Source organism: Podarcis tiliguerta, assembly GCF_965153285.1.
Source record: "Podarcis tiliguerta genome assembly, chromosome: 8".
NCBI classification, from domain to species: Eukaryota; Metazoa; Chordata; class Lepidosauria; order Squamata; family Lacertidae; genus Podarcis; species Podarcis tiliguerta.
The window spans coordinates 7,943,436-8,014,056 of NC_139541.1; the positions used below are offsets into that span (position 1 = coordinate 7,943,436).

At 49.2% G+C, this 70,621-nt stretch overlaps 1 protein-coding gene across 2 annotated transcripts; it reads left to right on the forward strand.

Moving 5' to 3' along the window:
- Positions 1-4,718: 4,718 nt before the first annotated feature.
- On the forward strand, positions 4,719-38,675 carry LOC310683629 (anoctamin-7-like). Of its 2 annotated transcripts, XM_083453833.1 has the most exons (24): positions 4,719-4,815; positions 4,944-5,298; positions 6,801-6,906; positions 7,138-7,322; positions 8,914-9,021; positions 9,138-9,274; positions 10,762-10,819; positions 10,994-11,104; positions 14,243-14,408; positions 15,526-15,616; positions 17,055-17,151; positions 21,293-21,436; positions 23,494-23,631; positions 23,751-23,849; positions 24,726-24,828; positions 25,106-25,217; positions 25,542-25,596; positions 26,587-26,684; positions 26,882-27,018; positions 29,464-29,669; positions 32,800-32,942; positions 33,054-33,144; positions 33,780-33,942; positions 36,575-38,675. In XM_083453833.1, exons 2-24 carry the CDS (start codon positions 5,167-5,169, stop codon positions 36,604-36,606), a joined length of 2,712 nt encoding a protein of 903 aa, XP_083309959.1. In that variant the 5' UTR covers positions 4,719-4,815; positions 4,944-5,166; the 3' UTR covers positions 36,607-38,675. The 2 variants fall into 2 exon arrangements, with proteins under 2 accessions (XP_083309959.1, XP_083309960.1); XM_083453834.1 differs by lacking the exon at positions 4,719-4,815 and having other exon boundaries at positions 4,834-5,298; positions 33,780-33,914.
- The last annotated feature ends 31,946 nt before the right edge of the window (positions 38,676-70,621 follow it).

The following is a 70,621-nucleotide window of genomic DNA, read 5'->3' on the forward strand; positions in this document are numbered from 1 at the left end:
AGACATTTCAAGTTCATTCATTTTTCCTTCCACACAAAAAGTCTAAAAGGGGTTCTCTAATTACTGTATTTTTCCATGTATAAGACTAGGTTTGCCCCCTAAAAAATAATATCAAAAATTAGGGGGCATCTTATACTCTGGGCCATCTCCCCCCATTTTCTTAAATTTGAGTCCCCCAAAATAGGGGGCGTCTTATACATGGGGACGTCTTATAGACGGAAAAATACGGCATTATTATCAATAAATTTCAGCAAAAGTCTCCCTCCAGACCAGCATAACAACTTTACCTCAAATGTTGAGAAGCAATGAATCCTTCATCCTTATTCACAGAGTTTCTTCACTGTAATCACATTAAAACAGTAATCTATAGTTATTCACTTATTGTATATTCATTAATTCACACCCAGTTCCATATCTTCCATTCCTGATTCTTGCTGGCCGTGGTTTTCCAACCTGATTTAGAAAAATAAAATCCTCCTATTTCCTCTTCTTCCAGGACTGTTTCCAGAAGCTTGGTAGCTTTCCCCTCAAAATTCACTCCAAATTGTATACAGAATCCTTTCTTCCTCAGTTCTGTCTCTACCACTTCAGAATATTTCTTAATTTCTCCACCCATCGTTTCATCCCACTATTCTACCATCACTATTCTACCATCCACCACATGACAGTTTCACACCTCCAGGCCCCTGTGTGAAGGTCTTCTCCATTTCATCATCTACTGTCTCAAGCTTTACCATTCCACTCTCCTTTTCTGATGGTCCTCCATCAATAGTATTCTCCAAAGGTTCTGGGTCTTCTTTAACCTCATCTTTTTCTGGTTCATTTTCATTCACCACTTTATCCATCTCAGTTCTGATCTCTTTTGGTTGCTCATCCAATAATTGTTGCATGATGCCAACAATGGCATCATGGGGTGTCCAACAGTGTTTTTACCGTTACTGAGTGCTCTTGGGCTTATTAACAGCTCACTTTCTTGAAGATCTTACAGTCTCTGCTTTGAGTCTGAGTCCCCTTGATTTTTATCAAACCACATTTTCTGCATTTTTTTTCTCACAGTAGCATAATTATGCTAGTTAGTTTCATTTTGCAACCAGCACTTTATCCAGAAGGACAGAGCGTTAAAAATAAAAGACAGCAAAGATTTCTAACAGTTGGAACACCTCTTAGCTGTTTAAAATATTTTGGGGGCCACAATTAAAGCATGCTTTTCATTTTGCTTTCAACCTTTTGATTTTCGTCTCTCTTCGTAAGCCAGCAGTTGGGTTGCATTCTAGATTTATATTTCAACTGGCAGACAGAAAACCTCAGTCATAATTTATAATGGTCTCACAAATAAATAAAGGGAGGTTTAGCTGACTTTATGTCCCTTGGGACTATTACGTGGTGTTTGGGCAGAGCAGTGGAAAACAGCCTTTCAGAGCCTCGGAGCTTAATCTCGGTTCTCTCTGTTTTCCCAGGGATTATGTGATAACCGAGATTTATAGCTCGGCTATCATTAACCATCACATAATCATCTCCACGGACAGGGTGTCTGTCAACAAGAGATATGTAGTCCACCATCTTTCCTTCCTGGACATTGCCCCATAAGAGCAGTCAATTTGTGTTTGTTCCTGACACTAAAGATCCTAACCCAGGCTCCATTTTGCCAAGGCCACCACTTCCTGAAAACATTACTGAAGAGTTCAAACAGCTCTTTTCTTGCCTGCCTGCCTGCCTGGAGCCAGAGTAAATATTTAATGCAGCTCGAGGGAGCTGAAGGAAAGATGTTTCTGGAATTGGAGACTGCGGTGATTCTCCTAATAGCGTGGGCTCCTCAAATTCATCTCACACCGGGCTGGGCTAGGCTGGAAGGAAGCTGAAGAGCTGAAGATTCTTTGCAACCTTGTAGGCAGCAGCTTCAGTTTCATCAAAGGTTTCCCTACAGTCATAGAACCGTAGAATTTAAAGGGACTCATCTAGCTCAACCCCCTGCATTGCCAGGCCTGCAGGTACTTTAAAACCAGCGGGTCTTACAAAGGAAGAACATTTATAAAGTTCTTCCTGAGGACCAAAAATGATGCCCACCCCAGAAGCTCATCAATGGCAGCTCCCAGAAACCAGCCTTGGGTTCTCCATGGGCCGGTCTAGTTTGCCTCTTCCCCTGAACTCTTGGAGGCTGAGAGTGCAACCCGGCTCCTGCTACCTGCTAAAATCACACCCCTCTTTCCTCTTTCTCCAGCGCTGTTTATCCCCAATCGCTGGCTTCCCTCCTGGAAACTGCAGTGGTAGTCAGTGCTCCCTTGTTGACAATTCCCTTCCATAGCACTGTGATAGGAATTTTGAGGTCTTAGATATATGGTAATGTTCATAAGCGTACCAACCAAGCACGTACATAGATCAGCACAGGAAGACCAACCTGGAACCATTTTGATTCCTAAACTGAGCAAATGTTTTCTCTGCAGGGTCAAAGTGGGAAACCTCCCATTGTCCCTTTCCTCACAAATCCTGTCTTAAGGGCACATTTAAGATATGAATAGGGGGTGAGCCTGTGGCATGGCCTAGTATTTATCATTACAAAAGACTGGCCAGGCTCCCCAGGCAATCCAGTCAAGTAACCTGCCAGACAGGTGATAAACAATGACAGGAGGAAAAACAACATTCAAATTTCTGTTTTAGACTGCCTTTTCTGTGATGTAGGTGTGATGTATCTGAGGGGTGGTCTTAGGTTACACCCCTTCTGGGATGTATGTATGATGTTTCTGGGGGTGGTCTTGATCTACAGGAGGGGAATTTCAAAAGTCTTTATAAGGCCTTGCGCGCCATTATTCTGGGTTCCTCCTCCTCTCCTGCAGGTGAGGGGAGTACCCTGTTGCAACAGATCAATAAAGATCAAGCTTACTAGCTGCTTTGCTTCTCAGTATTCTCTGGTTGGCCTCTGTTATTTTCTCCTACCAATAGGGAACCTATGTAGGGACTCTACAGTATATGGGCTCTTGGATACCCCATAAGGGAAAAGGGCAATTGCAAGGTGGCAGCCTCTTCTTGCAGCACTGTCCCCACACCCAAATCTACAGAGCAGGTGTGTTTTGGATAAGGAAAGGGGGAGTGGGGGGGGGCAGGACTGGTGGATTGTGTCCCTCCTTAATTTGAGGACCCTCTTCCAGGCAGGAGGCTGTTGCAGGGATGGAGACACCATCTGCCTGCTGGAATGTCAGCCTGCCTCCGACTCTGTTTCTCTTACACAAAGAGAGGATGCTTGAATGGCAGATGAAGATGATGGACTATATGGAACATGCCAAACTGACTGGGAGACTCCAAGACCAGAGAGAAGAGACGGTGGAAAAAGACTGGAAGAAGTTTAAAGAATATTTGAAAAAATAAGTTAATATTTAAATCTTAGAGTAGCTTTGGAAGTGGATATGGGCTGCAGGGTTAGAAGTAGAAGATAGGGTGTTTTAAAATAGTATTATTCGAAAGTGATAAAATGTGAAGTTATTTTAAGTGTGATTAAAAAAAAAGATGGTTAGAAATTATAATATATGTAAACTGCTAAAGGTGAAGTAAAATGAAAATCAGATAGGTGGGACTTGGGAAAGCCCACTTAACAATGTTTAGAAAAATAAGGATATGACAAGAATTTGTTCGTATTGTTTGTCTTTTCTGTTTGTGTTTTTTATTTGTGTTATAAAATGAATAAAAAGTTTTTGAAAAAGAAGAAGTAGAAGATAGTGTATTTTTAAAAAGTATTACTTGTACGTGATAAAATGTGAAGATTTTTATGGTAAAAGTAAGTGTGATTTTAAAATGGTTAAAAATTATGATACAGTGGTACCTCGGGTTAATAATAATAATAATAATAATAATAATAATAATAATAATAATTTCTTATTTATACCCCGCCCACCTGGCTGGGCCCCCCCCCCCCCAGCCACTGTGGGTAGCTTCGGAAAAAAAAATTAAAATACTGTAATACATCAAACATTAAAAGCTTCCCCAAACAGGGCTGCCTTCAAATGTCTTCTAAAAGTCTGGTAGTTGTTGTTCTCTTTGACATCTGGTGGGAGGGCGTTCCACAGGGCGGGTGCCACCACCGAGAAGGCCCTCTGCCTGGTTCCCCGTAACTTGGCTTCTCGCAGTGAGGGAACTGCCAGAAGGCCCTTGGCGCTGGACCTCAGTGTCCGGGCAGAACAATGGGGGTGGAGACACTCCTTCAGATATACTGGACCGAGGGGTTAAGTATTTAATTCGTTCTGGAGGTCTGTTCTTAACCTGAAACTGTTCTTAACCTGAAGCACCACTTTAGCTAATGGGGCCTCCCGCTGCTGCTGTGCCGCCGGAGCACAATTTCTGTTCTCATCCTGAAGCAAAGTTCTTAACCTGAAGCACTATTTCTGGTTTAGCGGAGCCTGTAACCTGAAGCGTATGTGACCTGAGGTACCACTGTATATGAAACTGCTAAAGATGAGGTAAAATGAAAATCAGATGGGGGGGACTTGGGGAAGCTCACCTAGCAATGTTTAGAAAAAATAAGGATAAGACCAGAATTTGTTTGTATTGTTTATTTGTGTTATAAAATGAATATTTTATTTTTTTGGAAAAAAAACACACACAAAAAAACAAAGAGAGGATGCTCTGATTTCTCCCTGACCACCCACCTCTTTCCCCCTCCTCCCACCTTTGCACAATCCCTCTTTTCCACCCACCCACCCCTCCGTGTCCCCGCCCCCAGGCTGACAGGCAGCAAGAGATGGTGCCGGGAAGCCTCCTCTGCTTCTGCTGCTGCTTCTCCTCCTCCATCCCATAGCTGCTCAGCAACAGCAGAGCAGGGGCCTGCCAGTGCGTGGGGCTGGGGGTAGCGGGCTGGCGTGGCTCCCAGTGCCCCTCCTTTCCCAAGCCATAAGCACTGCCTCTCCTGCTGCTGCTGCTGCTGCTGCTCTGACATCACTGCTCCATCTCCTTTGCAGGACCAGAAGATGCTGCACAGCCCAGCAGGAGGATGGAGGTCCCCAGGCCAGGGATGAGGAGCTAGGGGAGCGCAGGGAGACTCTCCGGCTTTGGAGGGGGCCCCACCCACCCAAATGAGCTTCTCTCCTGCATCCCACCTCCCTCTGGAAGGACTGAAGCGGTGATGGAAGCTGCAGCCTGAGTCTCCTTCCTTGATAACGCCCCCCCTCCACCAAGCCCACCATGATCCGCAAGAAGGTCTCTGGGTCGGATGCCCAGGACACCGGCCTGCTCATCGGCCTGGGGAAAAGCCCGTCGGGCCTCTACGAGGATTCCAGTATTCTCCCCAACGGGGGCGCTGGAAGGGACACCTTCGTAAGTACACAGGGAAGGCAGGGCAAGCAATCCCAGTAGGGGGTTCTTTCCAGAACCAGGGGGTGTTGGCATCAACGCCTCCCGCACGGGGAGGTTTTTCCTTGGGCCCCTGAGGGTGTTTGGAGCCTAGTTGCGATTGCTGAGTGGCAAGGGGGAGGCTCTCTGTGTGTGCTCAGGGACTACACTCCCCCGCCAGCTTTATTTAGAACCAAGTCCTGGGAGTGTCTCAAGAAAGAAAGAAAAGAAGGAAAGGGGTTCAGATCTGCAGGTGTAAGACCCCCGTACCCCATACAGCATCACTTTGTGGAGTCTCTCCTTAAAATCCAGCCCTGGGAGGAGGCACAATTCTGCCGTCAGACCATAACCCACAAAGAAAAGCAACAGAACTTATGTCCCCCTTTTAAAAATGCAATTGTGGGGTTCAGCTGCCCACTGCTACCGTACACAAATAGTGTGGGGGGTGGAGCCAGTGGGCAAAGCCTTTCTGTGCCCCTTGGGTCTTTTTACTGCAAACTGTGAGCCCCCCAAAGTTGCATGAAGGCTGAGCTGCTAATTGAGAACTGGCAGGTGGGAGGACCCCAATTCTGGGCCAGGCCAGTTAATCCCAGATTTAAAAAACCAAAACAATAAGAGCAGGTCCTATTAATGGGAAGGAGGGGGGGGCTCTTCGTGGTCCCCCATCTAGAACAGGCTGGCCCACTTTGCAAGGCTGCAGCCTCAGGCCCCCACCAGGCTCCACAGGGGCTTCCACCTTCCATCCCAGATGCAGAATACTCCCCCAAATGTGGCTCCATCCTGATTTTGTGTTGTTGTTTTTTTAAAGTAATATTTATTAAAAGTTTCAGGATTACAGAAAAGAAGAAAAAATAGGAAACAGCACTACAATACATAAAAAAAGAAAAAAAGGAAAAAAAATACATAAAAACCAATACAGCAATACAACAACAAAAAGAAAAAAGAAAAAACACAAATCCCATATTGCATATCTTTAACTTCCATTTGCTTGTTTCATTGACCTCCTCACACCTCCCTTTTTGTATTCTAGTTTAATTAGTGATTTCAGCAAATTCTTTCCATCTTTCTCAATTTTTATTGACTAATTTATCTTAACAATTAAACCTATTAATTAACTCAGCAAATCCTTCCCATCTTTCCCCATATTCTGTTATTCAATTTGCCTTGATTTATTTAACCTTATCTTACCGTAAAATACCTTAAAGCTTGAAACTTCATACTTATTTATACCTAACTCCTTACATCATTTCTACTAAAGCCAGATAGTTTCATTCCAACATTTTCCCTAATATTCATTAATTTTGCGCTAATTCCCTAAATAAGAATTTTTCTTTATAAATTTTCTTCCAATCTTCATCCGACGTCTCTTCTTCCTGGTCTCGGGTTATGTCAGTCCTTACTGACCATTCCATCTAGTCCATCAACCTGGTAATCTTATGTCCGAGGCTCTTAAGTCTCTTCCATGTCCCATGTGATTTTGTTTTCAGGATGTGGACGACGACGACGACCCCATCTACATTTATGGCGATGAAACTTATGGCTACCCCAGCAGTGCCAGCGGGAATTACTTCCGAGATGGGAAGACGAAGATAGGCAAGGATAACCCTTTATTCCTCGCCCCAGTGTTTTGCCCAAGTTGCAGTTTTGCAACTGCAGAGCAAAGGGGGCTTTGGCTTCTGCGAACTCCGAGCAGCAGGCAGTGCAAAAATGAACCCGTGTTGCTCTGGCCACATGCCTTGTGGGGGGTGGGCTGAACTTCGGTTGTGGAAGAGGGCACCCCCAGGGCGCCCGCAATTCCCTTGCCATCTCCTTCTCTGCCTGCAGATTTTGTCCTGGTCTGGGAGGAGAAGCTGCGTCCCTCAAAGAAGAGGCGCAAGAAACACCCCCACCCGGAAGGCGAGAGGGCAGCGGGCCAGGGGGCCGGGTGGGAGGCGGCCCGCGGGCGTCACGAGAGGTGGAGGCAGAAGTTCCTCAAGAACCTACGCACCGCCGGCCTCTTGATGGAGAAGGTGAGGGGGCTTCGGGCAAAGTTGTACCAAGGCTCCCTTGTGCCCTTGGCAAGCAGCTGCACTGGCACCTCTGAAGCCAGGATAGGCCATGAAGCAGAAACTCAAAAAGTTCGCTTTCTGTCTGCCAGCCTTCCTGCCTTCTTTCCCCTTGCTGGGTGCTCCACTCATTTAATTTAATTTAATTTCACTTTTCCATATTACCATACGCAATGCAGTTCACAGCAACAAAATATACAACCAAGAACCCACACCTTAGAGCAGGCATAGGGAAACTCGGCCCTCCAGATGTTTTGGGACTACAATTCCCATCACCCCTAGCTAACAGGACCAGTGGTCAGGGATGATGGGAATTGTAGTCTCAAAAACATATGGAGGGCCGAGTTTGCCTATGCCTGCCTTAGGATAATGTGATCAAATACAGAAAGTCATAATAAAATACAACTTTAAAATGGGACGGCTTATATTGGACTTACCGTATTTTTTGCTCTATAAGACTCACTTTTTCCCTCCTAAAAAGTAAGGGGAAATGTGTGTGCGTCTTATGGAGCGAATGCAGGCTGAACAGCCATCACAGAAGCCAGAACAGCAAGAGGGATTGCTCCTTTCACTGCGCAGCGATCCCTCTTGCTGTTCTGGCTTCTGAGATTCAGAATATTTTTTTTCTTGTTTTCCTCTTCCAAAAACTAGGTGCGTCTTGTGGTCTGGTGCGTCTTATAGAGCAAAAAATACGGTATATCCAATAAAGTACAGTCATACCTCATGCTACTTCCGCTTCATGTTACGTTCTTTCAGGTTACGTCCCGCGGCGACCTGGAAGGGTTACTTCCGGGTTTCCCCACTCGCGCATGCGCAGAAATGCAAAATGACGTCACACACATGTGCAGACGTCACACACATGTGCATGTGCAGACGCGCCGCTGTGGGTTGCATTCTTTTCATGTTGCGAACGGGCCTCCGGAACGGATCCTGTTCGCAACCAGAGGTACCACTGTACAGTCAAACCTTGGTTGTCCAACATAATCCGTTCCGGAAGTCCATTCAGCTTCCGAAAAGTTCCGCAACTGAGGCGCGGCTTCCGATTGGTTGCAAGAGCTTCCTGCACACAAGCGGAAGCTGCCATGGCCGTTTAGCTTCTGAAAAACGTTCAAAAATGGAGCCGCTCAGGAGCGTTTGACTGTAGTATCCAATAATCTTTGGGAACATAATAGTACACAACTAACTCTCAAAACATCGGCAAATAATAATTAAACAGAAATTCACGCTTAGCATATACAATAAATTATTACTAAACTGTGCTCCTTAAAAACAAAAAGATAGATGCAAGTCACAAGGCATAAAATACCACGATACGTACAAAACCATGTAAAAGGATCAAGTGGAGAAACAAAGACGCATGATGATTTATTTTTAAGAAATCCCAAACTCCTCCACTCATGCTTCCCAGCCTCCCCAACTGGGGAGGGGGCCTGGGCTTCAGGTTCGTGTTTTCTTGGGGGCCACAGTCTTTGTGCTGCACTCCATGTGGAAGAGAGCTTGGCTGAGGCTTCCAGGAAGCCCCCACCCTCTTCTCAGCAACCTGTCTCCTTCTCAGGAGGAGACTCTGAGCGACCGCAAGGGAATTCACTACATGAAGCTGAGCGCGCCCTGGGAAGTGCTGGTTTACTACGCGGAGGAGCTGTGCATGCGGGCCCCTCTCCAGGTGAGTGCCTGCGCATGCAGGTGGGGTGGGGGACCCATTCGGCTTCCTCGCGGGCTGCCTCCTTGCCAGCGGTCTACCTCCTAGCCCCTCCGTCTCCTCTCGTGCCCCCATCACAGGCCCACCCCAACCCGGACCGCAACAGCTCTGACGACCTGCTTCAGAAACTGCACCTGCCGAACATCATGGCCCAGCAGGTGCCCAAGAAGCCCGTCGACTACTACACCTGTGCCTTCCGAAAGTCCAAGCTGGACAAGTGAGTGAGGGCAGGTGTGGGGAACCACCGAAGGGGGGGGGGGACCTCCAAGGGGTGAACCCCAGGTGGCCCTCAGGCTTTTCTGTATGGCCCATAGCTGTCAACGTACAGATTTGAAAATAAGGGACCAGCAGCCTCAAAAATAAGGGATCAGCAGCCAAAATAAGAGATTTTGCGGACACAAATATGTTCAACTTATGAGCCCCTCCGAGCCAAAGGCAGAAAGCCCAGCCAGCAGCCAAACAAAGCCTCAAGCGGTGGTTCCCACAGCGCAGCAACCCGGCAAAGGGGATGCAGCAAGGAAAACCACAGTCACCTCTCTGCTGGGAAGCGCTGAGCAAGGGCGAGTCCCCAGGCAACGTGGCCGATTTGATCGGCACAAGGCATGCAAGCTCCACCCCCCCAGTCGTTCTTAGACTCCTTATTGGGTGAGCAACGCAGCCAAGCAACACAGTTGGAGCCTCCCTCCTCCCTGGCCGGCAGGGAAGGAGGGAGAGGAGCTGCTTCCTTTGAAACCCGGGATATTTAAGGGGCATCATCAATAAGGGACAGCAGCGGGACATGGCGCTGGGATAAGGGACTTTCCCGCCAAATAAGGGACAGTTGACAGCTATGGTGTGGCCCCCAGGACACTTCTCAGACCGCACCCACCTTCTCGGTCTCCAAAGGAAGCCTTTCAGCAGTTGTGCCATGTTTGGGCCTGGCTGGGATGTTTCTGAGGATGCTTGCAAGGTCTTTTGTCCAACTGGAGAAGGGGAGGGAAGACCTGTGGCTTTTGTGTGGTTGGAAGATACCAAAAGAAGAGTCGCTTCCAGTGCCCCACCCAATTTTTGCCTCTGGCCCTGCCCACCATTGCCACACAGCCCTCAAGGACCACCTCTTTCCATATGAACCTACCCAGACCCTGCAGTCATCATCCGAGGCCCTTCTTCGCCTGTAGTGTACCAGCATGAGAACGGGGCCTTTTCGGCGGTGGCTCCCCATTTGTGGAATGCTCTCCCCAGGGAGGCTCCCCTGGCGCCTTCATTATACAGCTTTAGGCGCCAGGCGAAATCGTTCCTCTTTAACCAGGTCTTTGGCTGACTGACATCCATGCCCTTTTAAAGCGTGGGTGGGTGGGTGCATTTCTTGGGTTGCTCTTGTTTTCATTGTGCATTTTGTGCTTTTATATTGTGATTTTACATTGTAACTGCCCTGAGACTTGTGTGTATAGGGCAGTATATAATAATAATAATAATAATAATAATAATAATAATAATAATAATAATAATAGCAGCCTAGTGGGGGGTCTGACAAGCCAGATAGAGAAGCCTGAGGGTCGAAGTTGTGCCTACAATTACCCTGCTCCGTTCCCAAAACTGCTTTGGCCAGAGGCGACACAAAAGCTGCCCAGATTGAGGCCTTGGGGTGGATGCCCAGTGCTTCCACCCCAGCCTGTGTCCAGCTCTCCTTCTCTCCCTCTCTCTCTCTCCCCTCACCTGTTTCAGGTTCCTGGGCAGCGAGCATCACGATTCGTACTTCACCAACACGCAGAGGCATCGCATTGTGAGCCCTTGGGGTGGGGAATGGGGCATGCCTGGTGGGTTTGGGGCAGCCTGGCAGCAAGGAGGAGGAGGAGGAGAGGGAGGAGACAACTTTGACCACCTCTCTTGTCAATGCCCTTTCCTTTTCCTCCCACCTGGCTGAATCCCCCCTGAGCGCCACCCCTCTCTCTCCCAGGTGTATGAGATCTTAGCCCGGACCATCTATGGGAAGAGGAAGCATGCAGAGATGGGCATTGACCGGCTGCTGAACGAAGGGGTCTACTCCGCAGCCTTCCCATTGCATGAGGTGAGAGAGATGCTGGGGGGGTTGGGATAATAATAATAATAATAATAATAATAATAGTAATAATAATAATTTATTTATATCCCGCCCTCCCCAGCCGGAGCTGGCCTCAGAGCGGCTAACAACAGTAAAATAATACAGTGGTGCCCCGCAAGACGAATGCCTCGCAAGACAGAAAACCCGCTAGATGAAAGGGTTTTCCGTTTTGGAGGTGCTTCGCAGGACGAATTTGCTATTGGCTTGCTGAGCAAGACGAAAACGTCTTGCGATTCCTGGGGTTTTTTCCCGCTCCCTACCCCCTTTTTCTAAGGCACTAAGCTGCTAATAGCCTTTTAGCAGCTAATCCGCTAATCCCTTAAGCCTTTAATAGCCGCTAATAGCCGCTAATAGCGCTAATAGCGCTAATCCGCTAATGGGGTTGCTTCGCAAGACGAAAAAACCGCTAGACGAAGAGACTCACGGAACGGATTCTTTTCGTCTTGCGAGGCACCACTGTACATCATTCTAAAATCAGTTTAAATCAAATTAATGGCAACCATTGGGCTAGAGTTCTGTGAGGATCAAGTTAAGGGAACCCCTAATGCATGAAAGGGGGCCGAGACTCCCTGCTCCTTGACTCCAGGTCTATGCGGGTGCTGGTTGCAGTTCCTTAGCGCTGGGTTGGGTGTGGTTTGGCAGAGGAACAGCTGCTCTGCACGCAGAAGGTCCCACGTTCACCCCCTGGTGTCTCCAGCAAGGAATGGGAGAGACCCCATCTCTGGGACCCTGCAGAGCTGCTGCGGCTGCCGGTCAGTGTGGGCAGCACTATGCTGTATGGATGCACTGATCTGCTCTTGGTGTATGTTCCCAGGGGGGGAGAGCACTTTTTTTTTTTTTTTTAATAATTTTTATTAAATTTCATATTACCAAATTAAACACATCAAACCAATTAATCCAAATTATAACAATACATATCATGTAATCCAATTGTTATCCAAATTATAAACTCTTTTTGTGGGGGGTACCCATGCTTCTCGATCGGCAGGAGTCCAATCCTCAACTGTTTTCTGCTGCTTTCAGATTAAGAATGATATTTCCAGTCCCCTCTTCTCAATCCTTGTTGTTACACATTTTCCTTTTCCTTCACCTCCAAATTGTTCCGCAAGTGGGTTGAAAAAAACAGTCTTATTTGTAGTTCTGTGTGGACTTTGTACTGCTCTCTCGTAAATTCCAATAGACCAGGCATTTCCGCTCGAGCAAGCAATCGCCATCTTGTCATTCCGAGGAAATACAGTCTCAAAGCTCGCTCTTTAGCTTTCCCGACCTGTTGCATCGTAAATTAGTCTTTTTCCAGGAGAGCTGCCCCTTCCAGTTCGCAATCTCATCGAAAGTAATAAATCTTCGGCTCGCCCTCCCTCAAGACCAAACCTCCTGCAACACAGGTCTCGTATCCAATCTCCATTCTAACTGCGTCACAAAGAGAGCCCTTCTTCATCCAAATCCTTTACAGAGTAAAACCTTTAAAATTACTATAATTCCCACACAGTTCATTTTTAGTCCCGTTTGCCAATTAGTTGCTGTGACGGATCTTCTATTTTAAGTAATATTTATTAGATGTTTTATAGTTACAAAAAGAAAAAGGTAAAGAAAAACAATACAAAAATTCAACAAACAATACATCAAAAGTAGAAAAAACAACAATACAACGAAATAACAAGAAAAAAACAAAAACATTTAAAAACACATCCAAATTTCATATCTTTATCTTTCATTTGCTTGTTTCCTCGACTTCCTCACACCTCCCTTTTTTGTATTCTAATTCAAATTAACTGGTTCAGCAAATCCTTTCCCTCTTTCTCAGTTTTTTGATCTATAATTTATCTTAAACAATCTTACTTTCAATTTTCCACTTTTGCCCATTAACAATCATTTTTTACATAATCCTTAATAACATTTCTGCTAAAACCATATAACTTCATTCCAGTATTCTTCTAACATTCATTAATTTTGCAATATTTCGGTAAATATAGTTTAATTTTTTTCCAATCTTCTTCCATTGACTCTTCTCCCTGGTCTCGGATTCTGCCGGTCATTTCCGCCATTTTCCATGTAGTCCATCAGCTTCATCTGCCACTCTTCCCGGGTGGGTAGATCTTGTGTCTTCCGCTGTGGCGGATCTTCTAGAGGGGGGGTTATTAGTTAATCACATAGAGCAAAAAAAAAAAAAAAAAAAAGATAAAAAGTCATTCCCCCCCCCTTTCAGTTCCGGGGGGAGGGCACTTTGCATGTGCCCCAAGGCACCTTTTTCCTCTGCCTATGGTCATGGCTGTTTCACTTGTGCTGTTTCACTTGGGCAGAGCTCATCCAAGGTGGAAGTATCGTTAGAATAAAATTTAAAACTCAAAACGAAGAAGCAGCCAGTCTGCGATGTGGTTCCCCAGCCACCTTAGCCCTCCCAGGCCCGGGGCAAAGGTTCCTGGCCACTGCATGGACTGGAGAGCCAGTGTGGTGTAGTGGTTAAGAGCGGTAGTCTCCTAATCTGGGGAACCGGGTTCGATTCCCTGCTCCTCCACATGCAGCTGCTGGGTGACCTTGGACCAGTCACACTTCTTTGAAGTCTCTCAGCCCCACTCACCTCACAGAGGGTTTGTTGTGGGGGAGGAAGGGAAAGGAGAATGTTAGCCGCTTTGAGACTCCTGAAGGGGAGTGAAAGGCGGGATATCAAATCCAAACTCTTCTTCTTCTTCTTCTTCATCCTTGCCTCTCACACAAATGATAAATCCCGACGTGGAAAATATTGTATGTAGATTATGTCTGATTAAAAAATCAAGTTATGTCTAACATAAAAGGCAAGCAGTGAGTGCAAAGAACAGCACATAATATTTCGCAGGATGTTACTGGTTGTTAGGCTGTGTTCTTCTTTTTCTTGGTAACTGTCTTTTCATCTTTCCATTTTCCCAACTGAAATTTAAATCCTGCTATTTTTCGTGAGGCTGTACACCTTGGCCTCTACACCTCTGTCCCTTGGAAGTCTGGGATCCTCCCCAAGGATGTCTGTGCTACCTTCTGACATCATTTCCTGTGGGTGATGATGTGACTTCCTGTGGGTGATGATGTCACACGTCCACTTAACCTCTTCCCTTCTGGCTCCTCCTCCCACAGGGCCCCTTCGAGCTGCCTGAGTACGAGGTCCTGGGCGAAGAGCTGAACCCCCGGCAGATCCTGTACCGCTTCTGGGCCCAGTGGCGCTGCTGGTACAAATACCAGCCTTTGGACCACATCCGGGAATACTTTGGGGAGAAGGTGGCCATTTATTTCGCTTGGCTGGGTGAGGCTCCCTCTTTTGTCTCCTCCTTGGCTGTGGCAAGACGCTGCTCAGAAGTCCGGAAACGGGAAGCAAGGAAGGTGCAGAGGCAGGCGGGGGCCAAAAACCACTCTGCGGTTGCTCAGAGGCCATGTGCACACCAAGCCTTTGAAGCACACCCCCCAAAGAATCCTGGGAATTGTAGTTTGTTCAGGCTGCTGGGAAATAAACTACGGTTCCCAGGAACCTTGAGGGGTGGGGTAGCTGTATGCTTCGAAGTGTGTGAGTGTGAGCTGCCAGAGGCCTCCCTCTTCTTTACATTCCCGTATACCGTATTTTTCGCTCTATAAGACACACTTTTCCCCTCCTAAAAAGTAAGGGGAAATGTGTGTGCGTCTTATGGAGTGAATGCAGGCTGCGCAGCTATCCCTGAAGCCAGGAGAGCGAGAGGGATTGGTGCGCATCGATCCCTCTCGCTCTCCTGGCTTCAGGGATAGCCACACAAAGCCTCCGGAGCGCAGCAGGAGGAACACTCCCCCTGCCCTGAAGAGGCTTGGCACAGCTATCCCCAGAAGCCAGAACAGCAAGGGGGATCGCTGATTTCGCTGCGCAGCGATCCCTCTTGCTGTTCTGACTTTGCTTCGCTGGAGAGGCACTGCGCAGAGAGGGAAAGCTGCGCAGCGCCCCTTCAGCAAAGCGGGGGGAGAAATGGAGCCCCTTCCGTTTCTCCTCCCGCTTTGCTGGAGAGGCGCTGCGCAGAGAGGGAGAGAATATTTTTTTTCTTGTTCTCCTCCTCTGAAACTAGGTGCGTCTTATGGTCGGGTGCGTCTTATAGAGCGAAAAATACGGTGGCTTATTTCACTTCTGTTATTGTGTGTGCTCCCGTTTGAGCCTTGCACTCTCTACGTGCTCAGAGATAACTTTTGAAGCGGCTTTGGGTCTCACACGGTGCTGAGTTCAGCCCCTGCTCTGCATCTGGGTCCTGAGCAGGGAGACTGGGATGAGATGGGGAAATCTGGGCTTGAGGAAGGCAGAGCCCAGCCCATAAGCTCCGGCCTGGAAGGGGCTCAGGGTGGGGGGCGGCAGGGCAATTTTGAGTGCCCTCTGCTCACGGTCTCCGCCTCACCTGTCTCCCCTGCAGGCTTCTACACGGCTTGGCTCCTCCCAGCGGCCGCAGTCGGCACTTTGGTCTTCCTTGCCGGCCTCTTCACCATGGGGACAAACACACCAGCGTGAGTGGGGCAGGGGTTGTGGGGGGGGAGGAGGGCAGTCAGCTTGTGGGAGAGCCTGCATGTCTCAGGGCATGACCCCCGCCCCCCAAGCATCCCTTTCCAAACCCTCATCCTGCATCTTGGGCCCCATGGGGTGGGAAGCTCCATCTCTTTTATGGCTGTGCATCAGGCAGAAGTTCAACTGGTGAAGCATTTCCTAGGCTGCATCTGCATGGGCAGGAGGGGACAGGCCACACATTGGGCCTTCAGTGCTGCCTTGGTGGGTGGGTGTCCCAGAAGCATAGCTGTCAACTTACAGATTTGAAAATAAGGGACCAGCAGCCAAAATAAGGGATTTTAGACAACCAGGTAATTTGGGAGAGCAGCGCCGGTTTTTAGCCCTTCGTTTCCAGAGGTTGCTGCTCAAGACACCAGCCGATGAAACACTGCAATTAAATAACTACAAGCAGCAACCACTTTTCGCGCAAAACGAAGTCCAAGCTATGAAGATGCTGCTGCGGTTCTGTATCTTTTCTCTCGTGCTCCATCTGCAGCTCTCAATTCCATCAGGTGGGGCGGGAGGAGGGGGGGAAATAGCGCCCGAAGTAAACCCTCAGATCAGACCATCTATGCTAGTCTACCACTACAAATCTATGGGAGAAGTGCTTGCAGTCCTTCCCTTGTAGCCCTTGGAACATCTGCCCGCGCCTCCGCCTCCTCCTCTTCCTCCTCTCTCTGAACTGCTTTCTCTATGGTTGCCCTCGCTCTCCTCTCAAGGCTCCTCAGCTGCCCATCTTATCCGGGTCCTTCGGCAGCACAGCCGCAGTATGGCCTAGCGGGGGCGACAGGCAGAGGGGAGGCCCCAGGCAGAGACGCTCAGTTCGGCGGCCGCGAGGAGGATGACAGCGGAAGGGCCCGAGGCTCCCGCCAGTCCCGGTGGGGAGGGGCTCCCGGGGGCCATGGCTGGTGAGAGGAGGCCGGAGGGGGGCGGGCCGGGCAGCTAAGCAACACAGTTGGAGCCTCCCTCCTCCCTGGCCGGCAGGGAGGGAGGGAGAGGAGCTGCTTCCTTTGCAACCCAGGATTTTAAGGGACATCAATCAATAAGGGACAGCAGCGGGACATGGTGCTGGGATAAGGGACTGTCCCTCCAAATAAGGGACACTTGACAGCTATGCCCAGAAACACCTGGCTGTTGGAAGCAGACCACCTTGGAAAAACAGCTGAAAGGAGTGTCCGAGTCCTGAGATTTCTGAAGGCTGAGGAGCAAGGAGTAAGAGAGAAATAACCTCCTCAGTGCAAGCACCTAGTTGGTCACCGAAGAAAACACAAAACACTTCCTTCCTTGCTTTGGGAACGCTACAGTTGAGCATCATGAAACACACCTTGGGTGAGCCCCCGCCCGCCCCCCTCAACCCTGACTGACATCCTCCACTGACCCTCACCCTCTGCTCTTCCCCAGGCAAGAGATCTGCAGCAGTGGGGGCCAGTTCCTCATGTGCCCCCTGTGTGACACCTGCGGCAACTGGAACCTCTCTGAGATCTGCCCCATGGCAAAGGTGAGGGGACTTCCTGGCTGCTGGGCCGTCAGGGGATTGTTCTTGGAGGGGGGAAGAATGGGAGGCAGGGCATGTGGTGACATCACAGTGAGCCAATGAGCTCTCTCTGTGGGGTGTGGGAATGCAACGGATTGCCTGCTCCGTTGGACACTGAGGTCCAGCTCCGAGGGCCTTCTGGCAGTTCCCTCACTGCGAGAGGCCAAGTTACAGGGAACCAGGCAGAGGGCCTTCTCGGTAGTGGCGCCCGCCCTGTGGAACGCCCTCCCATCAGATGTCAAAGCGATAAACAACTACCTGACATTCAGAAGACATCTGAAGGCAGCCCTGTTCAGGGAAGTTTTTAATATGTGACATTTTAGTGTATTTTTCATCTTTGTTGGAAGCCGCCCAGAGTGGCTGGGGAAACCCAGCCAGATGCGCGGGGTACAAATAATAAATAATAAATTTGTATCCAGATGGGCGGGGTACAAATAATAAATTATTATTATTATTATTATTATTATTATTATTATTATTATTATTCCAAAGTGTCTCTTTAAAAGATTAAAAATTAAAAAAATAAAAAAATAAAATAAAACTGGTTTTTCAAATTACAGTTTTACAATCACATATCCAACATACAACATAAATACAAGATTCCAAAGAATCTTCTGGACTTCCCTCCTCCCCTTTGTGGGTCCTATTGTTAGTCATTTCCTCCTGCATCGTTTATGACAATCCAAATCTTTTACATCTCCGTTATGTTCAAAATTCACCATTAAACTACAAGTGTTGTTCCAATTCCACTAACGTTTTTAGCAATTTACAATTAATTATAATTCTCCCCCATTCTTTATTAAAATTTTGGTCTTCCTGATTTCTGATTCTTCCCATCATTTTTGCCATTTCGGCATAGTCCATCAACTTGATCTGCCATTCTGGTCGGGACTTTATCTTCTTTCCATCTCTGAGCCAATAACATCTGAGCAGCCGTGGTCGCATACATAAATAGTCTTTTCTGCTGCATTGGGATTTCGGCACCTAAAATTCCTAAAAGAAAGGCTTCAGTGTTGTTTTGGGAAAGGGTATTTTAATTTTTTTAACAGGTTCTCTCCCTGTCTCATCAGTTCAGGCAAGCCAGCCTTTGGTGACCTCAGTTCCCCCATCTGCAGAATGGGAACCATAGTGATCTATAAAGGATATTTGTTTTGCTTTGTTCGTTCGTCATTCATCTATTCAGTCCCGGCAGCCTTGCACCCAGTGTGGCTCAGGAATGCTAAGAACCCTCCAAATCAGTGCAGTTTTCAAAGGCGCAGCCCACAACCTTCATTCAATCAGTCAGTTTTATTGCACGTAGTCAAAGGCTGCCGCGATGTACAATCTTGATTCGAAATGGCGCACGGCTGTATCCAAATATCGGCCCAAACCTGCTCCTTCCTCTCAAGCCAATTTGGTTAGGAACTCTTTAAGAGGTGCCTAATACATGGAGCAAGGGACGCGGGTGGCATTATGGGTTAAACCACAGAGCCTAGGACTTGCCGATCTGAAGGTCGGCGGTTCGAATCCCCACGACAGGGTGAGCTCCCGTTGCTTGGTCCCTGCTTCTATCAACCTAGCAGTCCGAAAGCACATCAAGTGCAAGTAGATAAATAGGTACCACTCCGGCGGGAAGGTAAACAGTGTTTCTGTGCGCTGCTCTGGTTCTCCATAAGCGGCTTAGTCATGCTGGCCACATGACCCGGAAGCTGTAAGCCAGCTCCCTCGGCCAGTAAAGTGAGATGAGCACCGCAATCCCAGAATCGGCCACAACTGGACCTAATGGTCAGGGGTCTCTTTACCTTTACCTTTAATACATGGAGCACAAAACCTTTTCCCCAAAACGGGCATGGGCACGGTGTAGCTACCACTGGGTGGAACTGAATCCATTGGAGTGTCTGTATGGCAGCTGTTCCTGGATGTCTTCTCCCCCCCTCCTGTTCTGACCACAGGTGGGCTACCTCTTTGACCACCCAGGGACCGTCTTCTTCAGCATCTTCATGTCCTTTTTTTTTTTTTTTTTTTTATAAATATTTTATTCGTTTTTGCATAAAAGACAACAAAGCAAAACAAAGCAACAAACAATACACCAAAAACATACAGAATTACACAAACATAACATACTACAAAAAACAGAAATAAAAACAATCTTATCTTCATATTAATCTTGCATTAACTTGTTTCTCTGACTTCCCCGAGTCTCCCTTCCCTGTATTCCAATTCATACAATTAAACAACAAATCCCTTCCCTCTGTCATAATTAACCTCTTTTCTGATTTGAATGTCTTAATATAGCTTATTCAATGCTTAGAACTTAGAATGTTGGGTCTTCTGATCCTTAAAATTTTACTCCAATAACCTTCTACATTCAATCTGATGTTATTTTAACATTCATTAATCTTGTAGTGTTTCTGTAAATAGTCTTTAAATTTCTTCCAATCTTCCTCCACCGTCTCTTCACCCTCGTCTCTGATTCTGCCAGTCATTTCTGCGGATTCCATATAGTCCATGACTTTCATCTGCCATTCCTCCAGCGTGGGTAATTCTTGTGTCTTCCAATACTTTGCAATAAGTATTCTTGCTGCTGTTGTGGCGTACATAAAAAATATCCTGTCTTTCATACGTACCTCTTGGTTGACCATGCCCAGGAGAAAGGCCTCCGGTTTCTTTGGGAATGTATATTTAAATACTTTCTTCAGTTCATTATAGATCATCTCCCAAAAGGTCTTAATCCTTGGGCATGTCCACCAGAGATGAAAAAAGGTACCTTCAGTTTCTTTACATTTCCAACATTTGTTATCGGGCATATGATAAATTTTTGCTAGTTTGACTGGTGTTATGTACCATCTGTATATCATTTTCATAATATTTTCTCTTAGGGCATTACATGCCGTAAACTTTAGCCCAGTGGTCCATAACCGTTCCCAGTCGGCTAGCATTATGTTGTGACCCACATCTTGTGCCCATTTAATCATTACTGATTTCACTTCCTCATCCTGTGTATTCCATTTCAGCAGCAGATTATACATTCTTGACAATACCTTAGTTTTGGGTTCTAGCAATTCTGTTTCCAATTTTGATTTTTCCACCTGGAAGCCAATTTTTCTATCCAATTTATATGCCTCCATTATCTGATGATAGTGGAGCCAATCACGGACTTTACTTTTTAATTTGTCAAAACTCTGCAGTTTCAATTTATCTCCATCTTGTTCTAGTATCTCCCAATATTTTGGCCAATTGGCCTCCATATTGAGTTTTTTGACTGCTTTTGCTTCCATCGGAGATAACCACCTTGGAGTCTTGTTTTCAAAGAAATCCTTATATCTAATCCATACATTAAACAATGCTTTCCTGACAATGTGAATCTTAAACATTCTGTGAACTTTAACCTTGTCATACCATAAGTAAGCATGCCACCCAAACGCATTATTGAATCCTTCTAAGTCCAGTATATCTGTATTTTCAAGAAGTAGCCATTCTTTCAGCCAGCAAAAAGCTGCTGCTTCATAGTAAAGTTTCAAGTCTGGCAGGGCAAAGCCTCCTCTTTCCTTTGCATCTGTTAATATTTTAAATTTTATTCTTGGCTTTTTGCCCTGCCAGACAAATCTGGATATATCTTTCTGCCACTTCTTGAAACAGTCCATTTTATCAATAATCTGCAGTGTCTGGAACAAAAATAACATTTTTGGCAATACATTCATCTTTATCACAGCAATACGACCTAACAGTGAGAGTTTTAGATTAGACCATATATCTAGATCTTTTTTTATCTCCAACCAGCATTTTTCGTAGTTATCCTTATATAAGTTCCCATTTTTTGAGGTCATAATAATTCCCAGATATTTCACTTTTTTCACCACTGTCAAACCTGTCTCATTCTGAAACCTTTCATTCTCTTTTTCTGTTAGATTCTTTGTCAAAACCTTAGTTTTTGTTTTGTTGAGTTTAAAACCTGCTAATCGACCAAACTCTTTACCTTTACCTTTAATACATGGAGCACAAAACCTCTCCCCCAAAACGGGCATGGGCACGGTGTAGCTACCACTGGGTGGAACTGAATCCATTGGAGTGTCTGTATGGCAGCTGTTCCTGGATGTCTTCTCCCCCCCTCCTGTTCTGACCACAGGTGGGCTACCTCTTTGACCACCCAGGGACCGTCTTCTTCAGCATCTTCATGTCCTTCTGGGCCGTGACCTTCCTGGAGTACTGGAAGCGGAAAAACGCCACGTTGGCCCACCACTGGGACTGCTTGGACTTCCAGGAGGACGAGGCAAGTGGGAGGCAGATTGGGGCCTGCCAGGCCTCCCTCAACCCACCTTTTAGCTGGGGAGGGGGGCGGTGAACTTAGGCAGTGTTCCCTCCGGCAGCAAGAGCAAAAAGCAGAAGCAGTTTTGCTGCACTAGCCACTTTAAAGCCCTAAATGGCCTTTGTCCAGTATACCTGAAGGAGCGTCTCCACCCCCATCGTTCTGCCCGGATACTAAGGTCCAGCGCCGAGGGCCTTCTGGCGGTTCCCTCCCTGTGAGAAGCCAAGTTACAGGGAACCAGGCAGAGGGCCTTCTCGGTAGTGGCGCCCGCCCTGTGGAACGCCCTCCCATCAGATGTCAAAGAAATAAACAACAACCAGACTTTTAGAAGACATCTGAAGGCAGCCCTCTTTAGGGAAGTTTTTAATGTTTAACAGACCACTGTATTCTAGTACTTTGTTGGAAGCCGCCCAGAGTGGCTGGGGAAACTCAGCCAGATGGGCGGGGTATAAATAATAAACTATTATTATTATTATTATTATACTGAATGGTTTAGTTTATGTAAACTACGCTGGGATCTATGGCATGCAAACTGAACCATGGGAAGAGAGGAAAGGAAGTCACTGATATTTTAACATTGTTTAAATGAATATTTTAAATGTAAAATAGAAAAAACTTAATAAAAAATATACAAAAAGAAAAGGAACAAAAATATAAATGTACCAAGGTAGTGCACAGCAACAGAACACCCTAAACACATCACAAAATGGTCATTTTAATGACCTCGTGGTCCATTCCAGCTCTGCGATTCTGTGAAGCACAAGGCTTGTAATATACCGTATTTTTCGCCCTATAGGACGCACTTTTTCCCCTCCAAAAATGAAGGGGAAATGTGTGTGCGCCCTATGGGGCGAATGCAGGCTTCAGGAAGCTCTGCACAACCCTCGGGAGACCGGCGCCACTTCGTGCCCGCCTCCCGATGGCTGCGCAGAGCCGCCTGCAGTCCCGGGGAGAGCGCAGCTCTGCGCAGCCATTGAGAGGGGGGCCCGAAGCCTGGGGAGACCTGCGCAACTTACCGCTGGCCTCCCTAGGCTTGCAGATAGCAGGCTGTTCTGGGGGCTGGGATTGGGGGAAGCTCGGGCTTCCCCCGCGCCAGCCCCGCACCTGGGGGGGGGGGGAATATTTTTTTTCTTTATTTCCCCCCCCAAAAAACTAGGTGCGTCCTATGGGGCGGCGCGCCCTATGGGGCAAAAAATACAGTAATCCTAAACATCTCCGCACAGTGTTAAAGGCCATTTGCGTCCAAGGGTTTTCACCTTTGTTTAGGAATCCGAGAGCTCTGTGTTCCCCAACCCCACTTTGTCCCCAGATGCCGCTGCATAGAATTTTGTAGAGGTGGAAGGACTCCCAAGGATCATCTATCCCAGCCCCGTACGATGCAGGAATAGCAACTAAAGAATCCCTGGCAGATGGCTGCCCAAGCCCTGCTTTAAAATCCTCCAAGGAAGGGGATTTCTTCTTTTTTTTCCTTTCTCTTTTTCTTCTTTTTCTTTTTTCTCTCTTCTATCTCCATTAAGCAGACTGGGGCTGGGACAATTTTTTCTTTGTTCTTTTTTAGATGCTGATGGGAGAATAAAGTTTAAATGGATTAAGGCACATAAGTGAATAGCAATAAGCAGTAAGCAGTGAAAGATGGAAAGAATTTGCTGATCTGATTAATAACTGGAATACAAAAAGGGAGGTGGGAGGAGGCCGAGGAAATAAGTTATTGAAAGATGGAATTTGAAGAATGGAAATTTTTTCTTTTTGAATGTTTTTGCTTTTTTGTTCCTTTTTTTATGTAGGTGGGGTGGAGGGAGGGTGTTTTTATGTACTTTTGGGTTTTTTTTTTCTTTTTCCCCTTTTCCTTTTTTCTATTTTGTGGTATTCTGTCTTTTTTGGCTTTGTAATTTTGTTTCTGTATTTGTGGAAAATTTAATAAATATTATTTAAAAAAAAAAATCCTCCAAGGAAGGCAGAGCCCAACACCTTCCAGCCTTCGTCTCTCCATCTCAACCTCTCTCTGTCTCTCCTTCCCCCAGGAGCGTCCTCGGCCAGAGTTTGCCGCCGTGGCCCCCCGCATGGAGCAGAATCCTGTCACGGGGGTGAAGGAGCCGTACTTCCCTGAACGTGACCGTCTCTCCCGCATCCTGACGGGATCCATGGCCATCATCATCATGGTGAGGGGAGTCCCCTGCCCCCAGCACATGCCAGGCAGAGGCCTGGGCTGCGGGGCTGGGCTGAGCTGAGAGGCTTCCGGTCTCAGCGCTGATCCTGAACGCTTTGCTTCTCCCATCAGCTCTGTGTGGTGATGATCTTCCTCGTGTCGGTGATCATGTACCGAGGAATTGTCAGCACCATGATGTACCACACAGGGAACACGATCTTGATGACCCAGGTGAGAGCAGAGGGGAGACATTGAACCCCAAATGTTCAGCGATGGATTTTGTAGGGAAATGGTTTTGTGCAAAGCGTACGGTGCGTTTCCCCCTGCACTGCCGAATTCTGGGAACTGTAGCTGACCCCTCATAGAGCTACAATTTCCAACATCGTTAAAATCGTTAGTAGGATTGGTGAATTCTGGACGCAATGGAGATATAAAAGATTTGGAGGAGGAGGGAAATCCAGGAGATTCCTTGGAATCTTGTTTTTATGATTTATGTTTGATATATCTCTGTAAAATTTTAATTTGAACAACCAAATAATTAAAAAAAAAAACCACAACCACAATCCGCAGCATCATTAAAACTATAGTTCCCGGAATTTGGGTGTGTATGCTCCTCTCTAAATGTGCTAAAAATGCACCATGTGTATGCAATCAAAGTCCATCTCTCTTTCTGCCTCTCTCTTTCTCTCCCTCTTTCTGTTTTGCATTCTCTGGATATACATATAAAAAGTCCAGGCAGAATTCTCCTGCAGTTAGGGTTGGATTTTAGATTGTAAACCCCTCAGTGGCAGAGACCTGCTCCTCCCGTCCTCTGCCAGGCACACTGGGCATTCAGAGATGCAGTAAGGACCCCTCCACACTTCCCTTGCCCTGCTGCTCTTTCGTGCTCAGTTGGAACAAACAGCAATTTGGGTTTTCTGCGGATTGACCTTTGTTCCAATTTAGCACTACAGAGAGGATTTTCCTTGTGTGTCGAATTTGAGCCCAGGGGGTTTCTGTGGTCTAGGCTATTGGGTTCCCCTTCCTCTCTGTGTGTTTTAAGGAGGGAGAGAATTTGCTGGTCTTTGGAGATGACTGGGGTGGCGATGTTCTGTCTTTTCCCTGCAGGCGGGGAACATTGCTAACATCAGCAGCTGCATGGTGAATCTGGTGCTCATCCTCCTCATGAGTCAGGTCTACACCTCTCTGGCTGAGAAGCTCACCAGGTGGGGTGAGTCTGAGATGCCAACCCCCCACCCACCCCGATTTCCCAGCAAGCCCAGACTCTGTCCCTATTCTGTCCCTGCATGGCCACTGCCAACTGGCTGAGCTCAGTTCATGACGCTCCCTTTGTGCATGATGGGGCGGTGGCCTGCAAAATGCCCCTTGGGGATTTCTGGAGCACGAGCAGCTCCTCCGCCATGGGGCTGGCTGCCCCCCATCTCCCCTTCTCCTGCTCCTCCTCCTTCCTCTCTGGCCACCCTATACTGGGCTGTCCCCTTTTGCAGAAATGCACCGGACTCAGACGCAGCATGAAGACGCCTTCACCTTCAAGGTCTTCATTTTCCAGTTTGTCAACTTCTACTCCTCCCCATTCTATGTGGCCTTTTTCAAAGGCAGGTGAGGCTGCTAGTCTCTAGACCCCTTTCACAGGGGCAGGGAAACAACCCCAGTCAGCAGGGAGGGAGGGACTTCCAGGCCACGGAGCGCGAGCCCTGCTTCGCCATGGCTGTGGCTACAAGGAGGCATGTGGTGGGGCTCCACCACTTGGGCTGGGCACCCCCAACTCCCCACTTCCTCTATGGCTTTGCCTTCTCCCCATGGGGCTCTCAGCCTCCCCTGGGCTCTCCCAGTGCAGAGCTGAGAGCTGCCATTTTGAACGTTCTCCCATTGTGGGGGTGAGGCTTCCAAACTCCAGGCAGACCCTTCCCTTTGTCCCAGCAGGTTTGTGGGGTACCCCGGCCAATATGGAAAACTCCTGGGCATGAGGAACGAAGACGTAAGTACCAGGGCAGGGGACAAGTCTTCTCTCTTGCCTCGGTCTGGGCACTGCCCACCTGGCGGGCTCTGCATCCAGATGCTGGAGCCAGGCAGGTCCTTCTCCAAAGAGTTTGCTGCAGGTGTGTGTGTGTGTGTGTGTGTGTGTGTACGCACCCATACATGTGTGGGTTTCTCCTGCCATCACCCCAGATCAAACCGTGTTTTTTTCTTTTTTCTTTTTATCTGCAAGGTTCAACTTTAATTGGAGGGTTGTGATTTAAGAGCTCACTTGTTTATGTTTGTTTTAGATTATTTTGGTTCTGGTTTCTGTTTTAGGTATTGGCATACATACATACATACATACAGTGGTACCTCGGGTTAAGTACTTAATTTGTTCCGGAGGTCCATTCTTAACCTGAAACTGTTCTTAACCTGAAGCACCACTTTAGCTAATGGGTCCTCCTGCTGCCACCGCACCACCACTGCACGATTTCTGTTCTCATCCTGAGGCAAAGTTCTTAACCTGAGGTACTATTTTTGGGTTAGCGGAGTCTGTAACCTGAAGCGTATGTAACCCGAGGTACCACTGTACATACATAAATTTTTTTTGCATGCCCCCTTTCCTTAGTTCAAACCATGCTCAAGGCAGCTTGCAGCATGAAAAAAATACATAACTACAACATGACAAAAGTAGTCATAAACAATAAACAGAGCATTAAAAACACAAAAACAAACTGAGCTATTTCCACATAAATCACAAAAAGTAGAGATGCAAAAAAACCAGCATCAGCAACCCCCACAACAAAAGGTCCCAAACAACACTCCAGCCCAAGAGTGACAAACAAAGCATTAAAGATTTTTCAAAGCACCCAGGGTCCTGCCACACCTGTTTGGCTAAAGGCAGAATTGGGATTTCTTCTTTTCAGGGGGAAATGGTTCTTCTGGGAGCTGTTTCCAGACTCGCTCCCTAGAGCTCTGCTGACGTCCTCTCCTCCCCTTCTCCCTGCAGTGCGGTCCTGGCGGGTGCCTGATTGAGCTGGCCCAGCAGCTCTTCATCATCATGGTGGGGAAGCAGATTGTCAGCAACATCCAGGAGTTTCTGATTCCGTGAGTTGCCAGCTGCAGGGAGGAAAAGGAGGACCTGGGAGGTCCGGGGGGGGCTGCTCACTAACACTCTCTGCAATTCCGGCCATGGAAACAGAGCACCCCACAAAACCTAATGTTTTCTGGGGGGGGGGGTCCCTTTCAACAGGAGCCCCTCTCTCCTGCTCCGATGCCTCTCTTGTCCATTTCTTCCCCTGCAGGAAGCTGAAATCCTGGCGCCAGAAGAGGAAGCTGGCCCGGGTGCGAGGGGCTCAGATCTGCCAGGAGCCCAAGCGCTGGGAAGAGGATTATGAGCTGATTGAGTGCGAAGGCCTCTTTGAGGAGTACCTGGAGATGGGTAAGCGGGAGGGAGGGCCGAGCCGGTTCGGGTTCTTACCCCGCGCAAGCCAGTCCATTTTCCAATCGCTTTCCCTTTTGCAGAACGCCCTGTCTTTTGTGGGGCGGTGGGTTCGTTGCATGAGAACTCCCAGGCTGCTATAATGGCCCAGTTGCTGGGATGCGACTGGATCCCAGGCAAAAACAAGGCTGGGAAGTGTTGCGTTCTGAAGGCAAAGGAAAGGTGTGCTGGACCTGGGGGGTTACCGTGCGGCGTGGTCCAAGTCCAGTCCGAGGTCGAGGGTGTGGTATGGGGGCTGTCCGTCAAGTCTGAAGCGGGGTCCAAGGCAAGGAGTCGGGGGAGGTCAGGAACTCTGGCAGAAGAGCAGGACAGGGTGCAGGCAGGAACAGGCTACCAACAATGTTGCTCCCGCAACCTGGGACTGGGGCTGGCTGGCTTTTATCTCCTCTGAGGCATAGGGCGGCCCCGGTCCACAGGTGACTCGCCTCTCCTGGCCTGGAGGCGAGCCCTCCTCCTGCGGGAACTTAGTTCCCTCCGCCTCTCTGCCCTGAGCCTCTGCAGCTCAGGAGAGGCTGGAGGGTTACCGGACCCAGAGGCAACCTCACCTTCCCCTGACGGGGCTGAGAGTGGAGCACCTGCAGGCAATGGGTCCTCCATCACCTTCGGAGCCAGAGCAGATTCAGCTGGTGTCTGCTCCTGAGGATCTGGCACAGGTGAGGGCCCTTCAGGTTCAAGCCCCAGCCCCGGCTCAGCTGGTCCTGGAGGCGGGGACTCCTGTGCAGGCTGGGATTCCTCAGGTTCAGCCTCTGAATCCGATTCCCAGGCCATCACAAAAGGACTGGACCCTGATTAATAAAATAGACGCGAGGCTTGGCCAGCAAGACTCTGGGAGGCAGTGCGCATACTAATAATAATCTTGTCTACCCCCTGGCCCAGGTCGTTTTATTCACAAAAGAACTTTTTACGCAGCGTTTGTAAGAACCAATCAGATTTCCTCTGAGCATTTCAAAAAACCCCACGTGGGGACAAAACCAGATCAGAGGAAGCCTCTTAACTGCAAAGAACTACAGTGGTGCCCCGCAAGACGAATGCCTCACAAGACGGAAAACCCGCTAGACGAAAGGGTTTTCCGTTTTTCAATGCGCTTCGCAGGACGAATTTCTCTATGGGCTTGCTTTGCAAGACGAAAATTTCTTGCGATTTTTTTTTGCTCCCCACCCCCTTTTTCTAAGGCACTAAGCTGCTAATAGCCTTTTAGCAGCTAATCCGCTAATCCCTTAAGCCTTTAGTAGCCGCTAATAGCCGCTAAACCGCTAATAGCGCTAATCCGCTAATAGGGTTGCTTCGCAAGACGAAAAAACTGCTAGACGAAGAGACTCGCGGAACGGATTCTTTTCGTCTTGCGAGGCACCACTGTACTTGTGCATGCATACATGTTTTAGGGTAAATAAAACAGGAATCAAGGAGGAATGCATTTAGAAAACCCCGGAGGTCATAAACAGGCAGTAAACAGGAAAGAGAAAGATAGGCATTTACCACTTCCAGGAACTTTCCTCCTGGCCTAAGGATTAACAAAAGCTACATCAAAGCTACCGTCTATCTTTATGGCCCAGGATGCCTGGTGAACAAACGGTCTGTGTAGAATGCTCTATAGGTGACTGTCAGGCAGAGAGAAAATGGGCAGAGGTGCAGAGGCTTGTGGGATTGAATCAGAACTCATGTCAAATGACCCAAGCCCAGTCAAAGCAATGCTTTCATCGCTGACACAATGGCTTGCTTCATTTTTAATAATAATAATAATAATAATAATAATAATAATAATAATAATAATAATTTATTCTTTGTACCCCGCCCATCTGGCTGGGCCTCCCCAGCCACCCTGGGCAGCTTCCAACAAAGACCAAAAATACACTAAAATGTCACACATTAAAAACTTCCCTGAACAGGGCTGCCTTCAGATGTTTTCTGAATGTCAGGAAGTTGTTTATCTCTTTGACATCTGATGGGAGGGCGTTCCACAGGGCGGGCGCCACTACCGAGCAGGCCCTCTGCCTGGTTCCCTGTAGCTTTGCTTCTCACAATGAGGGAACCGCCAGAAGGCCCTCAGCGCTGGACCTCAGCGTCCGGGCAGAACGATGGGGGTGGAGACGCTCCTTCAGGTATACTGGGCCGAGGTCGTTTAGGGCTTTAAAAGTCAACACCAACACTTTGAATTGTGCTCGGAAATGTACTGAGCGCCAATGTAGGTGTTATGTGGTCTCAGCGGCCACCCCCTCATAGCAATCCCACCACAGGGAAGTGGAGATCGCTCCGTTCTCCTTCTGCTACCCCAGCTCCAGCTCGGAGCTGTATATCAGGGGCCGCCAATGCCAGCCTCTATTCTGCCCCCTTCCTTTAGGGAGGCTTGTCGCTCTAACCCTGATGAGCTTCCCTGCTCTCCCTCAGTGCTCCAGTTTGGCTTCATCACCATTTTCGTGGCTGCCTTCCCTCTGGCTCCGCTCTTCGCCCTGCTCAACAACTGGGTCGAGATCCGCCTGGATGCCCAGAAGTTCGCCTGTGAGTATCGGCGCCCCGTGGCCGAGCGCGCCCAAGACATCAGCGTCTGGTTCTTCATCCTGGATGTCCTGGCCCAGATCTCCGTCATCGTCAACGTGAGTCCGGAAGGAACTCAATACCCCACCCTACCCATGAACCCACAAAGCTCAGAGCTTGGGGCAGGGGGCTTCTCCACCCAGCAGCCCCACCCCCCAAAGCAGCTGGACCCCAAGCCGAGTCCAAGACAAGTGGCTGCTGGTGGGGGCTGCAGAAGCCCAAGAGGAAAAGCATTTTGTCACAGAAGCATAGAATAGCAGAGTTGGAAGCAGAGTTATTCAATTTTTTTGACTTCCATCAATCATATCTGAACATTTTCCAATCTTTTCCACTTAATTTTGCATTTCTTACTTTCACTATTACATTTAAATATCATAACTAATATCTCTCTTCTTTTTCTTCTTTGTAATATTTCATTTATTCCTCCTTACAAAACTTCTTGTAGTCCTAGTAATGTAATTTGTTGATTACAGTTGCTCTTCAAATAATACCTATATTTCTTCCAATCTTCTGTGAATCTCTGGTCCCGCAGATATAGAATCCTTCCTGTCATTTTGTCCAATTCTGCGTAGTCCATTAATTTCGTCTGCCATTCTTCTTTTGTCAGTATTTCTTCTTGCTTCCATTTCTGATTTCCATATTATTATTTTTTGTCGCTGTTGTTGCGTATAAAAACAGTTTAATGTCCTATCTATTAATGTTCTCACTTATAATACCAAGGAAAAAATGCTTCTGGTCTTTTAAAAATTGTATATTTCAACATCTCCTTCATCTCGTTATGTATAATTTCCCAGAGGTTTTTTACTTTCTTACATTCCCACCACATATGATAAAATGATCCTTCTTTTTCTTTACATTTCCAACATTTATTACTTGTCATATACATTTTAGCTAATTTCACAGGTGTAATATACCATCTATACAGTGGTGCCTCGCAAGATGAAATTAATTCGTTCTGCGAGTTTTTTCATCTTGTGAATTTTTTCGTCTTGCGAAGCACGGCTGTGTATTGACGGTTTCCCGTAGGAATGCACTGGCGGTTTTTAAAAAAAGGCGCAAGACGTTTCGTCTTGCGAAACAAGCCCATAGGGAAATCCGTCTAGCGAAGCAACTCAGAAAACGAAAAACTCTTTCGTCTTGCGAGCTTTTCATCTTCCGAGGCATTCGTCTTGCAAGGTACCACTGTACATCATTTTCATCATATTCTCTTTCAAAGCAATACATGCTGTAAATTTTATTCTTTCTTTCCACAACCTCTCCCATTCTTTTAGCTGTATATTATATCCAAAATCTTTTGCCCAGTGTATCATAACCGATTTCACAGCTCTTAATTTTCTTCTGGCTGACAGTGGTGGGAAGAGTGGTGCCAAGTGAATATCTTCATGTTACCCAAGTCCTGATTAGGCAGGGGGATGATTTGCATGGCAGGAAGTTGAGTCTGTCTGGTTTTCTATGAAAACTCTCTGACTTCTGTGGGACCTGGGCAGCCAGGCTGCAAGAGTAAGGGCTCAGGATCTGTGAGTCGTTCCCAGCATTCGCAGGGTCCTAGCTGCCCCTTGAGGTGTGACAGGGCCCCTAGATCTGTAGCGTTCCCAAAGCAAGGAAGGTTTGACTCTGATTAATAAAATACACACGAGACTTGACCAGCAAGACTCTGGAAGGAGTGCCAACAATAATTCTGTCCACCTCTTGGCCCAGGTCGTTTTATTCACAAAAGAACTTTTTACAGTGTTTGTAAGAACCAATCAGATTCCTCTGAACATTTCAAAAAAAAACCATGTGGGACAAAGTCAAAGTTAAAACTACAAAGAGCTAATTTCCTACTTGAGCATGCATACATAGTTCAGAGTAAACAGGACTAGAGGAATGCATTCAGCAAAACCCTGGAGGTCATAAACAGGCAGGAAAGGAAGGATGGCAAGGAAAGAGTATTTGCCATCTCCTTGTGAACTCTCTTCCTGGCCCTTAAGGTAAAGGTAAAGGACCCCTGACCATTAGGTCCAGTCGTGGCCGACTCTGGGGTTGCAGTGCTCATCTCGCTTTATTGGCCAAGGGAGCTGGCGTACGGCTTCCGGGTCATGTGGCCAGCATGACTAAGCTGCTTGTGGTGAACCAGAGCAGCGCACGGAAACGCCGTTTACCTTCCTGCCGGAGCGGTACCTATTTATCTACTTGCACTTTGACGTGCTTTCGAACTGCTAGGTTGGCAGGAGCAGGGACCAAGCAACGGGAGCTCACCCCATCGCGGGGATTCGAACCGCCGACCTTCTGATCGGCAAGTCCTAGGCTCTGTGATTTAACCCACAGCGCCAAGATCAATCTAAAGATTAACAAACTACATCAAAGTAGCCTACTATCTTTATGTACTGAGGATGCCCGGTGAAGCAACTGGCCTGTGTTTAGAATGCTTATACATGCCTGTCAGGTGCAGAGGCTTGTGGGAATCGATCAGAAACTTGTCAATGAATCAAACCCAGTCAACGCAATGCTTTCATTGCTGACACAAATGGCTTGCTCCATCTTTCATAATCATAGAATCATAGAATCATAGAGTTGGAAGAGACCACAAGGGCCATCGAGTCCAACCCCCTGCCAAGCAGGAAACACCATCAGAGCACTCCTGACATGGTTGTCAAGCCTCTGCTTAAAGACCTCCAAAGAAGGAGACTCCACCACACTCCTTGGCAGCAAATCCCACTGTCGAACAGCTCTTACTGTCAGGAAGTTCTTCCTAATGTTTAGGTGGAATCTTCTTTCTTGTAGTTTGAATCCATTGCTCCGTGTCCGCTTCTCTGGAACAGCAGAAAACAACCTTTCTCCCTCCTCTATGTGACATCCTTTTATATATTTGAACATGGCTATCATATCACCCCTTAACCTCCTCTTCTCCAGGCTAAACATGCCCAGCTCCCTTAGCTGTTCCTCATAAGGCATCGTTTCCAGGACTTTGACCATTTTGGTTGCCCTCCTCTGGACACGTTCCAGTTTGTCAGTGTCCTTCTTGAACTGTGGTGCCCAGAACTGGACACAGTACTCCAGGTGAGGTCTGACCAGAGCAGAATACAGTGGCACTATTACTTCCCTTGATCCTCATAGCAATCCCACCTGACCCCCACACTCTGGTTATTTGTACCCCTACATAGATCACCCATCTCCCCCCCCCATATGAGTCTCCTTGTCTCCCCACAGGCCTTCCTCATTGCCTTCACGTCGGACTTCCTCCCTCGCCTCCTGTACCAATACGAGTATGACACCCACCTGCGCGGCTACGTGAACTTCACCCTGGCCTACGCCCCACCCAGTTTCGTGGACAGCAACCACACCATGTGCCGGTGAGAGCAGAGACCTCACCCCCCCCCCCGCACAGCCCCAGGGAATGCATCCTGGCACACACATGCACGCCCAGCCCTGTTGACCCACGGAAATGGCATCTCCCCTCCCAGGTACAAGGCCTTCCGCGACCCCCATGGGAGCCATACTCTCTTCTATTGGAAGCTGCTTGCCATCCGCCTGGGCTTCATCATCGCCTTCGAGGTGAGCGTCTTGAGAGGGGTGTAGCTTAGTGGTAGGGCAGCCGCCCTGCATGCAGAGGGCCCCGGGTTCGAGCCCCGCCGGCAGCATTTCCAGGTCGGGCTGGGGGGGAAACTTGCCTGCCTGAAATCCCGGAGAGATTTCCCAGTCCGTGTAGGCAGCACAGAGGCAGGTGGACCCAAGGGTTTGACTCAGTATGGGGCTGAGGGGACATAAGCACATGGTAGGGCTAGCGGAAGGGCAGCTGGCACTGATAAGTGGGGGGAAATGAAGTTGGTGTCCTGCCTGGGGCAAGTGGCTGTATTTATGACTATTTACACGGGTGGCGCTGTGGGTTAAACCACAGAGCCTAGGGCTTGCCGATCAGAAGGTCGGCGGTTCGAATCCCCGCGACGGGGTGAGCTCCCATTGCTCAGTCCCTGCTCCTGCCAACCTAGCAGTTCGAAAGCACATCAAAGTGCAAGTAGATAAATAGGTACCGCTCTGGCAGGAGTTCCATCTTAAATTGCTGATCAGAGTAGCCCGAGTGGCATCCCCTTTCGAACCAAGCCTCAGTTTTCCCATCTGTGGCATGGGGAGAATAATGCACACCGGCTTGTGGCTGAGCGTCACAAAGAGACTTTCCTCCCGGCCCCCAGCATGTGGTCTTCTTCTGCCTGCGCCTCATTGACTGGCTGGTCCCAGACGTCCCCAAGTCCCTGGAGGTGAAGATCAAGCGGGAACGCTACCTGGCCAAGCAGGCTCTGGCTGACAACCAGGATGTGCTGCTGACGGTGAGTGGCGACTCCTCCCCCTCACCAGGTCAGTTTGCAAAAGAAGCACCTGCCTGTCCGTGCCGTCTTCTTGTTGCAAGACCAGAAACCCAGGAGCAGGAGCAGAGCGCAGAGGTGGGGTCTGCAGGAGGGGATTCCTCCACACAAACCCAGCCTGCTCCAACCACTCCCAAACATGTTGCCTTGTGAGGAGGCGAGGTCCGCTCTTGGTCCTTGCTCCCCATTCATTATAATAATAATAAAAATAATAATAAATTTTATTTATACCCCAGGCTGGGCTCAGGGCGGCTAACGACCAATAATAAAAACAAGTTGAATGAATACAACTTTAAAAGAAGATTAAAATACAACATTAAAACACAGCCTCATCACAGAAGGAGAAAGGAAAAAGGTTAGAGGGGAAGGGGATCAAGTTGATTCCAAGCCAAAGGCCTGGCGAAACAACTCTTGTCTTACAGGCCCTGCGGAAAGAAATCAGATCCTGCAGGGCCCTGGTCTCATGAGGCAGAGCGTTCCACCAGGCTGGAGCCAGTGCTGAAAAAGCCCTGGCTCTGGTTGAGGCTAATCTAACTCTCTTAGGGCCCTGGACCTCTAGGGTGTTGCTATTTATGGACCTTAAGGTCCTCCGTGGGGCATACCGGGAGAGGCGGTCCCGTAGGTATGAGGGTCTAGGCCGTGAAGGGCTTTAAAGGTCAAAAGCAGCACCTTAAATCTGACCCTGTATTCCACCGGGAGCCAGTGCAGCTGGAAAAGCACTGGGTGAATATGCTCCCATGGCAGAGACCCCGTGAGGAGCCTCGCTGCAGCATTCTGCACCCGCTGGAGTTTCTGGGACAGCTTCAAGGGCAGCCCCACGTAGAGTGAATTACAGTAGTCAAGCCTGGAGGCGACCATCGCATGGATCACTGTGGCCAGGTCGGGGCGGGAAAGGTAAGGGACCAACTGCTTGATGCGGCGAAGGTGGGAAAATGTCCACCCAATAGGGTTGGGTGGAGGCTTGGTAGGATGTCCAGAGAAAAGAGCACCTCTGGGCATAGGCAGAGTGCATTGCCTTTGCTCTCGGCACATCCAGGGCAAGGGGCTGGGGCCTCTCCACCGGGAGGTGCGGCCGACAAAACCAGAACTTATTTCTGCGTATTTGCTACACTCCCACAGTTGTGGAAGAGTTGGAGACTCTTTGGGCCTGAGAGAAGAGAAAGAGAGAGGTTGGATAGGGGCGGGGAGCCCCTTTGCCCCGCCCTCCCCTCCTGTGCCTTCCTGACCAATTCTCACTCCTCCTCGTTGCATGAGAGGCGACAAGGAATCAGGACAAGGCTGAGGAGCACCTGGGAGGCCACATGCTGGAGTCTCGGGGCCTTCTGGGGACTGGCATAGCCACGAATCCGCTGCCCACAGAATCCTCTTGCATCTCTGCAAGAGAAGCCCCTCCGTGCCTGGGCAGGGGGTGGGCCTGCAGTTGGCAGCTGGCAATCCCTGTTTCCCTTTCTGAAACTAAGCCCTGCCCCTGTTACTGGGTAGCTGTGCGCCATCTGTGTTGTCATGCTGTGGTGTGTCCGGTGTTGTGTTCCAGGCCATCCCACAAATTGTTTCTTCTCCGTGGCAGCGTGGTCATCCATTCCCAGCCACGACTGTCTCGTGTGGCCCAGTGACCTTGTGCTGGGTGTGGGCATGTTGGCCCGCTCCCACACTGGCTGTGTCACATGGAACCGCCGTGCCTCAGTGGCACTTGGTCCATGAGACACCGTCCTCCATCTGCAACCCAGCCACATCTCAGGGTCACTGCCCCCCTACTCACTGCTGCCAAACCATCACTCTTTTGCAGTTGTGATTTCTTGGTATGGCAACAAATTTAGGTTGTTCAATTCAAGTGGTTCTGGCCCTCTTGTGTGAGGATCCCCCTTCCCCTCGGAGGCTGGTCTTCACTTAAGCAGAGTCTGAGAGTGCTGGGCCCCAGGACCTATTTCTTGATGCCAAGGCTGAGCCCTGGGTGACCAGCTAAGCAGGAACCAGGGTGAGGAGGGTTTTGTCCAACGGAAATAAGAGCCACAGAACCCACAGGCAGCCAAAATGGCACCCTCCAAGTGAGGCTGGACTCCCAGTTCCTGTCAGTCCCCTCAACCAGCATGGCCAATGCTCAGGGACGCAGCTTGGAGTCGCAGTTGCAACATTTGGAAGCTGCCCTGGCCTCTGTGCTTTGGGGCGGATCTACACTCACTGTTTTTAACGTTAAGGAAGAGTTAAGGAATTGCTTTGATAACATATATGGACACATTACATCCTACTTTTAACACTCGTAATGCGTTATTAAAATGTGACACCAGAGCAGCCAGCAGGAGGGAGACAGTGTTTTGACGGGGGGGAAACCAAGGCAAAAAATGCTCTAATTCACAAGTATGTCCTGTGACATTTTAGAACGATAGATCTAATATCGTTCTAATAATGTTAAACAGGTCAGTGTAGATCCAGCCTTGGAACGGCTTCTGGCAGAAACCTGAAAGCGCCCCATCCCAATTGGTCAGAAAAAGAAAAAGAAACTTTCCTTTTTGTCCCCCGACCGCCGCTCTTGGTTCCCACAAACCTCTGAGCCCGCTGCCCTGCTTTTACATATTTGTGGCTACTGTTATTATTACCTCTTCCTCCTTTTCCTCCTCCCAATACAGCAAGCAGCCTTTTACCCAGCAGCGTGAACTAGCGCCCCCCGCAGGTGCAGCCACTTCTGACCACACACATCAGCTCTGTTGAAGAGGAGGCTCAGCCAAGGCAATAGAGGAAGGATTCCTAGAGGGCTCCATCACTGGCACAAACTCAGCCAAGAGTCTCGTGGCCCCTTCAAGGACCAGGAAGGTGGGCAAGAGAGGCTGGACTTGTGGGGTGAGGAGGGTTGCATGCCCTTTGCACCCCCCGCCACTGCTACAATGAGGGCCACTTTGCTTCCGTGGCTGTCCTGAGGCCCTCCTGCCTAGCCTCTCTTCGCCTTCCCCTCTTGACCTTTTCCCTGCTCCTCAGAGATGGACCGCAGGGAGACTGTGGAAATGGCACCGCCAACAATTTCCCCACCCGAGTTCCTTTCCAACCCCAAAGGGGAGGGCTGATCCTTCTTCTGACGGCTTGGAGGACAGGCTGGCTTGCGTGGCCCCCTCCTTCCCAGGGCCATTGTCTCCCAGAAGCCTTTGTTTCACTTGAGGACAGGAGCGGGCGTTTCGGCAGCAGCGTCTCCTGGGCCAAGGAGAGAGGAGGCCGGGGTTGCACTTTTGCAGGCAAGGTCCTCTGCGGAGGGTTTCTACCACAGATCCCTGATAAGAGGGATTGTGTCTGCGATATCAATCCAGTGTCTTTGTGGAGCAGCCATTCCCGCCGCCACGGGCTGCTTCGAGAACTCACGCTTTCCGTGTTAAGATCTGTGGAAACGCCGTCCCTGCTGCAAAACTGAGCGAATGTGCTGTTTTGCTCACCTGCCTGCACTTCCCTTCTCAGGGGTTTGTGGAAGGGATGCCCTTAACTAGCAGGAACGGTGTTCTCCCGGGAGCATTGAGGGCCATACCCATGCATGCAGAAATCCTCGAGGTGCAGCAGAGCTTCAGAGTGCGCACAGCTGAATATTGTTCCTGTTTCGATCTTGCCCAAGGGGAAGCGAGGAAGTGGAAGGAGGTTGGAAGTAGGGCCCCTCCTCAAACAGAAACACTGGGCGCATTCCACAAGAGCATCATCAGCTGACTCACTTTTTACGGTGCACCCACACAACGTGGCTGTTGAATTGTCGCGTTCCTGTGTCTTCTTTGCTCGCGTCCCCACCAACACCTGGCCTTTCTGGACTCGCAAAGTGCAAGTGAGGCTCGGAAGAGGGGCTCCTTTGCCTTGAGTTAGAAGCTTCCTGCTGTTTGTGGTTTCTTGCTCTGGTTTCTGTTCAGCCTCTCGGTGCCACATCTGGGGCTGTGCGGAACTACCATCTTAATCCCACGCCCTCCTGATTGTGGAAAAGCAACGCCTCCAGCGTGCCGAAGGACCCTCAAGCAGAGGACCCTCTGCGAGCATCGTGGCTAAGCAGGGAATTTGAAGCCAAGTCTACACCGAGCATTCTGTGTCCGCTGATCCTGTGGTTGGGCTGGTCCGGAAGGACTCTGGAAGTCAGGCTGACCATTGAGTGTCACCCAGGCCTTCCCAGGCAGCTGGAGCTGCAGGCAAGGGACATTTTCATCAGAGGAGCAGAGGGACCGAGAAGGGCAGCCCTGGCAGCAGCTGGCACAGGAGGGCCAAAAAGGAAACCTCGAAACTTCAGGCGAGGAAGGGAGCCACAGCCAGCCTGCCCTGGCACTGGAGATTGTTGGTTCGCTGGCTGGCGGGTTTTATGTGAACTCAAAGCCACCAATTCCTCTTCCTCTTCCTCCCCTCCCTCTCCTCTGGCAGGTTGCAGAAAAGCTGGAGGGGAATGGAGATGAACCCTCCATTGTTGTTCTTGCCTTGCAAATGAGCTGGGCTTAGGTTCCTGGAAGAGCCCCTTTCCTGCCACAAAACCCCCTTTCAGCTCCAAGTCAGGAGCCTGTGAGATATGGGGCTGCAGATTGTAGGAGGGGAGGGGTGTGCCCTTGCTGATGATGATCTGGGAGGGTGGGGCATGCTGCATGCCATGCACGATTATTGCTGCCCAGTGTGAACCCCCCCTTCCTGCATGGTCTCTCTCTCTCTCCCCCACCCTCCAGCGGCAGCCAGAATTGCCCCACGTTCTGTATATCACACAGGAGAATGAATAAAATGTGGAATAACCGCGTGCGTTCTTGGTGGGGCCAGGAAAGCAGGGGCAGAGCTTCTCCCCAGGCATTTTTGTCCCTGAGGGGGTCAAGTTTCCCTTCCAAGGGGAGTCTTACCCAGGAGGGGCTCAGAAAAGAGGGGGGGTCCACTCTGTTCTCTCGTTCATCACCACCACCACCCTCTGTGAGCCTCCAGGGGAGGGAAGGTTTGAAGACAAGCCAACAAGCAGCCTTGGCCCAGTCAAATGGCTTGGAGGATGCAGCACACGGCACAGCTGTGCCCCTCCAGATGTTGCCAGACTCCAGCTTGGCTTGTGGTCAGGAATGACGACGCAGTTGAGATTCAGTGACTTCCCCCGTCGCTGCGTCAGGCTGAGCCAAGTCTGGTTTGAAACAGATGGAGCAATCGGCGACAACTGAGCATGTGCAGAGTTGCTTCGGCACGGCTGCTTTGTCTTTTTTTTTAAAATGATATTTATTAAAAGTTTTATAATTACAGAAGGAAAAGAAAAAAGAAAAAACACAGTATATATATAAAAGAGAGAAAAAATTAAAGAAAAATTTAAAAATACATCAAAAAAGCAAAAAAACAACAACACCTCCACCCCACTAGAGAAAAAACAAAAAGATTTAAAAACCCTTCCATTTTTCACAATTCTATCCTTCAATGACTTATTTCCTCGACCTCCTCCCACCTCCCTTTTTTGTATTCCAGTTAATAATTATGTCAGCAAATTCTTTCCATCTTTCACTGCTTACTATCATTTAATTATCTTAATCCATTTTAACCTTATCTTCCCGTCAACATCTTTAAAATTATCTATACTTCAATCTAATAAAGAGGAAAAAAAGAACCTTAAATCTTAAACCCTTAAATCCTAAAATCTTAAGTCCTTATCATATTTCAACTAAAGTCATATAAATTCATTCCACCATCTCCCAACATTCCTTAATTATACAATGTTATACTAAATAATGTTTTAAAAATTTCCAATCTTCTTCCACTGTCTCTTCTCCCTGGTGTCGGATTTTGTCAGTCTTTTCTATCAATTCAATATAGTTCATCAACCTGGTGCTGTTGTGTCCGAGGCTCTTAACTCTTCTCCCTGTCCTGGCACGGCTGCTTTGTCAAACAGGAAGGTGCCTTGTGCCAGTTCAGACAGTTGGTCCTTCTGGCTCAGCCTTGGCAGCACTAAATGGCGGCAATGACTCTCCAGGGCAGGCATAGGCAAACTCGGCCCTCCAGATGTTTTGAGACCACAACTCCCATCCTCCCTAGCTAACAGGACCAGCGGTCAGGGATGCTGGGGATTGTAGTCTCAAAAAACATTTGGAGGGCCCAGTTTGCCTATGCCTGCTCCAGGGTTTCAGGCAGGGAACATTCCCCATCCTACCTGTGGGTGGTGATGGGGATCAAACCGGAGACCTTCTGCATGCAGAGCAGGTGCGCTTCTGCTGAGCCACAGCGGACACAGAGATGCCCGCAGGGAACCAGGCATCAGATAGGGGGGTGGTAGTGGTTCTCCAGCTGTTACAGGAACTGGGGACAGGTAGAGCTGTCCTCTCCAGGGGCACAAAACAGGTAATGGTGGGTTTGCAAAAGGGATTGCAGTGGCAGGGAGGTGGGGAGTGGAATCTCAGCTGGCAGAAGCTTGGAGCTGTGGCTTCCCTCTCTAGTACTGGAGAAATCCTCCCCACTGCATCCTCTTCTGAAAACCGGTACAGATCAGTGAACACGGAAGGAAATGACTGCGCCAGCAAATCTGAGCTTCTGGAATCCAATGCCTGAAACAGCCAATGGGGAGGGGAGAGGCCCCTCCTGTTCTCCCCCATCCCATAATTTATTGGGTCGATTTTTGTAAGTAGGAAAATATTTATTTATTTATTTATTTTTTATTATTATTATTATTATTATTATTATTATTATTATTATTATTATTATTATTATGCCACCCATCTGACTGGGTTACCCCAGCCACTCTGGGCGGCTTACAACAAATTAAAACACAATATGGCATCAAACATTAAAAACATAATTGGTTAAACAATTTATTTCTCCAGTCTCAGGTGAGTGAACTTTAAAGCTTTAGCCTTTTCTGAGTTAAATTATTACCATCCCAATAAAGGTTACAGGCCCAGTCAGGGACCTTTCTTTAAAAATAAAAATAAAAATTATTGCAAGATGGATAACAAAGGTACATTTCTGAGCAATTCTTGTGTTGTTTTTCCTCTCTCTTTCCGAAGGAATTTAAACGGATTTGGGGGTGGTGGAGCCAGAGGTGTGTTTTTCCATTGTTTAAATTCACCAGTGTTTAGAATTTGGGGGCACTAGATGGCACTGTTGCTCAAGAAACCCTTCCTTTTCCCCACAGTGAAGTAATCAGGCAGTTTTCTATTTTTTCCTTTTTAGAGGCAGTTTTTGTTTTCATTTTTGATCTTTTCAAAGATGGACAGGAGAAAAATAGTTGAGGAAGAATGCTCCAGGCTACCTAATTTAACTCAAACTCAGAGATAGATATTCAAAGTCTGCCTAAGCATCCATGTTAGGGTTGCCACATTTCAAAAAGTAAAAACCAGGACACCCCAAAAGCGGTTGAGCTTGTTTTAGGCAAACCCCAAAGTTGTTGAGCTTTTATTTAAAATAGCGCCAAAAAACGTGATTTCGATTTTTCGATTGACTTGCCTAAGATCACGGACAAAGTGCCACCTTTCAGAAATTCCCCCCAGCCGTCAATTCCCAGTAATGTCCAGGAAAATCCTGGTGTATGGCAGCCTTATTGTTTAATCTAGAAAATTACGCAGCCTTGTCTAAAAGCTTCTAGAGATAACCTGTGCACAGGTGGTGATTTTCTCTGCTGGAATAGATATTTGCCTTCCCACACAAGTGAAAAGAGGAAGAATAATTAATAAAATACCATCTCTTACTCATCTAAATCCATCCGAAAGGAGGGAGTGGAGCAGAGGACATCAGGCCACAGAAGGAAGGGCAAAGCTGCCAAGGGGTCTCCTGAGGGCATCAAGAGTGCACCCACTCACCCCATGCCAGCTCCATACCAGTTGCTTCCAACACCTGCTCTGCACCTCTGGGTGGGGAAAGGACACTGACTGGGGGCGGGCGATCAAAAGATGAAAGGGCGAGTTGCCCTTTCTAGGGAGCAATTTGGCGCAGTCCTCCTGTGAATACAGACGTGCCGCCTCCAAACACAACCCGAAACCACATTTTTCAGCGCAGTTATTCAAAAATGTGCATATTAGGGTAAAGGGTGCAGAAATCTGCAGATATTGGGGAAACTAACATACAAGCACTCATTATATTCTGGAAATTTCCTTGCAGAAAGAGAGAACACAAAAATGCTGATGAGTTCAAATTACTACGAAAGGCACAAGAGCAGACCTGGCTGTTTTCCTTGGTCACATGGCAATCCCACTCACTCTCCGGTCTCCCCTGCCCCGCCCCCTGGATAATAATAATAATAATAATAATAATAAATTTTATTTATACCCCGCCCTCAGCTAGGCTCAGGGCAGCTAACACCAGTAAAATTACAGTAAAAACATAATAGGGGGGGAAACCAATTTAAAATACAGGTTAAAATGCAATTTAAAATGCAGCCTCATTTTAAAAGTAGCCCACAGATCAAAACCAAAAGGGGAGGGAGACATAAGGGTCAGACTGAGTCCAAACCAAAAGCCAGGCAGAACAGCTCTGTCTTGCAGGCCCTGCAGAAAGATGTCAAATCCCAGAAGGCCCTAGTCTCTTGTGACAGAGCATTCCACCAAGTCGGGGCCACTACTGAAAAGGCCCTGGCCCTAGTTGAGACCAATCTAACCACCTTGCGACCTGGGACCTCCAAAATGATGTCATTTGTTGACCTTAAGGTCCTCTGCGGGGCATACCAGGAGAGGCGGTCCCGTAGGTACGTGGGTCCTAGGCCACATAGGGCTTTAAAGGTCACATCCCTGGGAGCACACACCCCAATGAAAAAGCAGTCGGAGATTCTGCACCTCTAATTGTAGTGTAACTGAAGGGAGTTCAGCAGAGCTGTAGCACGGAGCAGGCACTCACACCCCGAACCCTACAAGGAGGCCTGACGAAAAGCTCTCTGTGGGTGCACAAAGACACCCTCTCCTTTCTCTCTTTACATGTTGCCAGCATTTTTAGAGACAGCAGTTCCTACAGCTTTAACTGCTGTTTGGCAGGTAGAATTTCACGTGGTCTGGCTTCCTTTCCCCGCCCCCTGCAGCTTCACCTGTTGATGTCCCCCCATTGCTGTTAAAGGCAGAGAGCACCCCCCCCCATTAGAAAAAGGTGGCACTTCTGGTTCAAGTTGATGTCAGCATCGCCCTTGAGCCAGTGCCACTAACTGGACTCATCCACTTCAGCCCCGACTGGGCTAGGGGAGCTGGGTAGCACTTCCAGAGACCACCTTCTGCACAGGAACAGGTCAAAGTGCTGTGGACTCACAGCTTAGAGTTGTGAGCACCGGATTCACTTCCACAAGTAGATAGTCGTCACACAGCAGAGTACAGCAGAGTCTAGCAGAGAGCAGCTCTGTAGAATATCTTCTTTATTCTATCTACAACTATAAAACACAACTATATACAGAGCTAAATGAGCCTAAGCATAAATGAATGCCAAACCGCACTGAGTGTCTGCAGCTGCTCTTAGCAGCAACCTTATCTAAACACACAATCTCTCTCCGACACACTGACTGACTGACCGACTCACTGACCGACTGTCTCTTTGATGTGGTGCTGGAGCAGAACATGCCTCCTCCTCTCTGCAGAATCAGCAGACTCCTCAGGAGATTCTTGGATATGGGAGGGGTGAAATCTCCTCAGTTGAGCCCCTCTGGCTGCAGCCCCTTTAATTTTAAAAGGGTGCTGCTAAGGATACACTGAGAAAGTTATTTCTCTGCAGGTGGGCAGGGCCTCTCCCTGGTTTTCTCTCTGTGCCTCCCTCTTTCTTTGATGTCCTTATGGTCCTAGTTTGCTCCAGCTGGGAACTTCTGGGTTTAGTTGGGGGGGGGGCTGCTTAACCGGGGGGGGGGGTCAAAACCTGATACTTCCCCAGGAAAAAAAATGAGTGGTTTCCCCTGCTTCCGGCTTTATTGGCTTCTCTTAGAAGAGAAGACTCCCTGGAAAAGACCCTGATGTTGGGAAAGATGGAGGGCACAAGGAGAAGGGGATGACAGAGGACGAGATGGTTGGACAGTGTTCTCGAAGCTACCAGCATGAGTTTGACCAAACTGCGGGAGGCAGTGGAAGACAGGAGTGCCTGGCGTGCTCTGGTCCAGGGGGTCACGAAGAGTCGGACATGACTAAATGACTCAACAACAACAACAAAAGGTAAAGGGACCCCTGACCATTAGGTCCAGTCGTAGACGACTCTGGGGTTGCGGCGCTCATCTTGCTTTATTGGCCGAGGGAGCCAGCGTACAGCTTCCGGGTCATGTGGCCAGCATGACTAAGCCGCTTCTGGCAAACCAGAGCAGTGCATGAAAACGCTGTTTACCTTCATGCCGGAGCGGTATCTATCTACTTGCACTTTCAGGTGCTTTTGAACTGCTAGGTTGGCAAGAGCAGGGCTGAGCAACAGGAGCTTCGAACCGCCAACCTTCTGATCGGCAAGCCCTAGGCTCTGTGGTTTAACCCACAGCGCCACCCGAGTCCATTGGCTTCTCTTAGCCCCCCCCCCCCAATCCTCTTGGCCAGCATAGCCAAACCTTTCTTGAGGTCTAGTAACTTGTTCTCTCCTGCCTGAATGTGAGTGTCCTTCCCCATGAATCGGGCCCTTCGTTTGGGGGGGGGTGCAGGTAGAAGGGAGGAGGAAAGAAAGGTCAGCAGGTATCCTGGGATCCCCATTCTAGAGTATTTCCCCAAGCACCCCTAAATATACGGAGGGGGGTGGTGGATTTGTGTTGATACTTGGTTATCAACCTGAGATCTGGAATGCATATTTTGAAACTTAGACATTCAAGCTGCAGCTGAAACAAATTCCAGGGTTTATGGAAAGGTTTAATGAGTATTTCTGTAGTGGATAATTATACGGTAGATGGTTCTGAGAAAAAGTACTCTGAAAAAAGGATGTTTTAGGAAAATGTATTAATAAGAAAAGGTGGAGAGGCTGGGGGGAAGGAGAGTTTAATTTAAAGCAGATAAATGCAGTCAAGCTGTTAGCTGGGTTGGTTTTTTTTGTCTTAAGTGCTGTCTACGCCGCCTGCATTCATCAAATGTGGCCTGAAAGATTAGCTGCTGCTGTTTCAAAAAGGAGTCAATTTGTGCTGGTTTGTCAAAATCCTAGTACCGAGTGATGGGGATGGATAAAGCTATTAACTGGGGCTGATGGGAGTCGGAGCCTGAAACGCCAGGCTGCTGTCAGTTCACTAGACAACTTGCCAGGTCTAGTGGCATGTGATCTATTCAGCCGTCCTTTGGCCTTGAAGAATGCAGCTGCTTGTGGAGTCTGCATTAAGGAGCCCTGCCAGGGAGCTGCACAGAGCACTGACAAATGAACAAGTGAAGTTAGCAACATCCATACAAAATCAGCAGTCAACATGTGGTGGTAGAAGCGGGATAACCAGTGGAAGAATTTGGGATTGGGTAATGCTGTGGAGGAAGAGCTGGTGCTTTTCCTAGACAGAAAAGAAGTCTCCAGCCAGCATTAAACACTGGAGCCCATTAAACAGAATTGTAGAGTTGGAAGGACACCCACAAAGGGTAATTTGGACACCCCCTTGCAATGCAAGGATCACAGCTAAAGCATCCCTGACAGATGGCCATTTCATGGAGAGTGTCTATATGGACACTGGAATGTTTATCAACTTGGTTTAAGGGTCTAGGTCAGAGCTTTCCAAATTCTGTGCTGTGCACGTTAGTGTGTCGGCCGCAGTGTGTAGGTGTGTTGCGCAAACTCTCCTCCCGGGGCTGGAAAGGGGCACGTTTAACCTCTGGTTTGCTAATAAAACTGAATTGCTGTTTTGCCAAATGACTTAAAATGTGTGTCACCAACATGAAAAGTTTGGAAAGCTCTGCTCTGGGTGCTTAAAGTGCCACAGGCAGTGGCGTAGCGTGGGGGGTGCAGGGGGGGCCGGCCGCACCGGGCGCAACATCTGGGGGGGGCGCGCTCGCACTCGCAGCTCTCTGCCCCTACCTGGCTCACTCTCTCTCTCTCACTGCAGTGCTGGCTGTGCGAATCCGATCCGAGCCGCCGGGTCGCCGCCCACTGTGGAGGGGAGGGTGCCAGGCGTGCGGTGCGGTGCGGAGAGAGAGCGAGGGACTATCTGGGGGAGGGACAGTGCAGCGGGCGGGGGGCGCAAATTACTTGCCTTGCCGCGGATTAGGGGGCGCAAATTACTTGCCTTGCCCTGGGTGCTGACAACCCACGCTATGCCACTGGCCACAGGAACTACTGAGAGGCAGGAAGCTAATGATCCCAAACGCCAGGAGAGCCAAACAGGACCCACTTTCCTCATTCTGCTGGTCACAGCACTGCCTTCAACTGAGTCCTGGGAGCCCGTTGCAGGTTGAGGCACCAGCATGGGATGCTCCCGGTGCCCTGCCCTTCCAGGAGATGCCAGCTGGAGTTGGCAGCATCTTGGCATTTGCTTGCTGCACTCTACGCTTGGCTCCTCAGCTCCCTGGGGTGTGGGGTCCCAGTTTGTCAACATGCTTCTTAAATTGTGGTGCCCAGAATGGAACCCAAGACTCCAGGTGTGGTCTGACCAAGGCAGAATAGAGCGGGACTATGACTTCCCTTGATCTTTTTTTTTTTTTTTTTAAAGATATTTATTAAAAGTTTTATAGTTACAGAAAAAAAAGAAAAGAAAAAAAAGAGGGGGGAACAGTAAAGAATTTAACAGCAAAAATACAAAGGAAAAAGGAAAAAAAAGAAGAAAGAACAATACATCAAAACAACAAGAAAAACCCCAAAACATTTAAAAACACATCCAGTTTCCATATCTTTATCTTTCATTTACTTATTTCCTCGACTTCCTCACACCTCCCTTTTTTGTATTCTAGTTCAAATTAGCTAATTCAGCAAATCCTTTCCCTCTTTCTCAATTTTTTTGTTCTGTAGTTTATCTTAACACAATCTAACATTACGTTTTCCACTTCAACCCATTAACAATCAGTTTTTGCTTAATTCTTTTATGACTTCCCTTGATCAAGACACTAGACTTCTGTTGTTGCAGCCTAGAACAGCGTTAGCTTTCGTGTGTGTGTGCGCGCGCCAAATGGCAAAATACATATCTCCAAGTCACTGCAGCATCAGTTTATAACAGTTTTTCCCAACTTCATGCCCTCCAGATGGTTTGAACTACAGCTATGCTGGAGGGCAGCAGATCAAGTGTGCCAAGAACCCGCCACGTGCTCATCTTGTTGTTCCTTTTCTGAGCACCGGAGAGCAGCAGAGTTCTGCTCTGGGACACTTGAGTTTCCTGTTAGGGAATCCCAGCTCCTTCCCACAGAGAGAGTCATCCTTGACTCAAAGGGGAAACCTGCAGGGTCTTTGATGTGGGTTTGAAACCTGCGATCTTAATTTGTCTTAGCAAGAGTCTGAGAATTTCTGCTGTGGAGTTGTCCTTGGAGGGCTTCTATGGTGGTTGTTGGGGGTAGGGATCAGGAGGGTCTCACACAGGCTTTCCTCTAATTATATTTAATTCTGAGTCATCTCTTTTTATTTATTTAAGAAGGCAGGCAGTAAAGGGGAGGCAGGGGCCCCTCTCCTCTCCTCCCACTCGGTTGCCGTGTCTGGCTGTGCCAAGAGCACCAGACCCTGTTGCCTGCAGAAGGCAAAGGGGCTCTTTGGGCAAGAGGCGAGCAGGCAGCAGAGCAGGGCAGTGACTGGGGGGGGGGGCTCTTGACATGAGGGTGTCACCTGTTGCAACCTGCATGCTTTCATTTCCACCAGATGTGGTGAATCTCACAGCCTCCTGGGGACGGAAGAGGCTCAAAGCTCCCATTGGAGCGAATCGTAATAGCAGGGCTGTGTGGTGCATTTATATAGAAAGGCCAAATCACTAGGCACACAAGTCATCTCGGCAATTTGGGCGGATAGAGGAGCAGGTGCAAGGAAGTAGGTGGAGAGAAAACGTCCTTTCTTTTTTAATACCATGGTACCTCGGGTTAAGTACTTAATTCGTTCCGGAGGTCCGTTCTTAACCTGAAACTGTTCTTAACCTGAAGCACCACTTTAGCTAATGGGGCCTCCTGCTGCCGCCGCGCTGCGGCTGTTCTCAACCTGAAGCACTATTTCTGGGTTAGTGGAGTCTGTAACCTGAAGCATATGTAACCTGAGGTACCCCTGTACTAGAATTCAGGGACATCTCAGGTTGGAAGATTCAGGAGAGACAAAACATAGGGCTTCCTCACACAGTGCAGAGTTCAGTGAAGTGGCTTCCAATCCCACTCGCATCAATTATGCTGTGGAAAAAATTAACAGGGCCATGTGCAATACCATGCGGCAAATTGGTGGGTTCTCTAACCCACATCCCGCCATCAGAGCAGATAGGGTTGACCTATTCCGGGAGGATGGAGTGCACCTGGATAATAACCTCTGGCTCTACGACTTGTGACATGTCCTTGGGGACTGGGTAGACTGCAGGGTTTGATTGGTCCTCAGTTGTGGGACCTTAGGGTCTCGGGTGGCGGTTTTTAGGCCTTGGCAAGGTATCCTTTAGTCTAACATCAAGTCGGGGGGATGCAACCATGCTCCCTTCCCATGTGGAGGCGCTTGCACGGCCCGTTAAAGGCCAAAAACCGGGAGTCCCTGGCCCTAGAGTGGTGGCATGTAGGTCAAACTCCTGGGGCGAGGTTGGTGGAAGGGCATGCTGTGTAAGTTTGCACTTTGCAGTCCCCTCTCACTGGACCTCATCTGCCTGCATATCCTCAGCCAGGCGGGCTGAGAGGGTTACCTGCCAAGGCCTGTGCCAAGTTTCCCACTTCTGAAGTTCAATAAAGTTGTGGCCAATTTGAACCCAAACTCTGGTCTCTTGTCTCATCATTTGGGGTAAAGGGGTAGGCACCACAGACAGGGTTTAGCGTGTGTGCCCACAAACATAGGGCTTCCTCACAGAGTGCAGAGTTCAGTGAAGGAATTTGCAGGGATGGCCTGAGAAGGAAAGCACAGTTTCCTTCTCACATTCCTCTGGGCAGCAGAGCCCAGGGGCCTTGCATCTCTTGCATCGAGTCCTGGTTTAGTCCTCCGATCTACACACCTGTCTGTTCTTAGAGTCCTCTCCAAAGGGAGCCGCCACGCTCAGAGGGCAGCACTGCGATGACTCTGCACACAAAGTCGTCTCCTGGCTCTGTGCCACCCTTGAAGGGCATTTGGAGTTAATAATTAGCTGGCTAATGGGCAGAGACTTCTGCAGAAAGTGTCTGCTGGTCCACTGCTCCGGGGACCAAAACGTGCTGGTTACTGGTGACCCCTGGAGAAGACAGAGAGACCAGAGGAAGTGGGATGTAGCTCAATGGTAGTGCATTTGCTTTGCAGGCAGAAGGTCCTTGATTCAATATCTGCTTGCTGTCTTCTCCAGGGAGGGATCACTGCCTCAAGTCCTAGGCAGCTGCTGTCAGTCAATATGGCAGAGGAAACCTGTGGCCCTCCAGCTGTTGTTGAACACCAACCCCCATCAGTGCCAGCCAACACGGCCAGTGGTTGTTGGGAGTTGTAGTTGAGCAACATCTGGAGTGCCTCCAGAGCAACATCTGGAGTTCCAGGTACAGTCGATGCTGAGCTAGCAGGATCAAAGCTCCGGTTCGGAATAAGGCAGATTCCAACATCGTGTGTTTGCATTTTGCTTCCCTCTGCAAGATCCGGCTTGGCTCACCCACAAGAGTCACTGGCGACCATTTGCTCACCTCTGCGGGAGGGCAGATCTCCACATGGGATGGGGATAGCCAGTGGAGACAGGCCTGCTTGTTGGCTGGTGAGTTGGGTTGACACCTGCCTGCCCCATCCCTTCCAGATCTCCAAGCCAAGGTCTGCTCATGAGCCCCAAACACAGCAGGGGACAATTATTTGCCTGAGCTGCAAAGGGCCCAGCATTTCCAGCTGGGCAAAGATTCCCTGCCTCAAACCCTGAAGAGCTGCTGCCAGTCAGTGTAGACGTTACTGAGACAGGCGCGCCAAGAGTCTGAGATAGGGTAGCTTTCTGCATTCACCGGTTCTCCTTAGGCAAAGCAGCTTTCTCATAGACTCCCAGGGTGGAAATAGATCTTTGAGCTCCTCTAGCCGCCTGGCAGCTCTCCAAGGCCTCAGGAAGAGCAACCTCTTTCTCCTCCTTCTGCATGCCCAACAGCTGCCCCCATGGCCGCTCCTGAGCTCCCTCTCGGTGGGTTGAGGGAGCGGATGCTGCTGGAGTTTGAGGACCGTGGACAATGGATGTTCCTGTGGCTCCTTGCCACGCATATTTTTGCAGCTGAGCAATCATCCCGCCTGTCCCCTTTGGGAAGGAAACGTCGTCCGTTGGATGAGCGGCTTCCTTAAGCTTCCCATCCATCTTGGTCGCGTTTCTCTGCGAGATAATTGCAACAGTTGTTCTGGCTGACAAGTGGAAGGAATGCGGCAGACCCGCAGCGGTGGGGAGAGGGGAACCTTGACAGATACGCCTTTGATTTTCAACGGGAAGGCAAACAGGCCTGACTTTGATCTTGAACAAGGAGTTGGCTGCGGGCCAAAGCCCTCAGACTGGTCCTGTGAGAAACGAGGAGCCCAAACGGCCTCTCAGAACCGTTTGTGCTTGTCCCCAGGAAGGGGAGAGCGGGTGAGAGAAGCTGCAGAGGGGCCCTCGCAGGGCAAGTGGTTTTTCAGATGACTTGTGCAAGCGAGCCAAGCTGCAGGAAGGGTGTGGTTACTGTCCAATATGACAAGGAAAGAAAGAAGAAGATATTCCTCTTGGAACCTTAAACAGACTGATCAGTCTGAGCAAAAACCCGTCCCTAAAACCCACCCTTAAAGAATTGCTTTGTTGAGCCATCAAGGTCTGTCTAGCCTAGCATTCTGTCACCAACAGTGGACCATGATGTTCTCTAGGCAGCCCATGTGCAGATTGGGGAGAGGAGATATGCCCTTTCTCTATTAGTTATTATAGACTGCCTCTGCACATGGAGGTTCTTCATTCTTCATTCTTGTTTGTTCATGTTGTTTATACTCTGCCTTTCTTCTGTGGAGCACCCGGCAGCACGAAGGAGGTTCTCATCACCCAACTGGGTTAACTTCAGAAAGGGGGTGGGATCTTCTGCCCTGGGCCTCTCTGGCCAATTCATTTTTTAAAAGCCCTCCAAGCTTACCAGACATCATCAGATGTGGTGTTGGTGAGTTCCACAAGAGAACCATGCACTGATTCACACCAGAACTGAGCACATCTCCACTTTGCCGAACATTTGTGCCTCTCGTTGTGGTGCCTCCCCATGCCCCAGGTAGAAAGAGGGTGGGTGGAAAACTCTAGGGTGCAAGTTGTGGCTGAGTGGTAGAGCAACTGCTTGGCATGTAGAAGCTCAGGGTGAGTCTTTGTTGCCTCCAGGTAAAGATAAAGGGACCCCTGATCATTAGGTCCAGTCATGGCCGACTCTGGGGTTGCGGCGTTCATCTCGCTTTATTGGCCGAGGGAGCTGGCATACAGCTTCCGGGTCATGTGGCCAGCATCACTAAGCCACTTCTGGCGAACCAGAGCAGCGCACGGAAACGCCGTTTACCTTCCTGCCGGAGCGGTACCTATTTATCTACTTGCACTTTGATGTGCTTTCGAATTGCTAGGTTGGCAGGAGCAGGGACCGAGCAACGGGAGCTCACCCCAGAGCCTAGGACTTGCTGATCAGAAGGTCAGCAGTTCGAATCCCCGCGAATAAAGTCGTGGCCAACCCCAGAGTTGGCCACGACTGGACCTAATGGTCAGGGGTCCCTTTACCTTTTATATAACGTGCAGCATGTAAGGAGCGGTGGGTGGTAGTGGAAATAGACCCATTGTTAGAAGACCCTTAGCTAGAAGGAGGCAACCTTGTTTAATTTTGTCAAACCTTCCACACTTGCTCCTCTTGCGTATTTAAATATGACATGGAAAAATAAAGCAGTCCCACACTTGGGGAAAAAAATCTGAGTTGGCATAAGGCAGTTTCATTTCTTCCACCTGCCTGTCCTCCACTCTGGCTTGGCTTTGTGTCCTGTCAAGGCCTAGAAGGACACAGCAAGAGTCTCTCTTCCAGGGGTGCAAGAGCTTATCAGCAAGGGCAGGAAGCCTTGTTACCATTGGTGTGTTTCCCACGGGGAGACACGTATTCACAGTGGTATTTCTAGCTCAGAGCCAACTTGCCACCCACCCTTCTGCAAATAGCTGTTCCCAGCCTGGTCAGTCTCACTCTCTGGGACACACCTGTCCCAACAAAAGGCCCGGAAGAGACATGGATGTGGCAAGAGCTTAATTTCCTTGGGGCTCAGTAGGGTGTGTGTATTTTTTCCCCTTCCTTGTGCTAGGAAGCCCAGTCTCTCTCTCTCTCTCTCCCTCACCCCAGCCCCTCTGTTCCCAACTAGGCAGGTAAGTTCTCATCTGTGCAAATATCTGCTGAGAAAGACCAGGGGGCCAAGATGGTATCTTGACAGGTGACATTTGCAAGCTCCTGGGCCAAAGTTCGGGAAAGAAAAGGGGCCGGGGTGCTCAGCCCCACAGCCCCACACTTGGAGACCTGCTTTGGGTGCGATTTCTGACTGAGGAGAAAGAGGGGCAAGATTCCTTGTGGGAAAAATATTTTTTGACTTCTTTCTTTCTTTCTTTCTTTCTTTCTTTCTTTCTTTCTTTCTTTCTGATGCACAGCTAAATCTAAGTGGCAATGTATTTGGGTGGGTGCATTAATAATAATAATAATAATAATAATAATATTTATACCATGCCCATCTGGCTGGGTTTCCCCAGCCACTCTGGGCAGCTTCCAACTGAATACAGTGGTACCTCGGGTTAAGTACTTAATTCGTTCCGGAGGTCCATACTTACCTTGAAATTGTTCTTAACCTGAAGCACCTCTTTAGCTAATGGGGCCTCCTGCTGCCGCCGAGCCGCCAGAGCACGATTTCTGTTCTCATCCTGAAGCAAAGTTCTTAACCCGAGGTTTTATTTCTGGGTTAGCGGAGTCTGTAACCTGATGCGTATGTAACCTGAAGCGTATGTAACCCGAGGTACCACTGTATTAAAAACAATACAGCACCAGACATTAAAAACTTCCCTAATCAGGGCCACCTTCAGTTGTCTTTTAAAAGTAAAATAGATGTTTATTGCCTTGACATCTGCAGAAGCCGCACACAAAAGCAGAATGGTTGGCTCAAGAACTCTGTTTGGAACTTTATCGTTCAGTTCATGTTCTGCTCTCCCTGCCGAAAGACTTGCACTGGGTTGCCCATGTGAAACTTTGCCTAGTCAAAGTCTGCCTACTGGTCCAAAATATCCAGCTACCTAGAAGAAGAAGAAGAAGAAGAAGAAGAAGAAGAAGAAGAAGAAGAAGAAGAAGAAGAAGAAGAGGAGGAGGAGTTTGGATTTGATATCCCGCCTTTCACTCCCCTTCAGGAGTCTCAAAGCGGCTAACATTCTCCTTTCCCTTCCTCCCCCACAACAAACACTCTGTGAGGTGAGTGGGGCTGAGAGACTTCAGAGAAGCGTGACTGGCCCAAGGTCACCCAGCAGCTGCATGTGGAGGAGCGGAGACGCGAACCCGGTTCCCCAGATTACAAGACTACCGCTCTCAACCACTACACCACACTGGCTCTAGCGCTCCTCTTGTGACTTTAACAGAAATCAGAGAGTGAGGCACCAAGTGAAGATGTTTTGCCTGCTACCACTAGCAATCAACACCAATACAAAACATTTTGGTGCTTGCAAATGCACAAAATCCTTTTGTGGATGGGCCTGCCTGGTCAAGTTATTTTGCCACCTGACTCAGAAAATCCCACAAACGCTTAATTTCCTCACCGTGGGCATTACAAATGTAATGATAATAAATGAAGTATTTAACAATTGCCTACCTGCTTATGAATCCCACAATGGGTTGCCTGGAGCCACTGCCTCACTCTGTCCACCAGGAGAGCTACTCCGGGCAGCCAGCTGAGTTGTCTCCCTCCTGGAGGAACACGGCCGGGTGCAATTGTGTCCCATAGCAGCAGCTGAGCTCTCCAAAAGTCAGGCCAAACATTATAGCAAGCAACTGTTAGTTCGAGGGAAAAATAGCTGTAAGGGGAGCATTTCTGGAATCCAAGATCCAAGTTTGGAGCGAGGGCTCTTTGGTGAGAGAGCTCCGGCAGAGATTTAAAATCACAAAATATACAGCAAAGTCAAGCATGGAAATATACACTGTTAGACCTTTCAGATATGCCCTTGTGTGTTCCTTCAAAAGTTCCCCTCTTTCCTTGGTGTAGAAAAAGAGCACATGTTTGGTGAGTTAAAAATGGTTTACTTACAAACTCTCCAAAGGCCAGGTTCATGTGCTTTTCCGTTTGGAAAAGTTGCACAGGCAGTAAAACTTGGCTTAGTAACAATGGTGAAAGTTCCTAAATGATTGGCATAGGAGTTCTAGAGAGGCTTGTGAGAGCCATGCGGTCGGAGCTTAGAGCAAACAGCTCAGACCTAGGGGTGGATTTAGGGGAGCACGACCAGTTCGGTACTGCAATCATGATGTAGAATGGAAGGCAAGAGAAGGGCGGTGAAATATACTCGGAGTCGAGTGTGGATTTCATGCTCTTTATTCAGTTCATAGTAGCAAGGAATGAAAGTTCCCCCACAATATCTGCTTTATATACATTATTTAAACAATGGGCCACACGTGATTGGCTAATTCCGGGATTCTCCTGTAGGCCAATCAGGTTGCGGATTCACTTCCACCTGGAGCTGGATTGGGTGGCTCCTGCGGACCAATCAGACTGCTGCATTGTTCTAGGACCAATCAGACTGGTGCATTCTGAATCCTATTGTTCTAGGACCAATCAGACTGCTGCATTTTGGATCCTATTGTTCTAGGACCAATCAGACTGCTGCCTTTTGGATCCTATTCAACTCAGTACATAACAGGCGGGGAGCAAATTATGGTGTTGCACAAGGCACTGCTGAAATTTGAAGCCCCAAGCTCCACCATTGTTTGATGTTGCATGTTGAGCTTCTCAGATACGGGGGAGCAATAGGCTTGATTACCCATTTCCTCCCAAGGTAAGGGGAAGTGTCCAAGCTAAGCTGGGCAGAACAGCTTACTCTGTGGTATTAACCCCTTTGTTAGTTAATTAAACTTTAAGCCTGTTGGTGGTTTGTTTTTTGTTTTTTATAATATTTTTATTAAGGTTTTTACATAAAAAAACAAAAAAATACAGAAAAATACAAAAATACAAAACGACAAAAAACAGCAACATAACAGCGAAAAAAAGAAGGAAAAAGACAAATAAAAACAATTCCATCTTCATAATATTCCTTGCATTTACTTATTTCCCAGACTTCCCCACACCTCCCCTCACTGTATTCAGGTTCATATATTTAATCCCTTCCCTCTATCTTAACTAATCTTTTTCTTAATTTTAATATCTTAATATATCTTGATCTCCTTAATATCTTAATATGTTAAGTCTTTTAATTTTGCACCTTTTTGCTAATAACCTTTTACGTTCAATCTGATGTCAAGCCTGTTGGTGGTTTGAGGCTGGTTATCCCACAGCAATGACCTCATCAAATTGGTTTGCAAACTGGGCACCTCTCCATCGTGCTTTGGCAAAAGGTGAGTTTCCCAACTGGTTGGTTGCAAAGCAGGGCTGCCTGCTCTACTGGCAGGGAACATGCAGGCTCCCGGAGTGGCCTGGTTCCAAGGGGTGAGAAGGGCAGGCGTGATTGATGGGAGGAAGAGTCACACAGGGGAAATCCAGGAACAGAGGAGGAGGAAGAGCACCTGGGTGTGTAGGCAGGAGCGCAGAGGAATCAAGGCCTTAGGCAGGGCGAGCCGCCGCCACTGCCGCCGAACTGGAATGGGGTTTGAGGCACTGGCTTGCCACAGAGCAGGGCTGAGCAGCCCTGGAGCTCCGAAGGGTCTGAACTCAGCCCAGCAGCCCAGCCTGGCTCCTCCAGATGCCCGGGGGAATCAGACATCCTTGGCCTTTTCTTCCAAGCTGCATCTACTGAAGAACACCCCCCCCCCCCCCGGGGCAATCATGCTTTACATTTTCTACTCAAAATTGGAAAATTGCAAATTGGCCGACCGTTTCCTGAGATTTCTGCCAAGGCAGCTAGTTTTTGTATGGCGGCAATAGCTTGCCAGAGCAGAATCCTGTCTTAATTTAAATTATTAACACCTTATATTGTGTGTGGTGTTGTTGTTTTTACCATTTTAATATAATTATTTTAAATTTCTCACTGTTTCTTTACTATTTTACATTGTTTTTAATTCTACATTTTATTGTATACTTAATGTATTATATAGTGGTACCTCGGGTTAAGTAATTCGTTCCGGAGGTCCGTACTTAACCTGAAACTGTTCTTAACCTGAAGCACCACTTTAGCTAATGGGGCCTCCTGCTGCCGCCGCACCACTGCCGCGCGATTTCTGTTCTCATCCTGAAGCAAAGTTCTTAACCCGAGGTACTATTTCTGGGTTAGCGGAGTCTGTAACCTGAAGCGTATGTAACCTGAAGCGTATGTAACCCGAGGTATCACTGTATTGTGTTTTATGTTCTCTGCTTTCTTCCTATATCTCTACTGGTTATTGACACACACACACACACACACTATAGAGTGGTACCTTAGTTGTCGAACTTAATCCATTCCAGAAGCGGCGCCGGACGTTTGACTTCCAAAAAACGCCCGCAAACTGGAACACTTACTTCCGGGTTTGCGACATTTGGGAGCCTATTTGTTCGACAAATAAGCCGTTTGGGAACCAAGCTACCACTGTATCTAAACCACACATTGCTCTTGTAAATTTGTGTCCTCCTCCTGGAGCCCAGGAATTTGTGGGTTTGCCTCTCCTTTGGGTAATGAGGAAGCAGCGAGTCTCAAAGCTGCCTGGAAGCCAGTGGCGTAGCGTGGGTTGTCAGCACCCGGGGCAAGGCAAGTAATTTGCGCCCCCTAACCCAGGGCAAGGCAAGTAATTTGCGCCCCCCCACACTGCACTGTCCCTTCCCCAGATAGTCCCTCGCTCTCTCTCCGCACCGCACCGCACCGCACCGCACGCCTGGCCCCCTCCCCTCCACAGTGGGCGGCGACCCGGTGGCTCGGATCGGATTCGCACAGCCAGCACTGCAGTGAGACAGAGTGAGCGAATCCAGGTAGGGGCAGAGAGCTGCGAGTGGGAGCGCCCCCCCCCCCGATGTTACGCCTGGTGCGGCCGGCCCCCCCTGCACCCCCCACGCTACGCCACTGCTGGAAGCAACCTGCTCCCTGATCCCCAGCCGCTAATTAGGGAGAGGAAAGCACTCTGCCCATGCTCACGAGGTTGCCTCTGAGCATGGCATTGTGCACTTGCCCAGCCCTTGTCTCTTCAAGATTCAGATGGTAGCAGAAGGAATCCCTCTCTTTCTGGAAACAGTGCCTAGGTTGGTGGTGCGGAAAAGCACCCCCCTCCTACTCGCAGGCCAAAGCTGTCGTGGGGGGCGCATGATGGACACCCCCTTATTTAAGGCGTTGCTGCTTGGAGCTGCGGAACAGCCTTTTATTAGCAAAATCCAGACCTGGCAACCCGAGACGGCAGGAGCACCAACCACCACAAGTGCCTTGGCAGCTGCCCAGCTCATCCTTGCCTTTAATCCCTTGCCAGGAGGGAGGGGTAGATTCCAACCTCAAACACAGCAGGGCGGGGGGGGGGTGTCCTCTCCCTCTTCTGTCTCCCAGGCTGCCCCCCCCCCTTGTCATGGAGAAGCCTTCCTAAACTTGTGGAAACTTTGGTGCACAGCCCAGCTGGATGCCCGGACCTCCTTTGTACAGCAGGACTTTCACCGCCACGATTCACGTTAAGCAGTTGTGTCCCTAAGCATGTGCAGAGCGCCGCCTTTCCTTTGCAGAGGTCTGCAGCTGGCCGCCAGACCTTTGGGAGGCCTTTTCCCTGAAGGGTTGATTCCTAATGGCCTCTTCGGCTTAGAAAGAAACATTGCAGGAGGCAAGGGAAGAGAAATCTGGCAAAGTGGTTGGGGGGCAAAATCCAGGGGTCAGTTGTGCCACAGAAGCCTCCCTCTGCGCAGTAGGATTCCCCCTGTTGTAAGGAAGTGCAAAGGGATGCGGGTGGCGCTGTGGGTTAAACCAGAGCCTAGGGCTTGCCGATCAGAAGGTTGGCGGTTCGAATCCCCGCGACGGAGTGAGCTCCCGTTGCTCGGTCCCTGCTCCTGCCAACCTAGCAGTTCGAAAGCACCTCAAAGTGCAGGTAGATAAATAGGTACCGCTCTGGTGGGAAGGTAAACAGTGTCTCTGTGTGCTGCTCTGGTTTGCCAGAAGCGGCTTAGTCATGCTGGCCACATGACCCGGAAGCTGTCTGCAGACAAACACCGGCTCCCTTGACCTATAGAGTGAGATGAGCACGCAACCCCCGAGTGGTCCGCGACTGGACCTAATGGTCAAGGGTCCCAGCTGCAGAGGCTCTACCCTTCAGAAGGCAAGAGGCGCTTGGCTACTGAATCAGTCCCACCGCCCAGTGGCGCAATGGGTCAGCACACCTGGCTCTTAACCAGAAGGTTGGTGGTTCGAGCCCACTCAGGGACGGCTGTGGGCAGGATTCTTGCATCGCAGGGGGTTGGTCTAGATGCCCCTCAGGGTCCCTTCTAACTCTCTGATTCTATAAGCATCTTGGTCCATCCAGCTCAGGGTTGGCCTCTCTCTCTCTGGCTCCCAACTGTGGCTGTATTATGGCTTAGGGCTCTCATATTTACGGGACCACCTCTCCTGGTATGCCTTGCAGAGGACCTTAAGGTCCATGAATAATCATTGTTTAGAGGTCCTGGGCCCTAAGGAAGTCAGATTATCCTCCCCCAGGGCCAGGGCCTTCTCAGTGATGGCTCCAACCTGGTGGAATGCTCTGTCCCATGAGACCAGGGCCCTGCAGGTTTTAACTTCCTTCCGCAGGGCCTGTAAGACAGAGCTATTCCGCATGGCTTTCAATTTGAACTTAGCCTGATCTTTTATTCCCCTTCCTTCCCTCCCCCTCCCCTTTTTATGAAGATTACCCGCTCTGGGATCCCACAGCTAATTCTCCCCTGGTCTCCTCGCTGGCCCAAATAGGCCTAATTTAGCCAGCTAGCCCTGGTGATCATCTCATGTTTATTGGATGGATTTCCCCCCTAAATTGAATTCATTGTTATTCACGTTTTATACTGTATTTTATGCTGTTTTTTGTTGCATCAATTAAGTGTTTTAAATTTGTTGTTAGCCGCCCTGAGCCTGGTTTTCTGAACCGGGGAAGGCAGGGTATAAATAAAAATGTATTATTATTATTGGAAAGAACACAAGAAGCTGCCTTTAGACCTCTGTTCCACCCAGCTTAGTATTCCCCTGACGGGCAGGACTCCAGGGCTCCCTCTCACCTGGAGGTGCTGCCTGGGGTCGAACCTGGATCCTTCCGCATGCCGGGCATGTGTTCTGCCTCTGAGCCACAGCCCTTCCGCAATCCCTTCTCTGAACAGCCCCTCCCCACCCACCCACTCTAGCACTATGACCCTTCTGGCATGGGTCCCCCAGAAGGTTCACCAGGTGTGTATGTGCCCTCGGGGTGATAGAATTAGACCCATAGAATTCTAGAGGGGCCCTGAGCATCATCTAGTCCAGCCCCCTGCAATGCAAGGAATACGCAGCTGCGCCATACGAGGATCGAACCTGCAACCTTGGTGTGATCAGCACCACGCTCTAGCCAACTGAGCTGGCCCCTGTACGGAGGTGTTAGTAAAAATAAGGGTCTTAAATTTAATCAAGTTGATTGTTTAAGAAGCAGGTGTTTAGTCAAATAAAAACAATATGGTTCTTTTATTTTCTAATAGCAGCACACACACGTAAACGCCTTGCCATGTTTGATTGGCAGTGTCTCCTTTTCCTGATGATGGGCAGGTGCCAGCAGAGGGGGCTTGCCAGCTGCTTTTTTCTTTTTCATGAAACAGCTTTGCCACAGGGCACCCTCGGCTGCGTCTCAGCTGGGCACGCAGCAGCTCCAGCACCAATGACACCTGCTTGTTAGTCCAGCCCGGAAAGGGGCTCAGCGCCAGCAGCTGCTGTAATCCTGCTCTATCCAGGGCTCAGCTGTGCGGGACTTAGTTCCTGGCACCTGCCTGGAAGAGGAATCCCCCAGGCTCTTTTGAGGGATGTGGGGAGTGGGTGGGATAGCACACCTGCGAGACGGAGGCTTTGCCTACCTCAGCCAGGGCAGAACATTGTATCTCTTTGTTGTGGGATCCTTACATGGGGGAGGAGGGAGGGAAGTGAACGGCTGGGGGCCAAGTGGAGGAGCCCCTAAAGGTGTTGGCTGGGTGCTCGCTCGATCCCCTCCAGTGAGAGCCAGTGTGGTGTAGTGGTTAAGAGCGGTGGACTCATAATCTGGTGAACTGGGTTCGATTCCCAGCTCCTCCACCTGCAGCTGCTGGGTGACCTTGGGCCAGTCACACTTCTTTGAAGTCTCTCAGCCCCACTCACCTCACAGAGTTGTGGGGGAGGAAGGGAAAGGAGAATGTTAGCTGCTTTGAGACTCCTTCGGGTAGTGATAAAGCGGGATATCAAATCCAAACTCTTCTTCTTCTTCCAGATGTGCAGGGCCTGGTCGGGGTTACTCAACACTGAGCGAGATAGTCACTCTGTGCATGCCCAGAGGCACTCCCAGCTCTCGCGTTTGTGCTAGGAATTTTGAGGTCTTAGATATATGTCAAATGTTCATAAGTGTACCAACCAAGCACGTACATAGATCAGCACAGGAAGAAAGCCTTGCATGTCATTGTTCTGGGTTCTTCTTCCCTCCTGCGTGTGGTGAGTGGGGACCCTGTTGCAACAGATCAATAAATATCAGGCTTACTAGCTGATTTGCTTCTCAATGTTCTCTGGTTGGCCTCTGTTATTTTCTCCTACCTATAGGGAACCTACATAAGGACTCTATATGGGCTCTTGGATACCCCATAAGGGAAGAAGGGCAGATTTTTGTTTACAACACATTACAGGTTTCTGACACGCTAAACCCCGGAGGATGATGAACTGATGAGGAATGACATGGAAGTGGCACTGCGTACAAGCAAGGCCTGCTCAGGCACGTTTCAGGCCCTGCATTGAACGCCATTCAGCCTTGGCTGTGTTGCTGCCCCAGAACTGCCTGTGTTGCTGCCAATGCGCTGGAGTAGGGGAACCTAGGAATCTGTCTCCTACCCCGTTGGACTCTTGGTGCACGCAGCTCAGGGTTTCAGGCAAGAGGCATTCCTAGCCCTGCCTGGAGATGGAACCTGGCGCCACCTGCATGCAAAGCAGGTGCTCTGTTGCTATGGCCCTTCTGCTCACAGGAGGATGGTGGTTGTTTTTGACATCCCTGAGGTTGCATTTAAACTGGGCCCGTTTCCTCCCTGACTGGTTCTGTCTGTGAAGGATTTGGCCACTGGCCTGTACACAAGCACACCTGTTTGTTGGTTTGTTTGTTTGTTTGCTTGCTTACTTGTTTGTTTGTGTTGCACCAGTGGAAAACCTGCTCCTGACTTCTGCTGCTTCCTCCTTCCCAAAAGCCAGGTTCTTCTCCCTCATGGCTTTGGAGCTGAGCCGTGCCTGGCAAGATCTCAGTGCCAGCCGCTCAGAGGAAGAGGGCATCATGCTGCCTGATGTTTTGGCCCTCTGCCGGGGCTGAAAGATGGCGCTTGACTAAAACAACAGTTTTTAATGGCAGCTTGTTCTAAATTGGGCCTGTTTTGAAATGCTTTGTGTAGCTTTGTTTTATTTCTTATTTTTAAAAACTTTGTATTTGTATTGTCATATCCCAGTGATGATGGGCAGACTACCGTATTTACTCGAAGGCAACACAAGTTTGGGCCAAATTACGTCATGGAAATTAGGGTGCGCATGAGATTCAATGGTGCATTACATTCACGTAAACAAGGTATTTTAGGAGAGGCCTGGGGGCTGTTGCCAACCACCCACGGGACCTTGAATTGTGCAGGGGTTTGGAGAGGGGTCTCCCCTCATGACCACAACAACCAGGTGGGTTGTGGTGGGTCAAAACTCTGCTCCATTAGGCAAATGCTTGTACAACTGAGGACCATGTGGAGCTCTTCAACTCCTTTCACCAGCCTCCAGGGTGCTTTATGCAATAAGGAAAATGTCAGGAAAATGAATGGGAAAGGATGGGATCAAAGGTGGATTTAGGGGAGCGCGGCTGGTTCACCTGCACTGGGTGCCAAAGGTCCTATTCCATAATAATAATAATAATAGTAGTAGTAGTAGTAGTAGTAATAGTAATAATTAATTTATTATTTGTACCCCGCCCATCTGGCTGGGTTGCCACTCTGTGCGGCTTCCAATATATATAAAAACATAATAAAATATTAAACTTTTTTTCATCTGAAGCGCTGCCTTCAGATGGCTTGGGGGTCGGATAAACTCCACACCCTCCAACATTTCTCCAACACTGACGCATGAGGATGTTCACTGTGGGGCTTGCATTTTATAAATCCTGCAAGCTGCCGGCCGCCTTCCTGAAAAACAGCTGGAGACGAAAGCGTATGGGGTTGTGCTGGGAGACAGGGGCTCCCACTTCTGTGCCAAGCCCTGCCTTGCATGGCTCCGCCCCGAGGCGGCTGCAGGCCAGGGCCTTTCTCAGGAACTGCCTCCATCGGCCGGGACCCTCCGGCCTCCTTCCTTCCTTCCGTTCCCGGCTGGCTTAGCCCGGAGCCTCGTCCGCCGGCGGGTGTTTTTCAGGCCCTTGACCTCTGAACTTCCTGTTTGTGTTGCTAAGGCCTGTCTCCAGGGCTGGCTGAAAAGGAAGTGCCGAGCTCATCAGGTTCGGCCGATAATGCGGCCAGGCCACTCGCTGCCGGACTTGGCGCAAGGCCACGCTGGGAACTGGCTCTCCCATTCAGCCCTAAACCTTCCAGGGCTTTGGGCGCTTTGTCAGCGGGACAAAACACGGGAAGCTGGGCTTAGGGCAGGATTCCCTGGTCCTCCGCATGCCTCGCCTGTGCTCCTCTGACACTTGCTGTCCACTCCATTCCCTGCCCTGGCCACCGCCATGCGGGAGGGGCTTTAAAAAAACCCTGTGTTGGAGATGCCCCTTTCACACCTTCTGACTTGCTCCTAATTGTAGGAACGCTGCCCAGACTCAGCAGTGGCTTGGAAAGGAAGTGAAGCCAGACAGCTCCCTAAAAAGCCGCTTCCCTGGAGGAAGAGCATTTCGAAACCAGTTTGTGTAGATGTGTACACACACTACAGGGGCAACCCTTGGCACGCCCACCCCCGCACCATGTGCTGCATACCCTCCAACATTTCTCCGATAAAAATAGGGACATCCTATTCCATCATCATCATCATTTTATTATTTCTACCCCATGCATTTGACTGGGTTGCCCCAGCCATTTTTAAAGGTAAAGGTACCCCTGCCCGTACGGGCCAGTCGTGTCCGACTCTAGGGTTGTGCGCCCATCTCACTTAAGAGGCCGGGAGCCAGCGCTGTCCGCAGACACTTCCGGGTCATGTGGCCAGCGTGACGAAGCTGCTCTGGCGAGCCAGAGCCGCACACGGAAACACCGTTTACCTTCCCGCCGGTAAGTGGTCCCTATTTATCTACTTGCACCCGAGGGTGCTTTCGAACTGCTAGGTTGGCAGGCGCTGGGACCGAGCAACGGGAGCGCACCCCGCCGCGGGGATTCGAACCGCCGACCTTTCGATCGGCAACTCCTAGGCACTGAGGCTTTTACCCACAGCGCCACCCGTGTCCCTATATATACTATATATCCTTTAACATACGTATATAAAAACACAATAAAGCATTAAAACTTTTTTTTAAAAATCCCTGCTTTCAGATGTCTCCTAAAGGTTGTATAATTACTCGTTCCCTTGGGTTGGGTTGGGGGGTCGCATAACCATGCCCTCCAACATTTCTCTGATGGAAAAAGGGATGTCCTAAGGAAAAGTGGGGATGCGGGTGGCACTGTGGGTTAAACCACAGAGCCTAGGACCTGCAGATCAGAAGCTCGATGGTTCGAATCCCCACAACAGGGTGAGCTCCCGTTGCTCGGTCCCTGCTCCTGCCCACCTAGCAGTTTGAAAGCACGTCAAAGTGCAAGTAGATAAATAGGTACCGCTCTGGCGGGAAGGTAAACGGTGTTTCCGTGCACTGCTCTGGTTCGCCAGAAGCGGCTTAGTCATGCTGGTCACATGACCTGGAAGCTGTACGCCAGCTCCCTTATCCAATAAAGCGAGATGAGCGCCGCAACCCCAGAGTCAGTCCCACTTGACCCACACTTTCTAGGCGTGCGTCCAAGGTGTTTTCCCCTTGCCCCCTTTCCAAGGGAATACCCACTCTTTAGTTTGTTTGCTCTGATTGAGCGCTAAAAAGCGGTTTCCCCCTGGGTGGGTGGGGAGCACTGGGACAAGAGCCCCAGCTTTAGCTATGCAACGCAAACTGGCTGTTATTGAATCCCCCCCACAGGAAGGGGGGCAGGAAGGGGTTGGATTATATGGCCTTTGAGGACCTTCTTCAAAAATCCAGTGCACAGTGACTCAAGTGCAGGCAGCACGCAGACCCTCCAAGCATCACTATTTTCCAGGGACAGTCCCATATTTATAGAAGCTGTCTTGATTTCTGATTTGATCCCCAAAAGTCCCACTTTTCCTTAGGTAAAGTGACCCCTGACCATTAGGTCCAGTCGTGGCTGACTCTGGAGTTGCAGCACTCATCTCGCTTTATTGGCCGAGGGAGCCAGCGTACAGCTTCCGGGTCATGTGGCCAGCATGACTAAGCCGCTTCTGGCGAAATAGAGCAGCGCACGGAAACGCCGTTCACCTTCCCGCTGGAGCGGTACCTATTTATCTACTTGCACTTTGACCTGCTTTCGAACTGCTAGGTTGGCAGGAGCAGGGACCGAGCAACAGGAGCTCACCCCGTAGCGGGGATTCGAACCGCCGACCTGCTGATCGGCAAGCCCTAGGCTCTGTGGCTTAACCCACAGCGCCACCCGCGTCCCTTAGGATGCTTTTAAAAGGGGGGAACTGGAAACTCTGTAAAGGTACCTGGGGTCACACATCCCCAGAGCTCAAAAGCTCCCCAACCTCTGATCCCATTTCTGGAGCTGGGGTGCTTACTGCTAACTTCCAACCTCGAACCCAGTGACAGCCAGACGCGGCAGGCAGAAGAGGCAGAGTCCCACCTCGCAGGAGCCTCCTGAGGCCTCTCTGGGTTCCCAGCACCCCGTCTCTTCACCAGCACGTGCAGGAGTTGGTCAGGATGCTCTGCATGTGACGGAGAGCCCTTCCCGCTGACTCACCAAGCCCTGTCTGGCTCCCTCACCCCACAACCCACCAGGAGTTTCCCTTCCATAGCAACCGGCTGCCTGTGGCAAACAAAACGGGGAAGAAGCAGCAGGCGGGAGAGGCAGAGTCCACCTCACTGAGCCCTCTGTACCTGACACGCCTCAGAAAGGAATGTGTGCCGCATTCTTGGCCTGTGTGTAGGGGAGGAGGAGGAGGAAGTCAAGCAGGGAGAGAATGACAGCCTGCTCCTCTTTGCCACTTCAGGGTTCTCGCTCCCCCCAGTGCTGGTTTTCTCCACATCAGACACCGGCATAATTTCACAGGGCAATGCAATAATTATCGAAAAGCAAACAACATTCTTTTTCCTCCTTTTTAGGAAGGAAAAGGGAAAGCTGAAAATACACCAGGGAGGGCAAAAAAAAAGTTTGGAATAGCTTGCATAAAAATTTAAATTTGCAGCTTTTTAAAGAAACAATAAAAACCCTAACCTCCAATAGGGTTGCTATCTCTTCCTGTCATGTCTTTAAGAGCCGAAATGTTTTTCACTTTTTATCTCCATGTTCCAGGAGGATAACTTTATTTCAGAGCTTGGAACATCCAAATTGCAAAGCGGGTTAAGGATTGCCTTCCTTGAAAATGGAAATGAAACTTCAGCCACATTTTATTATTATTATTATTATTATTATTATTATTATTATTATTATTATTATATTCCACCACTTACCCAAAGGTCACAGGGTGGTTTACAACACAAAACAAAAAATATATACCATAATAACAAGCAAAAATGATAAACTCTCCTTCCTTCCCTGCTCCCACAGAGTTTAAAAGGCCATACAGTGGTACCTCAGGATGCAAATGGGATCCGTTCCGGAGCCCCGTTCGCATCCTGAAGTGAACGTAACAAGCGACAACACATCTGTGCGTGCGCGGGTCGTGTTTTGCCGCTTCTGCGCATGCGTGTGACGTCATTTTGAGCGTCTGTGCATGCGTGAGCGGCGAAACCCGGAAGTAATGCGCTCTGTTACTTCCGGGTTGCTGCAGAGCGCAACTCGAACGCGCTCAACCCGAAGCACATTCAACCCGAGGTATGACTGTAGATTGTTTACTGAGCCAAAGGCCTGGGAGAAGAGGAACGTTTTCACTTGGCGCTTAAATATATGCAATGAAGGCTCCGGGAGAGCCTTCCTGGGGAGAGCATTCCACAAGCAGGGAGCCACCACAGAAAAGGCCCCGTTCTTGTGTTGCCACCCTCTGGACCTCTCGTGGAAGAGGCACCCGAAGAAAGACCTCAGGTGGTGATTACAGAGTCTGGGTTGGTTTATGGAGAGAGGCAGTCCTTGAGGTATTGTGGTCCCTAGTTGTTTTAGGACTTTGTAGGGCAAAACCAGCACTTTGAATTGGGCCTGGAAACTAATTGGCAGCCCATGCAGTTGGACCACAGTTGGTCTGGCAGTTGTGGGAGGTGCAGGGGCAGCCAGACTGGGGGAAGACAAAGTGGCCAAGCCTCTGCCAGGCACCTGCTTCTACCGGTGAAGCTTTCCTGCCAGCCTGTGTGATTTCCCACATTGGCGGCACAGGAGCGCCCCTTGGAAGATCAAATGGCAACCCTAAAAGCCCAGCTGGAGTTAGCAACTGCCAGGGACTCTGTTACTGCACTGGGGCTGCCTTCCCGAACCTGTTGTCCTCCCAATGCATTGGCCTCCAAGTTCCACCAGCTAGTTTCCTGCTAGCTCTGCGGGCCTCACCCTGCCCAGCTTGCATTCTTCTCTCTTGAGGTGTTTTGGGGCCACCTCTGGCAAGTCCGCAAGATGTTTTCTGTAGAGCGACGAAGCAGAGTCTAGAAAGCAGAACCAGCCATGCCAGTTAAAATATCTATATTTCAATGCAAAAGTGTTCGATGTTTGTCCCCAGCAAGAAGAAGAAGAAGTTGCAAACACTTTATTTTTGTTTGGTTTAAACGTTCACAAGTGCACTCAGTTGTTGCAGTTGCCAACAAAAGCATGACACTTTTGAGCTAAGGTGAAGCCACATGGTCTCTTTTGCTGGTTTAGCAAAAGCAGAATGAACAACAATTAGGCGTCTTGCCGCACCCAGCCCTGGCAAGAGCTTCTTCCTCCAATCGTTCACAGAGCTCACTCTTGGGCAATAAAACCAGTTGCAGACTAGGAAGGCGATGAGACTAGGCAGCCGGTTCTTGCAGGAGCACAACCTCCCCGGCACTGATTTTAGTGCTGAGGCCCAGCTCTGGAATAATAATGCACAGAGACCACTTGGATACAAGGACCAGCCCCATCGCTGGGCAGGCAGGGGCAGCTGCCTCAGGCTGCGGCTGCTATCAGATGGGCAGAAGCCTGCTCAGATATTTCTTCTGAATGGCAGAGTTGTGTGTGCCTTTGCTGCCCCACCAAGCCAAGTTTAAGGTTCTTGCATTGCTATAGGTAAAGAGGACCCCTGACCATTAGGTCCAGTCGCGGCCGACTGGGGTTGCAGTGCTCATCTCGCTTTACTGGCCGAGGGAGCCGGCGTACAGCTTCGGGGTCATGTGGCCAGCATGACTAAGCCGCTTCTGGCGAACCAGAGCAGCGCACGGAAACGCCGTTCACCTTCCTGCCAGAGCGGTACCTATTTATCTACTTGCCCTTTGACGTGCTTTTGAACTGCTAGGTTGGCAGGAGCAGGGACCGAGCAACGGGAGCTCACCCCGTCGCGGGGATTCGAACTGCCGACCTTCTGATCGGCAAGTCCTAGGCTCTGTGGTTTAACCCACAGTGCCACCCGCGTCCAATTTGGGCCCTCCAGGATACCTTAAGGACCCAAACTGAACCCTCAGAACCCAGCCTGACCACTGAGAACAGGAACGCTGCTAATTTCGCACGCATCCCCTCTACCCCAGCTTTGTTCTTGGGGTCGGGTGCTGACGTCTGCCAGCCGGTCTCAGGCTGTAGAGCCCCCTCCCAGCAGAGATTCAGCATACCTTCTCCCAACCGACTTCCGGGAGTCTCTGTAGGACTCTGACAAGGCTTTGTAGCTGCTTAATTTTCTAATTTTCTGATCAGTCAGTCACACTCGTGATTTTTGCATGTTTCGATGCTGCATGTTGCCCTGATACCTTATAATATAGGGGGGGGGGGCGGTACAGAAATACTTCTATAAACAAATAAATGTCTTGCCCAGTCAGCTTCTGAGAATGCAGCAGGCCGGGAGCGCCGCCTGGTCCTTCAGATTGCAAAATATCCTGGGTTGACCTTGCCTGGTCTGCACTGTCCACGGAAGTAAACAAAGGCACAGCACACACTCCAGGGACTGGAGTCAAAGGTTCCGACTCCAGTCTGGCTACTCCTATTCCGAGGGAGCAATAGAGGCTGAAGCGAGCCCTTCCCCACCCACTCACTCCACCTTACCTCTTGAATTCATTCCTGGCTGAATTCCGGAGTGACTCCTGATTTAAAGACCAGGAGGCCAGTTCGGCTAGAAATCCCTCCAAAGTCGAAATCTGCGGGACCAGAGATTTATAGAAGATTGGAAGCAGTATATGAATTATTTGAAGAGCGACTGTAACCAACAAATTACGCTAGTAGGACTTCAAGAAGTTTTGTAAGGAGAAATATACGAAGGGTTACAAAGTAGAAAAAGATTGAATAAGATGTAAAAGTATGTTTAATTTGTGTTGAAAATGATATGTTAAAAAAACTAATTATATATATATATATATATATATATATATATATATATGCAGGGACGCGGGTGGCGCTGTGGGTAAAAGCCTCAGCGCCTAGGGCTTGCCGATCGAAAGGTCGGCGGTTCGAATCCCCGTGGCGGGGTGCGCTCCCGTTGTTCGGTCCCAGCGCCTGCCAACCTAGCAGTTCGAAAGCACTCCCGGGTGCAAGTAGATAAATAGGGACCGCTTACTAGCGGGAAGGTAAACGGCGTTTCCGTGTGCGGCTCTGGCTCGCCAGAGCAGCGATGTCACGCTGGCCACGTGGCCCAGAAGTGTCTCCGGACAGCGCTGGCCCCCGGCCTCTTGAGTGAGATGGGCGCACAACCCTAGAGTCTGTCAAGACTGGCCCGTACGGGCAGGGGTACCTTTACCTTTACCTATATATATATATATATATATATATATATGAAATCCCTCCAAAGTCCCTATTCTCATAAGCCCCTTATTTACATAAGCCGTCCCAGGTTCTGATTCGATCCCGGAATGTCCCGTTTTTTCCTTAGGATGTCCCTATTTTCATCAAATAAATGTTGGAGGCTTTGGAGTTATGCGACCCCCGAGACAAGGAGATATGTAACTAGACAACCTTTAGAAGACTGCCCAGAGTGGTTGGGGCAACCTAGTCAGATGGATGGGGTATTATTATTATTATTATTATTAGATAGGATATCCCTATTTTCATCACTGAGATGTTGGAGGATATGGAATTGTGGCTCTAAGGAGCCAGCTACGGTTCTGGGGGAAGCCATGCATTCTTCTTTATATGTATGGAGCCCATCTCCGAAGCCTGAGGATCCAGACCTGGGTTTGGAGGCCTTTCGCCTGCCGTCCAGGGGCTCGCGCCAGGGGCTCCGGCTGCGAGGCTGATCTCCAACGCCTCCCGTCACCACCGATTAAGCCAGCCGGGCAAGATGCGGGCAAGCAGAGGCCTCTGCACCTGCCCCAGCCAGCCAGCTGCTCTCTTCCCCTTGCCCAAAGCTCTGGCTGAGCAGACCTTAAAGAAGCAGAGCAGCTCTAGTCCACAGCAGGCTTCCCACCCCCCCACCCCCCCCACCCTGGCTTTCTATCCCTTTTGTCAGGGAAGGAAAGGAAGGCAGCCAGAGCCGGAAGGGCTGGCGGGAGCCCACAGGCAGAGTGCAGGCATCTCCCAGTTAGTCGCCACCCAACTGCACCAACCTTGAGGATGTTTCTACTGCCCTAATAATAATAATATTTTATTTATACCCTGCCCCCCCCCCCGGCCAGAGCCGGGCTCAGGGCGGCTAACACCAGTAAAATTACAATAAAAACATAATGGGGGGGGGGACAATTTAAAATACGGGTTAAAGTACAATTTAAAATGCAGCCTCCTTTTAATAGTAGCCCATTCTGTGTGTGGAGGGCAGTGCCAGATTTACATATAAAATAAACAAGCTATAGCTTAGGGCCCCACTCTCTTGGGGGGGGGGGCCAAAAAAAATTAAAGGAGGAAAAAACTTTATGCACATTTCCAAAATATAAGATAAACAACAAATCAAATAAAACCTACATACAGCAACAGTGTTTTGTGTTGTGTAGGCTCCTATGATGTAAGTAATGGGCCCCGCCTGCTGGCCTGCTCCCTAAAATAGGGGTGACCAAACTTTTTTCAAAGAGGGCCAGATTTGATGCATGAGGGCCAACCAGAGTTGTTAACCTTTTATTTGGAATGAAAGCCTTTTTTTACAATTTTACCCCAAAGTTGTTGAGCTTTTTTTTATGATTGAAGAGGAGATAAACTGCCACAGGAGCCGGATTAAACCAACCGGCAGGCCAGATTAGGCCCCCTAATCGGACATTAGA

Coding starts and splice junctions, on each gene's coding strand:
- LOC310683629 (XM_083453833.1), top strand. CDS start 5,167: ATGATCCGCAAGAAGGTCTCTGGGTCGGATGCCCAGGACACCGGCCTG. Junction 11,105..14,242: donor CAGCCTTCCCATTGCATGAG/GTGAGAGAGATG, acceptor CTCCTCCCACAG/GGCCCCTTCGAGCTGCCTGA. Junction 23,632..23,750: donor CCATGGCCATCATCATCATG/GTGAGGGGAGTC, acceptor TTCTCCCATCAG/CTCTGTGTGGTGATGATCTT.